General features: G+C 38.1%; 1 protein-coding gene across 1 annotated transcript; it reads left to right on the forward strand.

Annotated features, from left to right (window-relative positions):
* The first annotated feature begins 14315 nt into the window (after positions 1–14315).
* LOC139715878 (GDP-L-fucose synthase-like) lies at positions 14316–40567 on the forward strand. The gene is made up of 8 exons (XM_071627427.1): positions 14316–14444; positions 16674–16833; positions 25957–26071; positions 28321–28523; positions 29100–29233; positions 36045–36256; positions 38008–38107; positions 40104–40567. The coding sequence occupies exons 2-8, from the start codon at positions 16682–16684 to the stop codon at positions 40157–40159; spliced, it is 972 nt and encodes a 323-aa protein (XP_071483528.1). The 5' UTR covers positions 14316–14444; positions 16674–16681; the 3' UTR covers positions 40160–40567.
* The last annotated feature ends 14597 nt before the right edge of the window (positions 40568–55164 follow it).

A 55164-nucleotide genomic window follows, 5' to 3' on the forward strand; every position in this document is an offset into this window, starting at 1 on the left:
TTGCTTTATATGATAGCACTACATGGGAGCTTTGAAACTTCTACACAGACTTTCAGTTGTGACCTTTGACCTTGACCTTTGACCTATATTGTACATTTCGCTTCAAAATGCTACTCCTTCGCCATTTCTAACCCGATTTCGATTCCGTTTGCTTTACATGATGGCACTAGGTGAGGGCTTCAAAACTTCTACACAGAATTTTGACCTTTGACTTCTTTGACCTTTGACCTTGATTTTTTACCTATATTGTACATTGGCTACAAAATGCTACTCCTTCGCCATTTCTAATCCGATTTCGATTCCGTTTGCTTTATGTGATGGCACTAGGTGAGGGCTTCAAAACTTCTACAGAGAATTTTGACCTTTGACTTCTTTGACCTTTGACCTTGATTTTGGCCTATATTGTACATGTTGCCACAAAATGCTACTCCTTCGCCATTTCTAACCCGATTTCGATTCAGTTTGCTTTAAGTGATGGCACTAGGTGAGGGCTTCAAAACCTATACACAGAATTTTGACCTTTGACTTCTTTGACCTTTGACCTTGATTTTTGACCTATATTGTACATTGGCTACAAAATGCTATCCCACTTCGCCATTTCTAACCCGATTTCGATTCTGTTTGCTTTATGTGATGGCACTAGGTGAGGGCTTCAAAACTTCTACACAGAATTTTGACCTTGACTTCTTTGAACTTTGACCTTGATCTTTTTACCTGTACTGTACATTTTGCTACTAAATGCTACTTCCGGCGGGGACATATATTACGCGCCGCGTAATTTCTACTTTTCCTTGTTGGTATGAGGAAAAGGCCATAAACGTCTTTCTTTTGACATAAAAGAAATGAAAAGAAAATTTGACGTAATGACAGAAAACGCAGGAATTGTTAATTTAAAAGAGAATTAAGGACTAAACAAAAAATCGACTTTAAAAGAATGAGTAAAAATACTTAAGCACAGAAAATTCTATCAAAAGAAAAGAATTGAGTTTTGGCATACGAGTTTTCGAACAATAAGTGTATAAAATTAGTGAGATGATTATATCATCACGTCATAATTTCCCATTTTTCATGTTTTCTTCAGTAAAAGTGGAAAACAAAGTACTATTCATGGATGATATGAGACTGGGGCATACTTGCGTTTGAAAAAAAAAAGAAAATGGAAGCTTGAAGATTCTGTGTACAAACTATCAAATGGTAAGTTGTGAGGCGATAACATCATCCATTCATTCATCTGCATAATCATTCATATTTCCTGATCAGGAACTGTTGTGCTTAAAAGATGTCGCCCTTTCTCTTGTTGGATATTCTGTCTTGCAGGAACGCGTTTCCAGAAAGGTAAATAGTACTAAGGTCTGACTCTTCTTCTTCCTGTACTGTGCAGAACCTCTCGAGAAGATATACTCACTCACACTGTTAGCCTCAATCAGAAAGATATGGGAAAGAAATTAAGATGTTACCCTGGATGCATTCTAAACCAAGTTAGAATTAGAGCAAATTCTATAGACTTGCTCCGGGACTACCAAACATTGAATTACCATAATATATTTTTAAGATACACATATTTCACTTATACCTGTATTCATGCATTGTATCTCTGTGGTTACTCTGATTAAAATGTTCTCCTTATAAAGTCTACCCCCTTCTAGTTGACTGTGTCATGCTTGTAATTACTTGTGTATACAGTTTGTCAATTCTTTTCGGATGTTTCTTAAGACACCAAGACACTATGGTCCTAACGATTTAATCACCCGAAAACCCAATGGAAATGACTCACACACTGAATTAATTATACTCACTTAAAAAATTGTAATTTAGCACAATAATAGCTCCCCTTCTGTATATATATATATATATATATATATATATATATATATGATATATATATATATAATGGATTACAGTATATCTGCATATACCTCTTTATATCGATAAAATATCCAATAATTGTGATGGTCACAGAAATATGGCAAAATCTTTCGAGAGGAAATTGCATTAGTATGCAGTAGCATACTATATAATGTCATAACAAACGATTATCATTATTTTCCTCTTTTCACAAGATTTTTATTTCGTTCTGATCGAAGTCCTGGTAGACTCTTTGATTTGAATTTAGACCTTGATATTGTGAAGTAATGAAAGTCGACGAGATGAATGACTTTAGTATCAACAAAATATGCCTAGGTACTGTTCCGAGATATTTTGCAAAGAACGGGCACCAGCCAACTGCTATATCATTGCATAAATAATTACAGAGTCCTCGGGACCGGCACTTTTCTTTCGTTACATCGAAGTTGTACAGTGACGGGGCGATAGTTAACGGGCGATAATTAACGATCTTCCCGTCATTGTACAGGCTTGCTAACCTGGAAACATTAAACTGTACATTACTTGAATAGGAGACCATTCTGAAGCAAATAATTTTCACACACCAATAGATATATAATGTACTCTTAAATGAATCCCACAAGAATTGGAACAGTCATCCCCCAGCATTCCCACTCATTCCCATGATCAGTTACTAGCCATCCCCTTTAATGTTATGCGATATAACTTCAAACTAATGATATGTCAGATCGTAACTGCGTTTCAACAAAAACAAAGGACATTTCAAGATATGTATGCAACTACACAACGGGCATCAGCCAACTGCTATCATTATCGTCTGAAAAAAAAAATAATTACAGTGGACTCCCGCTATGGCGGAGACCTCGGGAACGGCAATGTTCTTTCGTTGTTTCGTTATAACCGAACAATTAAACATAAAAAATAGCAGATAATGTTACAGCCTGAATTTTTACATCGTTGTAACCGAAATTTCGTTATAACCGTGTTCGTTATAACGGGAGTGCACTGTATTTTGGGTTTCTTCCCTGAGAATGTGCTCTCTACGTTTTCGTTAAAGCTGTTATGAAATCGAATTCACAATCACTATACACCGTTACCCAAAACATGTTTGACAGTTTAGTTTGTGATTATTTGAGTTTGTCTTTATCGTTCTCCTCACGTGAAAGGAATTAAAAATCCCTAGTGATTACTTTAATTAACAGCAAAATATTAAGATTAAGATTATTATGACGAAATGCAACACAGTCTGTTCTAACAGCAGCAATCCCGATCCATCATAATATGCATAAAAACTTTTGGTAAATTATGTTCTGCTGAAGGTAACTTTACAAAATAAGCAAAAACGAAAATTCATTATGAATACTACACTTTCTTTAAGATCTAATCAAACAAATAGTAGAGACATTTTAGAATCAATGATATTAATGATATCAATGGCATCAATGATAGTACATGTAATAACACTAATTAATGTTTCAATTACATTATAACATCAATTACACTATATTAGTTTGCTTATTCGCAGCATTGCCATTTATAAGAGCCATTTCATGGAAAGAGTATAGTTTTATGACAGCTCCTATATGATCTGTATGTATCATTTTTATTTCAAATAAGTGGAAGCCGTGTTAGGTCAATTACGTCATCAGCTCAAAATAATTTACACAATGCAGCTGAGACCCACAAACTCCGTTTCCATGAGAAACTAGATTTACATATATTTTTCACTTTGTGCTTTCCCGATTCTCGTTAAACTCTCTTTTCTTTCCTTTTGTCTGAGTTGGAGTCTTCATCATTTGGACACTGCGTTTCATTGCAATCATAAGCAGAGAGAGAAGCACAGAATTGATGAAGATGATAATTATGATACACTTTTACACCACACCAAGATGTATTCAAATATTAATTTCCATAAACAATTTTTAAGGGATTTTTTCTATTCTTTTAATCCCTTTGTCTATTTCTACACAAGAGAAAAATGAATGTCTTAATTTGTTTGTTTGTTTGTTTGTTACATTCAATTGGCATCGAATGGTTTTCTTTCAAAATACTTCTCTACTGTGTTTAGTAGAAATGGTATCCTTTAATTCAATGTCTTGCGTAGTCTAGTCATTTGGTGTAATTGTCCTCGTACCATTAGCAGAATTGAATGTATACCTCCATTTCAATTTCTACTGCCACAAAGCAGCAATTGGATTCATTCAACGACAGATCTTAGAACGTTGTGTCGCTTTTCATGGCAGAGAAGCGCCTATATGAAAATGGCCTTCTAAGGATGATGACCTTACAATAGGCAAGAAATTATGAAAGGAGAAAAATTACCAAGGATGTGAAAAAGAGGCACCTCCCTGGAATTACCCTCCACTTTGCAACTATATATTCCAGGGATCTGACCTTACTTTATTCTAATTTTCTTTTGAAAGCAGGCATTTTGAGCAGGTCTTTTCTTTTTCGTTTTACACTATGTGAGGTGAAATTTCTGTTTTAAGTCATCGAGTCTCTTTGTTTGTTTGTTTGTTTTTGTGCTTGCGTGTGTGCTTGTGAGTATGTCCGCATGAAGCACAGACGTATTTAATTTGTCGTAGAAATTCTCTCTTCTATATTTCATCATCCGATAGCTGTGAAGCATAGGTCAGCAGCTGCAGTGGCGAATCCAGGAGGGGCGCACCGGGCACCCCCGTTTAGTTTTTTTTGTTGAAACAAAAGGAATAAAAAGAAAAGAAATGGAGATGGACGCGTGCGCTCCCACTTAATTTTGTAAAGCCCCCTCCCCCCCCCCCCTTTACGGAATTCCTGGATCTGCCCCTGAGCGGATTTTGTATTTTTTTTTCCAAATGTGACCAAATGTTCAGAAGTCGCCATGGGAAAGATTTCACCAACATTTAGCTTTTTCGTGTCACTATATGCACGGTCGTATTTCTGAAAAATGCGTCAGTTTTTCTTTTCATTGGTGAGATTGAAGAGAAAAGATAAATCTATTCCGTTGTTGTGAAACTTTCATTTCTATCTTTCATTACACTCTTTGAGTAGCGGATTTTCCAAGTAAGGCAAAGAAATTTCTAGCAAAGTGAATAATCTGACCAGCACCTTCACCAGCATTCTCTTTCATTGTTTGAAAATATCTTTAAAACCTTTTGAAAATATCTTCAGTTTTCATGTTAAATTAACTCACATAGCAGTAGATTCCACTTTTTGTTTCCACCAGCTATAAAATTAATGTTCTGAATCTTAAAGAAAACTGAGACTGTTATACGACGAGCTACATTAATTGACCATGGTAACGCAGAATTTCGGAGAGGGAGAGTTACACAAGAAAAGAGATTTAAGACGGAGAAACATAACGAAATAACATTCACTGAATGCAATAAGGCTAGATGAAATAAAAACTTAATTAAAAACGACTTTTTATTTTCTGGAGACTAGTCTAGATTGCAGTACTTACTAGAAGCTAAACGTGTCTTGGACGTAAACAAAATATATCATATATATCACATTACTTTGATTTGCATTTGCTTAGTCCTCGTAACTGAAAGATGAAATAACATACCTATCGTCGTACACATTGCCTTTGATAAGAATTGATTTGGAAGAGATTACCGTGTTAATGCACTATATTATGTCTTGCCTTTATTTCGTCACATATCACCAGAAATCTATTCATCCCCTGTTATTATGGATAATTATGTAATCAGAATTTGTTGGTGCATACGAATAAAATGTTAGGAGGGAGGGACTTTTAGGGGGAACTTCCCGAACAAGTCTTCATTGGGCTTTCACTTTTTTTTAAACTGTGTGTGTCTTGAATAATACTGAGTCGAAAAGAAAGAACGACACTTTCAAGGACCTTAAAGCTATAAATGTGCAACATCTAATGTGTCACAGTGGATGGTTCCGTCGACGGGGACAGACCGGAATCACTGATGCTACAAGGTGAGCGGATCTGCAGGAATTTTACAGGCATCGGTGTCTTTTAAACAATTCTCTCTCGTTTTACAGATCACGTTGCTATGCGACTAGAGAGAAGAAGGATGTTGATTCCATGTTTACACTCTGATATCCTTAATTTTTAAGTAAAACGCTGTTTTTAGATGTACCGAGCTCATCCATAACAGGAGTCAGCACCTTACGCTGTAAGAGTCCAGCAATGTTTTTGTCCGAAACGAAGGGTTTGAATAGGTCCCTTCACCCTTTGGAAGCTTGTCAGTGTACAATATCAAAAACACTATGAGATGATGATTGGGTGGCATCCGAGAAAATAGCATCATTATGCTTATAGGCAGCATGTGGAAGTCAGATTCGTTGTATCATATCGGTCACACCGGCAAAAGATCGATATTTTAACTTTGCGATCTTTTGGTAGTGTGACCGCGGCTGATCATTTGATCAGTTATTATTCCATGAGGTGCAAAATGAAAACTGTTGAAAATGTGTTTGGTCAGGGTTTTTTTTTTAATCTATAAAAGGCAAACTCCAGTCGTCATTAATCATGCTAATGAAGACAGTTGTGTGCAGCTACTGATGTCGAGGATACATCCAATATGCCTTCCAGACGTGAAGAGCGTAAATATCAACCAAAGAAACAACAGAGTTACCGTCCCGGCACTTTGCGCCTGGCAGTCAAACCTTGACATGTTAGAACCGCACAGTATACTGGGATAGTTTTTAAAGATTCTTTGAACCGCAAATTTCCTATATACACACGTCAATTATTGTTACAGTGAAGACTAATTTCATCTCCTCTCCCCATCAAAATTGCAAAGTTAGACTAAAGGATCTGAGCAACATTATGCCCGTGCTGCTCTTTTCACTATATAGACATTGAAAGAGATGATTTCAGGAATTTTATGACCGATATCTGAACGTGCACTCAACATAACTGAATGCGTTAACGCATGTAACATAGTATATATCACATTTGAAACGTGAGCAGCATAATAAGACACAGAAAATTATTGCCTTTAGTGAAGTTAAAATCTTGAGCGGAATATCAGGCTGGTGACTCTCTTCTGTATGAATTATTTGCTTTAACATACCTTTTATTCACTGGACGAACGCAAAGAAAAACGTATTCATTAGTACCATGACACAATCTGACTGTAATATAGGGAGTGTCGAATCATGTGAAACCTATGCTCCATTGGTAGCAGAGGATTATTCCATTTTCTTTTCAACAACCAATCAGCTGCTCTTATTGATGCATATTCAGTATTTTATTTTACGTATAGAACCCCATTAATGTATAGATTCTGCGAGTCCACAGTGCTTCTAACAAAATTACTGAAACCACGCCGGTGTCGTCGCATACTATATAATTCTTCAATTTTTACTATGGATCGTGGAAGGTAAAACACAGCGGGTGGAAGTTGTATCTTGAAACTAATTTGCCTATTAAGACGTCCTTCTCAGTGAGAATATTCTTCGACATGCCAATTTATATGTAATTGCTCAAGTCCAATTTTTACTGTTTGTCAGGTATCAAGACAGTGTAATGCATCGATACGTTCGTCTCGTGGTCGGAATCGCATCACCACTCATCGGCGTCCTAGGAAACATTCTGATTTGCCTTGTGTTCGCTCGTCGTCGACCCAAAAATGCCGGAGACATCGCCATCATAGCTCTCGCGATCGTCGATCTTATCTCGTCATCATTTAACGTCCCGAAGGTGGTCGTCTTCTTTTCGGGAGTCAGCGATGTCCACTGCGTCATCGAGATGGTTAGCCTTCGCTCCGGCGTACTGGCCGCGGCGTTGCTGACTGTTACCATAGCTGTCTACCGCTTTAGGGCCATCGTAACACCATTCTCTCGTCCCATCTCTCCCCAGACAGCAACATGGGTGTCCCTGGGGTGTTTTGTGTTGGCTTTTGCATACAGCTTGCCCTTCATCTACGTTACTCGAGCTCACGAGGAGGGAGGAAAAGTCATATGTTTGATGTTCGGCGACGTAGTCTGGGTCGGCACCACCTACTCGTGGTCGCAGACGGCCATTTTCTCTCTCTCATCTCTTTTATCGTCAGTCCTGTACTTCAAGATCTTCCGAGTCTTACGGGTACAGCAAGCGGTTCGGCTTGAGCTCACCGGCCAGCACGTGACGAGAAACACACAGCCTGCCGCCTACGTGGTGTCGGCCAACGTATCCCCTGATGACAACTGCGTCCGGGAAAACTTCGATTTACCATCTCACGACACCAATGAAGAGACCATCGGCCAGTTGGGAACTTTTATCAAAGCACAAGACAGTATGAAGGGTGCATATGTTAAAGTCCTCTACAGAACCAGCGATCAAAAGGGCACGACCACGAACACAAAGAAAACTCCTGGTGTAGCTGCGGGGCAGTCAACTACTCCTGTTCATCCGTCATCGTTGCCGACAGATACTGCAAAGATGACCAGTACAAAGAAGGAGAACAACGACCATCGAACAACTGTCATGCTGTTCATCGTCAGCATCATTTTCTTCGTATCCTGGCTGCCGAGTGTGGCAAATGACGTCATTGCATCAAGAGAGGTGAGACGTCACAGCACGTTTCTAGTTTTGATTTCATACTAAAGAAAGCGTGTCAAATCCAGATATCTACCGCTCCTAACATGCACGGTAATGAACCCACTTCTACTTCATTTTCAAGTAGACTTTGAAAAAGAGAATAAAGAGGCAAATACTGAAGTAGTAGAGCAGATGCTTTATCATAATTGTATAGAAAGTGTGGGCACTGCATGTCGCATATGTTGATACCAAGGCAAGACTCATGACTTTAAATCGGAGGACCCGAGTTCGAATTGCCGTCCGGTGCTTACGTCCTTGGACAAGAGGTTCAAGAACTCACCATGTTCCTCTCGACACATGTGTAGAAATTGGTACCTGGCAACGCTATAGGGTGATTTTAATGACAAGGCCCTCTGGTAGAGTAGTGGCAATACTGAAGAGCTATACTCTGGATGGAGGAGACCGTATCACTATTATTATCATTATTATTATTATGAACATTATCATTATCATCATTTGATTGATTTGATTTATTGGTTCCTGCATTATATCATTGCACATGCAGATACATATACACATGATACATTGTTGGTGCCATACATATACATAAACATTAGTTGTTTACGAGATTAGCTTATTCATTGCCTTTACAATGTACAGCAATACAGTTTCTTCATTGTTTTCACAATGTACACCAAAACATTATTATCAGCGATGCAATGAATAATACATAAGGGCTACAGCTTGATAAGCATTGCTTGATTTGCATGCAGCCCTCGTACATAATACATATCATATAGGAAAATAGGGGAGGGGTGACTTGCACAGAGATAGGACAGGAGAAAGGAGGGGAGAGGTGTGTCTGCTTTCTCTAAAGGTTTACACAGAGTTAGATCATTACTGTTATTATTGTTATTATAAAGTAACAAAGTTATAGGACTTTGACGCATCATGGGTTCAAGAATGATATTATCACTCGCAACCACATAGTAATAATATATAAGGTGACAGAGATAATACCATCACTAAACAAGCCTCCCACTGACCATGTTGACCTCGACACAAACCTTCGCGAAATTGCCTGAAATTCAAGATAACACACTGGTATTCTTTGCATATACTTCACATCGCTTCTCGGCCTTTTGGCTTAGAGCATGTGTAGCATCGTATAAGGACACTGTTACGTTTGGTAAGCGAGCAATTTATTTAAGTACAATACAAGGAAATATTATGTAGATGATTAGTATCAATCAAATTTATAGATCAAAAAAGCATAACGGTATATCATACTATTTTGTATTATAAACTATGAGGAGAGTGGTACGGTGATGATATCATGGCCCTCATACAACTTTTTAAAGTATATAGGTAATAGCTGCTACTGCTACCAGTGGCGAAACTTTACAATTTTCAAGCTATCATATTTTAAAGTTGGTAGGCCATACGTTCTTATGCCATTTATTGCTGCATTCCGTTAGTTTGATTTTACGATATTTATTATATGTTGATTTGAACGTAGAGTGGATTTGCACATTAATGGATTCCATCTGTGCATCACAAACATTGTGGTATATGCACAGATTTGTTGTTTTCTTTGGTGACAGCTGCACCACCATTACACTGTATTCTCTTGGGATTTTCCCTTTTTCAATTTATTTGGTCTAAGGTTGAATACACGGCTGAAATGTCGTATTGATATTGCTGGACATATTGACGTAATTTTCTCTTTTGTTCCGTGTTTGATGGATTAATATGAGATTATAGCAAGCGATTAAGATCTATTATATTTTAAGGTACACCGAATGATGTAGACCGATTCTTTCATTCATTCGTGAATATACCATGTAACGGTATATAAATGTACAATAATAAAGCATCCATGATAACTGCTGACGGAAATGTCTATCTCTTTTCATTCATGGAGAATACATCCATAACGTAAATTGAAAGTCTATATATGGGGGTGTTGCAATTAATCGCAAATATCTATTGCATACTTTGCAATACGTCAGTAGATATTTCAATTTCAACTTGCATTCAAACGCAAGTTTCCGTTGCAAGAAGGGAGCTTGCAATAAAATTGAAACTTTTTTTGGGCAAAACCTCATAATGTCTGATATCATTTACCATTTTTAACATAGGAATTGCAAATTGAAGGATAAAACTTCATTTTTCCCTGCAAAGAATTCTGAATGTTTTTGTTCTTAATTGATTTCTGACAAAATAAAATGTAAGAATATTTCCTTATTCATTTTGTGTGTTTCTGCAATTATTCGCGTCTCAAAAGTTGGGTACGTTTATCTGTCATGATTGTGCTCCCCGTTATTTTTTTTCCTGATTTGTCTCCTTCATAACGTCCAGGGAAGAGGCGTCATATTCTTGCACGATGAAAAGCCCCTTCTGACCTTGTTGGTGTATGCGGTCACTCAGCTCAAGTACATCAACCACATCATCAACGTGTTCGTCTACGCTGCCGTCAACCGACGATTCCGACAGGACTGTGTACAAGTATTGTCGTGGCAGTGATATCGTGATTTCTACAAGTCACAAAATCAAATGAGGGCATTCCGTCAAGCACGTTCTGACTTTCGTATGATGATAGCAGTAATAATGTAATATGTATTTACATAATAAATACTTACATGTTATCTACAAATGATAATAATAATAGTAATAGTAAAAATAATGATGATAAAAATCAATGATATTACAGGGTACTTGCACCAATTTAGAATGGCTATAATGCGCTAAAGGCGCATTGGAAAATAATGAATTAAGAAGTACAAAAATCATTACAAACACATGCATATAAGTAAAAGAATGGATCCACATAATTATGTCCAGATATAGTTCATAGCAAATTGCCGTCGTCTTAATACTCGATTGCTTACGGGACAGTTGTCATTCTATAAAGGTGTTCGTGTTTCACAAAGTTCAGTTGAACTTATTCGGTCATTGAAAATTTTACCTGAATTTGTTCCCTCTATTCTGGTGCTAAATGAAGGTAATATTGTTCGAAATCAACCGCAAAATTAATGTATATTGTGATCTACCATTTAACTTCCCTCTAAAATCCGTATCAATTTCTGTGTCACCGTCCGGTGGGTCACTTAATTGGTTCTTTGAGAACATAATTTTTATGTCCTGCATGCAGGAAAGAACAGTGTCCCACAGTGTGCAGCACTGTGTGAACACAGTGTGAATACAGTGTGAACACAGTGTGAATACAGTGTGAAATATCCTAACACTGTTCCATTCGAGTGTTTTGTGAACACATTGTGACTCATCCAATACACAGTGTGAACGGAATGATTGTGCCTATGTGACATCGCAGTGTGAAATCTTCACATACTATAATGTAGCTGAATATGCAATTGTGAACACATTGTGAACACACTGTGGGACACTGTATTCTTTCTAGTGAGGATGGGCCTTTAGGCCTAACTGATATGAATTATATGCATATACGTGTACTTGTATACATATATAATGTTATCAACAAAAACGAAACTGAACCAAAGTTTATGCTGTATTCACCGACAGGTTATTTCTGCACACAAACTTTCGAGCCATTCGCTCTTTCTCAAGACAGTGTTGATACTGAGAGAACAATAACAAATTTGTGTACAGCATGAACTTTGTTTCAGTTTTGTTTTTGATGATAATATCACGCCAACACGTGGACAACTCTCTCTCTCTCTCTTTCTCTCCCTCTCTCTCTCTACATATATATATATATATATATATATATATATATATATATATATACTCCTTTGATGATACTTAATCTTTCTCATCAGCTGGACGGGATAATCCAGGTCAGTACAATATCTGCAAGAAGATGTGAGAAATTCTTCATGCCCATATTCCTATAGTGCGATAATGAGAAGCAAGTAAACGTGTGTAATATAATGAGTGGATGAATCTCTGAATGTTGTTTAGAGACGAGTTTGCTCCTATAAACTTTCAACTGCATGGCAATAAAACATAAAAAGTGAGAGAGAAAAAAAAAGAAAGTCTTGTATTATGCCTATATCATGGGAATATTGATTTGACATTGCCATTTATAACCCTATAGCATTGCCCGTCAAAATGAACCGTAGATAAAGTTCAATCATGATACATTGTTCATGTCGGAGTCCTCGTAAAAACTCGCTATCCAATCTAAATACCGTTAAATGTCTGCTTACCAAACACTTTGCTGAAATATACCAACTTATGGAAAACAGGTGCATTGATGGACATGTATTCCTATTATATTCATACAAATAGGCCTATATTTGTATGAATATCAATATGCAAATATATCGTTGATATACGAATATTGATTTCAAACAAATCTAGTATGTACATCTATAAGTATGCGGTTTGGTTCTTGCCGTCGTCGTCGTTGTTAATTTTGTTGTTTTATTTTGTTTTATTTTGTTTGAACAAACAGAATAAATGTCTGAGCTATTCATTTCGATATCGATTACACAAGCGTACCTACATCACATCACGACGCTAGCCAGTTCACCTTACAGTAGAGCAGTTTGCATAGCTATATACTTTCTTATTGAGGTTAATTGAATCTACGAAGTTACGTGTCGGTAATATTCAATTCAGTTCAAATAAAATATTTCCAATAAGACATGTTTGCCGTCGATAACGATTTTAAGAGAATAAAGCGTACAATGTATTACAACAAAATTATGCATATATATTTTCAGAAATTATTGCATTAATGGAAAAGAGGTAAACACGTAAAAGAATGATGAACCACGACTGCCAGGGTACATAGTGCCTGTGACTCGGACGGGGGCGGGGGGGGGGGGGGGGGAGAAGGGGCAACATTGCTATACTCTATTGTACAGTTTTCAGTTGGTTGAGATATAGGGTTCAGCTGGTTTCCAACTTTTTTTTGTGAGATGATGAGACACCTCAAATGGCATATTATGAAAGAGCATAATTTCAAGAGGGATTTAAAATTCACTTGATGAGAATGGGTTTTGAAATGGTTGAGTTTTAAGCTAGCTCCTTATAAAAGGTGGGACTCACATTTTATTAGGATCGTTTTGTTTTACTTTATCTCAGCCATTTCAAAGCCGGTATCATCATAAATTTGTATGCTCTCTGCATTTAGAGTGGTTTTAAGTTTGTTTTAAGTACATTGTATCTTGCAAAAAGTTAGAAGCTGAATCCTATCAGCAATAGGCCTACGAAACCAAACATGTCTCTGTTCACGACATGCGAGGATCATACGCGACATAATCATGAGACGTTTTCACATCAGCCCGATAAAAATCCAAGCTCGAGATATTTTTCGCAGAAAATACTAGTAGTCAGCAAAATAGCGCGCTATTTCGAAACATCGGGCTGATGTGAAAACGCCTATTGATTCAATTACCTCGGAATTTGATCGTCTTTGGCGAAATTAAATGACTTAAAACAGTAAGAGAATGGCAAAAAGGTGATGAAAACAATTTGATTTAACAAAACAAACAAAAAAAAAAAAACAAGAGAGAGAGAAAAAAAATGACCCCTGCGTGGTCATGGCATGCATTATAATTATGAAAGGGGTTTTCTTGTGATGAGGATCAGAGAAGAAAACTGCCATCCTGAAGGTAGAAACCGCAAACGCGATTGTCGGGCAATGCCTTTCAGAGTCAGTACAAAGGGTGTGGTCATTTCACCGGTCGAGAACCAACGCCCACCTATAGCAAGATTGCATAATCCTGTGTTGAATGAAATTAGGCCCAAAGAGAGCTCGATGAACCGTATCGCTGACAAGGGTTCCGTGCTTCTCATTTCGCTTTTGAAAGACGCCGTACCTGTTTCGTCGACGAGATCTCGCCGGTCGGGTAGAGTTCTGTGGGTGCAACACATCAACGGTCGCACATGGTCTTTGTAATCGCCGCCATTATATACCGCACGGGCTTGTATTCTCTAGACGACGCGACGGTGTAACAAGTCACTGACTGTGCCGTAACATTGTCAATTTAATAACACTTGTGTGCATGTGATTTATCGTTGAAGCCGCAGACTTAGCTTCCCAAGCACTCAGTCTCGCCTCTCCCGTCCGGAAGACTTCTGGTTGAATCTGCATTCGTTATCTTGATTCAGGACAGCAACAGCAATTGTAAGTTAGCCAAAAACTTAATGATATTACCTCCACTGCCTCTCTGTTGACTGTAAATCATGCAAATGGGTTCCATAACTAGCCACAACGAGCAGCTCACACCACTCTCTGCGCGAGGCCGAGCTGCTGGCTGGCAGCCGGTCAGCCTTAGCTCCGCTTCGCTCCTCCGTATGTGTATGTAAATTATGGACTGTTATCAAGCTTGGCTAGATTTTCTAACGTTACTCTAACGTTAACTGTTAACGTTAGATCTACCACTGCTGACAGCACTGACTGCATCTAAAATTCAGCTTTTTCAGCTGTGGTAATGTTAAGCTAAGATTATCGACATTGCTATTGACACAATGGCATCGGATTCAAATTTAGTTATAGACGGTTCTACTTGTGTGGTGTACTACTACTGTACTAGTAGTTCCCACTGTGTTTCATGAAGATCATCATAAATAAACGACACGTGTGCAGTGAGCCGTTTGCGTTACTTGCTACGACGCCAATGCCCAGAAGGGTTATCGGGGATATGTCCTCCTTTATTGTTTTTGACTCTGTATCTACACCCTGTAGATTGACAGCTCATTCAAATTGACATTGGCAGAACTATGCCAGTTATGTAATTGCCAGTATTGCTTTCCATGATTCGTGTTGATATTAAGGATTAAGGTTTGCATTGATTGAATAACCAGTTGAAGCATTGCATTGGCATGTCTAAAGTAACTTTTACTGCTAATCAGTGCTATTTGGATAGTATGGTAACTGCGACCAGCGCAAATGCGAAAGCATTCGTATTTCGCACTGTAGGATGTGGGATCTTGTAGTTGTAGAATTGTAACGTTGTACAGCCAATACAGGGTAGTATCGCAGCAATATTTCTACTTGAATACTAAAAGATGCCTCAATTTGAATACGTACCGATGTAGTTCAAGAATTATTGACAACAGGATAGCTCTTTAGTATACAAATGATGCACAGGATAGAGTGCGTTAGTTTGAGTGAGCTGCATCTCCACTAATGCCGCGAAATAATCCTGTGCATCATTTGTTTTATAAAATGGGTCAAAAACTTTATGAACAGCATTTTTCACGTACCTTTGTGGGTCAATACCAGTCAGCTACATGTAGCACTCGCTCAAGAGTCGAGATGTCTGAAGATGTTTGTCCCAAACATTTACGCACGTCGCACTCGGAAATCCCGCACATACGTACGCCACACATGTTATGCGCACAAGAAAGGCCGGCCGGCAGCGCGAACTAGAAGTTGTTTACAGGATTGACAGCGCGTATAGTAGCGAGCGACGCACTTGTAACGCGCGACGCACTTGTAACAACTGATTGAGTGCGCACTGCTAGTGTAAACATCGTGACGTCAGGCCGTACATGTTAGTGAGAAATTAATGCACGCACACATGACTCATTTCAGCGCTTCCAATAGGCTACATTCTTGAACCCATTTTATAAATTATCAATAGTCAATTTACAAAACGCTGGTAGGAACCATGATCGGATACATTTGTAGATTGCAATACTGTTGCCATATCTCCTTGGCTAATATAATATTTCACATTTTAGTCAAATTCCAAACTGAACTGTGATATTGCAGTGCCATTTCGCACGTTTCATTTGACCAAAAGATCGGTTTGTATCTTGTTGGGGATATGTTTAATTCTGCGGAGACTGCATCTGGCTTCACAGAATCCCATCTATGGAGGAGGGCCATGAAAGCCAAAAACTCCTTCATACATATAGATTTTTCTGTGTAAATTTACATGAGCATGTGTCCATTTTAAAAGCAAATACCGGTACTGACATTTTTTGCGGGCGAATGGAAACCAGTTTTACTTGTAGACTTCAGTCAATCAGGCGTAACTTCAGTAGCACACGTAACTTTTAATCCTGTTTCACAAAGCTCCTATTGTAGTTGAGCAAAGTCCTGCATAAGTGTAAGCCTCATTCTTCATAGGTTACTTGATGCTCGTAAAACCACATGTGTTAAGTTTTTTAGTTACGCTTAAGCTACTTTAGTGAAAGTCCACTAGAAGTGTAGAGACTATAGTTCAACTGCCAAGGCAAAATTGCCTTGTCATTTGCAGAAAGGGCAGATCAGCACGTTTGATGTTGATCTATATGTGACTATATAGCGCACAAACTGTAGGTGTCAGATTGACAGTTTTACACATTTTTAGCTGTGATTTGATACCCTAAATTTTTTTAACAGTATGTTTCTTGCTCTGTTCAGAAAGCACCATGTCTGAAGAAAAGAAAGCTCGTGCAGAGAAGGTCATCCTCGTCACAGGAGGCTCAGGACTGGTAGGAAAAGCGATTGAGAGAGTGGCAAACGAGCAGAAAATGCCAGATGAGGAGTGGATCTTTGTATCATCAAAGGATGCTGACCTGAGGTAAATGTTTTATTATTACATGCTTTTGAAGAATGGGTCAAGAAAATTCTGCAATCATATATTGGAAGGGCTGGACAATGACCCATTTTTTTTCTACTGGTCCGACTGTCTGTCGGACCAGTAGTTACCCAGTTTTTCCATCTTTTATCGGTCTATTCCTGCAAAAGTTACTGCTCCAACAGTGTTTTTTACTGGTCGGGGACAGTCAGACCAGGGCCGGCGTGCAAAGTTGAATATATGTGACCGGCGACAACGGTTTCAGGCAAAAGTCGGGAATTTTGAAAATTCATTTTTCCACTGAATCACATTGCCCATTTCCTAAGCTTTGCATTGATATAAAACACTTGTATTCTTCGGCACCATAAGTGGGCATAGCAAGAGAAATAAAATGCACTTTGTAAGTTGTTAGCCTGACAAAATTGCGAGAAAACAGGCTTTGAAGATTCACCTCTTTCTCAAAGACTATGTCCGAGCGTCGATGCGAGGGGAGAATCACCCATCCGTACGATGGTGCCAATCGATGTTAAGCTCCGCCTCTAGCAACCACATCGCTTTCTGATTGGCTCACTGAGAGAGTCAAATTTCCCGGGCACCTTCCTCGGAGCTCAGCGCATGGAGCCGAAAAACAATGTGTTTCGCTCGGGTTTGTTTATAGTACGTCTTTCAAGATGGCGAATACGATAATTGCACGTATGGTGTACATGTGTGTGGTGCACGCATTACGCAATGGCATCCACACGCCATGACCGTGTGCATGTAACAGGAGCGGTGGTGAATCCACACATTTACAAATCGCGTTTTCATTATGGTTGATTTGTCTATATCATTGGCAACCCTTTTGAAGGCAGAAAATTGCTTGTGCTGGCAAGGGTCACGTTTCCTGTTTGTGTTGTTTTTACAAGACACGCATATGTTGCTTTGTTCGGTGGTGCTAATTTTAATCAAAAAAACAAACAAACAAACTCGACTCGTTAGTTTGGTGCGATCTTGACGTGTAGTATTTGAATATAATTAGTCACATGTGACCGCTCCTTTCCTCTCATCTACTCCAGTACCTTCATGCTGTCATAATTTCTACTACTTGTACAAGTAGACAAGTTTGAGAATATCTAGTTTTCTCACTGTTATGTCATGCTACATGATTTTTGTTTCACTTCCGTTGTAGAACATTGCGGTAGAATAGTTTGGATAGAAAGCCAAACGAAGAGCACGCACTACAGAGCGAGCGTATATAAACCACTATAGCAAGAACAATGGAGCATGTAATCGTGCATGCGAGGACAAAGCATTCCCCAAACGCTGCAACTGGTGTCTCGAAAGCCGAATTATGTAAATGTATGCGACACACCAGCCAATCGCATGCGAGACCCTGCGCCGTAGCAACGCTGGGGATATTGGCGCGGAGTTCGAAAGAAGCTCGAAACTGACGAGTGCGATCCAACATAGGGTGTTTAACATTCCATTTTCGATAGGAAAAACTTAGTCTTATGCTATGAAATTTAGTGTAGATGTAGAAAACATATCAAAGATTCGATTTCTGCAAAAAACCTAAATCGACAAAAATAATGGTCAAAATCTTTGTACCCCGTCTAGGAGGGAATTTGCTCTTGCGACTTTTGCCTGAAACCGTTGTCGCGGGTCACATATGGCAATCAGGAACTGTGTGTTATTTGTCTGAAATAATGCTGAGTTGTCCCCAATTCCAAGTTAGCCTGGATCCCTCCATGGAATAAAAATTGCTACCAGTATTCCAACTTTTATTATTCTATGCTTTTTTTTTATCTCAAAATACTCCAAAACTGCTCATCGTCAGTGTCATCAGACACAAATTGGGTGCAAGACAGGTTCTCAAACCAGTACCGGAACTATGTGTTGCCTTTAATTTTGACTACCATCTCTTACCCATTCCTTCCACCCATCCCACAAATTGTGATTCAAACCAAAGCTCCTAGCCGGAGTTAGGCTTCAAGCCACCGTTGCTGTCCAGATTTCTGTGACTGCTCTTAAGACTACTCAGAGATGTTTTTGTTTTTTGCCCCCTCCCCCCTCAATCTAATCAGCTTATTTACACCTTATTTCATGCCCCTTGGCCATGTACTGAGAAATTTCTGCGAACGATGTTAAAAATTGTCAAAACAAAACATGGGGAAGAAAGACAGACAGAAAACCCCATATTTAAATTCCTATAGCACCCTTCTGGACCAAATTTATGAATAAAGACTGCATTTGGAATCCAAGGAATGCCTAGTCCCATCTATTACCTTACTTGAGGAATTGCCTGTTGCACACAGCAGTTTGAATGCATACATTGTACACACACAAATTAATGATAAAACTGTATCATCCTCTCCCTCTGCAGTTTACATTTTATGACAGATCTGTCACTACCCGCACACTATTCAAATTAACAATGGGCCTAATCACTCTCCAAGGTTGGAAGGTGCAGCTCTTAAATTCCTATGGTCTTACCAGCCAAAATTGTACTCCCTGCTTAGTTTTCTTCCCTTATTCTATCTTAAGGAATAAGCAGTTTATCGGCTGAATGCTGCAGGACGGCAAAAATCCTTTCTGGAAAATTAGCTACCCTGCTGAATTGAAGACCTTGTCAGCAGAATGGAGATCAATCACTAAATTGTCAAGAAAAGGCCACCACCACTGTTATTACTATGTAGAAAGGAGTATTCCTTAGATTTTATGTGTACATGCACAAAAATACCGTAGGCCTACTTCTACTCGTCTTTGAAGTTACTCAGCAGTCTCATCCCCGCGCGGGAAAGGGAAAGCCCCTAAAACTGCGTATGAAGCAAGCAACTAGTAAGATGTTTGTGCGCTGGTGAATTGTATCAAAATTTCACACGCTAGTAGCAAGCATTTGTGTGCTTGGCAAGAGCTCATGCAACTGATGAGACAAAATACGGTGTATTATTGAACAGCCAGTATAAACAACAGTAGCCTATGGGGAATTAATACATTGGCGTAGATGCTTTTGTTTCAATATGCTGTCAATCAAGTGTCATGTTAACGGTAAAAATTAAGAGGATGACAATACACAATTTCAATACGCCGCTATCAACGTCCTATATAGATGATAATTAGAGTGGCTATCATCAGTGTGGCAATGTGCAGCCAGTAAAAATCAGCACACTGTTCTTGACCAATAATTAAGCAAGTATTAAGTTTTTTTTTTCAATTCCTATCTTACATAATGCTGCATCATAAGCTGATTCACAAAATAATCTATACGGCATTTTGAGCAGGTATGAATGTACTGCTCTCATCGCACCTAAATTCATAGTTCCCATGATAAGACCTTGTATACATACAACAGACTGCCATGAGGTACATTGTACAATGCCTCTTATTCCCATGTCTGAGGGATATCAACTCCCATTTTATGGCCTTTGGAGCTTGCTCCGAAGGTGGGGTCTACACTCATATTCTAGTGTATCATATTATTGACCAAGCTTTCAGGTAATCTCATTATCTTTATGCATCTAATACAACAAAGTCAGTCTCTTAAAGTATTGTTGGAAGTTTTAGTTATTGCTGCATGCTTTCCCATATTTCCAAATATTTCACATAGTTTTGCCATTTTGTTTTGTTGTTTGCTGTAGATAATTTGTTTTTCGATAGCTCAGAAGTCATTGCTTAGAGGTCATGAGTTGAAGATTCCATATCATATTATTCTATGATACACTTCACTCATGATTAGATACGATAAGAATGAAGTGAAGCCTGGGATATGTATTCATATTTGTTGGCTTTTTCTGTGATTTATCATCAAGTGGAAACTTACAATTGTATAAAGTTGTGCTTGAGGTAAATATTATTCACCCTTGTGTTCTTTGTTCAATTCAGCTTTGTCATGCACCAACGTTTTCTTCATTGAGGCATCCTCTCTGTACAAAGGGATTGATATATAAATCATCAACTGCGAGGGCGATGGTTGCAATCTGACACCACCTAGGTGATCCGTGAGGTGTCTATCAGGCTGAGCTGAAGGCAAGGGCTGATAGACCGTAGACACCTCACGGATCACCGAAGTGACGTTAGATTGTATCCATTGCCAGAGAAATAGGAGATGATTATTTGCTTTATATCCCACATCGATTTACAAACTTTAGATTTGATAAAAATGTACTCCATCATCCACACGGATTTTTATTTTATAATCCTTCTGAATGTTTACAACACAGGTGGTTGTACTGTAGAACCATGGTCCGCAGCACAGCGGCATTCAAATGAACGAGAGTAACGTTTATATGTAAGACGATAACAGGGGCGATAATGATGTATTGATAATTGTGCGATGTGTCCCACTAGAACTTGCTAGCTACCCGCATGGCCGATAGATGCGAGCAATACCTTTATCGATTCCAATCGCGGGTACATGTAAAAAGTGCCAACAAAAGAGATTGTCACATTACTACAAGTGATAGTCCCAAGGCATGGATGTTGGGAGAAAAACATAGATCTCTTATTTCATACCAACCAGCTCATAAATGTGTGAATTTGAATTTTACATATTACCTCTTTTCATTTCTATGAGGATCCTTTTTTCCTCTTTTTCGGTTCTTTTTTTAAAGGGGGTTTGGATGAGGCTAATACTTGATACATTTATAATACAATTTGGTCCTCTCATCACTGGCCCTCTATAATTATGTGGAAGAACAAATTTCAGAAGAGATGTTTATAAGTACAAGCCAGTGTGACTGCAGTAAGCAAATTTCCTGGACTCCTGTTGAGAAGGATAGGAGTGAGATTTCTGAACAGATTGTCACCCATTTGTTAAGGGCTGTAGATACTCCTGCTGCATGTGCTAGATCTTGTTCGTTTTTTGAACCCCAGTGTGCATAAAGTCTGTGATGTTTGTCTAATAGCCCATGTCCTTTAGAGATGGCCACCGAATTTTGTTGCAAAAGGATGGTGTGCATTTGCGCAAATCTGTTGTCCACATACGGAAAACAAGGGTGGCATTTGAGCAAGTCTTTCAGCAAACAACCATTGTCTAGAAATTTGTGTGAAACTAAACCCAGGTTGAAGTGGTGCAGAAGCTGACTTTACCTTCTATGGAAGACCCATTTTAAATCTAGAGCAAATACGTCATACAGTCAATAAGGTTTGTCAAGCATCTTATCCATAGGACTGCTTTCAAAGGTCATTGTTTGAGAGGCATAGGATGCTCTGTAAGTACAGGGAAAGTGCTGTTGCAGTGTGGTCAACATCTAGAAAACACAGGTTTATTGAGCCATTGTGGCCTACTTTTTGTCTGGCCATGGGACAGCAATGTTGCCTCCGTGGCAGCTTGCATGCAGCTCAAAGACTTTCAGAAAGATTTGAGTAAAAGCCCCACATGTGCAGCTTTAGGAGAGCTTGGAATTTCAAGCTGCATGGTAATTTCCACCCCCAGGCCCCCACCCCTTCCCCCCACCCATCCAGGTTTCCATAGTAGCCAGTGCATTGTTGGCTGATAATCGAGTGTAACGGTAGACCAATGGGATTGTGCTGACACTACACACACACTTGTACACTCACAAACTTACTTTAACAGAGCTCTCTAGAGGAAATATGAGTGATCAAAATTGAGAGATCTATGTTAATATACAGACACTGAAGACAAAGTATGTATTTTTTAAGTAACAAGCAAATTACAGAATATATATAGTTTTTAAAGTAACACACAAGTTCACTGGAAAGTGCCAAATTTGAAATATTATGAAAAAGTATTGTTCTCTGCTAGAGTACTATACCATAGGTGGATACAGTGCTCATCCGTTAATCGGGAACCGCTTTAGCGGGAACCCGCCGCAGGACCCGCTTAAAGGGGATGGCTAGTAACTGATCAGTGGGAATCCCGGGGGATGATTGTTCCAATCCTTGTGGGACTCATTTAAGAGTACATTATATATCTATTGTTGTGTGAAAATTATTTGCTTCAGAATGGTCTCATATTCAAGTAATGTGCAATTCAATGTTTCCAGGTTAGCATGCCTGTACAGTGATGGGGCATTAAAGGACAAGTTCACCTTAGTAAACATAAGGTTTGAGAGAAAGTAGCAATATTAGTAGAACACATCATTGAAAGTTTGAGGAAAATCAGACAATCCGTTCAAAAGTTATGAATTTTTGAAGTTTTTGTGCAGTAACCGCTGGATGAGAAGACTACTGCAGTGTACGATGTCACATGCGTACAACAATATAAGGAAAATATAAAGAGAATTTCACAAAATTCCATCTTTTGAAAAAAGTACACATTCCCCTGACTCGTTACCGACAAATGTTATGGGTAATATTATTCCCCCTGCCTTTAGAAAGAGGCAAGTCAAGTGCTCTTTTATTATGCGAAAAAAGTTAAAATATGTTGAATTTTCTTATACATTTTCTTTATACTGTTGTACGCAAATGACTCACAAGCTGTAGTAGTCTCCTCATCCAGCGGTTCCAACACAAAAATTTAAAAAATTCATAACTTTTGCATCGATTGTCCAATTTTCCTCAAACTTTCACTGATGTGTTCTACTAACATTGTTGCATTCTCTCAATCCTTATGTTTATGAAGGTGAACTTGTCCTTTAAGCTGCCCATTACTTGAATATGAGACTGTTCTGAAGCAAATGATTTTCACACAACACTAGTATAATATAATGTACTCTTAAATCAATCCCACAAGAATTGGAACAATCATCCCCCAGCATTCCCACTGATTCCCACTGATCAGTCACTAGCCATCCCCTTAAGTGCAACAAAACTTGATGTAACAAATTTTTCACGTGTTATTTCCACCGCCTAATCGGAACCATGAACTGCTTTATCGGGACAAATCTGGCTGAAACACTTCCATTGTCCGTGTATTAATGTGTAAAAATAAGAAGTAAATCCTTAAAAATGACAAAAAATTAATAAATTATTTTCTAACCAGTTCCCGATAGATTATGCCGATTGCAGTCTGAACATTTGCCGTTAAGACAGTGAGATGTAGTGCAGAGGCAGTCTTATGGAGCGTCACCTTATCATGCATTGTCAGCTTCTACTATTCTAACTTGTTTCACATTAAAAAAAAAATGAAAATAGCTCTTCTTGTACAGTTGAACCTCTCTTATCCGGCCTCCCTTTATCCGGATCTCTCTATTATACGGATGCAATCTCGCCGTGATTTTTTTTTAAATTTTAATAATTACGGGAGGGAAGGGGGATTCCCAACTCCTTGAGAACTCCTACACAAACACACATGAATTACATATTACTTCCAACATGATGATCAAATTTTGAAGCGTAGTTTCGTCGACTTGTACTGTTTATTTTCAAGATCTACTTGATACATTTCTTAATTAAGGTAAATCATCCCAAGAATTTATAAAAGAAAATGATTTCATTCTTGCAAACACGAACCTCTATTTTGGGGTCTGTTACTGAGTGTAACAATGAAAAGGTTGCAGCTCGTATACACATTACTAGACATCAGCATGTGGTACTACAGTGCACTCCCGTTATAACGAAATGCTCGGGACCGGCCGTTTTCTTTCGTTATAACGAAATTTCGTTATAACCGAACAAATACAATATATAACAAAAGCAAGGTAACCACGCATTATATCATATTATGTTTGTTGAATACACATCATACACTGGAAAGCTATGTGAAATGGAATGGTACCTTTTTAATTTCGTTTGGATATTACATTTAAAAGAGAGCATAAAGTTGTTTTTGTCACACAATAAGTCGTGTAGAAAATGATAGTTTAGGATTCCGTTACAGTTCGCTATTCCAAAGATTCGTTTCTTACTAAAGTTCGTTACTCCGAAAGACTCTTTGTTCAGAAGTTTCGCCATTCCCGGGAATCCAAAGGTTTGTTCATTATTCTGAAGCTTCGCTCTTCCGACGATTCGTTATTCCGAAAGTTCATAATTTAGATATAAATATTTTGTTGTTCGTTTTCCGAAGGCTCGTTGATTGGAAAATGAAATGAGTTTCGTCATTCCGAAGGTTTGTAAATGAAAGAATGAGAATGGTTCACTGTTCTGTAGGTTTTTTAAATCCGACAATGAAATAAGGTTTGTTATTCCGAAGAAGGTTTGTAAATTAAAAAAAAAAAGAAAATGCGAATGGTTAGTTATTTCGTAGGTTCGGTTATCTTAAGACGATTATGAAGTTTGCAATTCCCAAGTTTTGTTAGTGGACACACCTTTTTTTCACCTTTGGATTAACGAAACTTTTTTTAATGTTCCGATTAACGAAAGTTTAGAACTCCTATAATTTCCTGACTAACGAACCCGTCGTAATAAGAACCATATCTCATTGTCGGTTTAACGAACTTTAGTAATAACGAACTGTTTGAATAACGCCAAATGTTCGTAATAACAAACCCTATTTCATTTCCGAACCAGCGGACATTTAGGTGTATAAGAATCTGTGTGTTTTGTAATAAAGTACCTTCGGAACAATAAAACGAACCTTGTTTGATTTCAGATTATTGTATTACAATAATGCAAGTCCCCCTCGGAAACTGTGAAGGGCACAAAGAGCGAACACGTACACAGTGATGTGAAGCGTTCGCCCATGCAGAGACGCTATAAATGCTTATTCCGCTACGTATTTTCGGAAGCGATTCGCATTTCGTTATAACGGAGCACATTTCTTTTGTTTTTCTTTGTCAGTGGTTCTCAGAAAAGATTTCGTTATAATAGAAATTTTGTTATAACCGTGTTCGTTATAAACGAATTTTGTACCACAGACTTCAATGCCGATAATTTTGATACCAGAAGTTTTACTTCGCTATAACGAAATTTTGTTATAACCGCGTTCGTTATAACGGGAGTGCACTGTACAATGGGCTACATCAGTATATGTATAGATCTATGTATAGACAGTCTATGTACATGTTTAAAGCATTGAATCTCCCGTGTCCCGCCAAATCCCCTATCCGGATGAGCCCCAGTCCCGACTTGTCCGGATACGAGAGGTTCAACTGTATTTTTCTTTTCCAGTGATCTACAAACTTTTACACAATTGAGAACTTTTTTTAACATCAGACAGAGCTTTCCCTCAAGTTGTTGAGATATTTATTTTTTTTTGTAATTACCTCACCTTTGCTTCTCACTGTTTTTACTTTAATATCTGACCAGGTCAGAGGAGGAAACTGCTGCCCTCTTTGCCAAACACAAGCCCACACACGTGATCCATCTTGCTGCAATGGTGGGCGGTCTCTTCTACAATCTCAAGCAGAATCTGGACTTCTGGGTAAGTCATATAGTTTGTGGTCATCAAATGCCTGTGTTTTGATTAGGGTTGTGAAGTTTGGATACGATGTAGTCAATGTACTGTACAACCTTCAGAAAAATAGATTTAGGGATGCATGATTTTTCAGTCTTTAAAATCATGTCATAGCAGAAAAGTACTGTCCATTCTAATCTACATTTCAAAACATGCTGCATGCAGTGTTCATTCTGGAAACCGTAATTAGTATATTGCAAAGCAAATCTGTTATATATAAGCAAGTGGTAAACTGAACACATGCCATGTATAGAGTACATAAGTTGAAAGACAAGCATGAACACAAAAGTGAGCAGGTAAACAGTTTATCTTCAGATCAGATTTGGCAGAATTTTGAGACTTCATCCTCAAATAGGCAAGGCGCACTTATCCTTTTTACAATTGAAATAAAGACTTCATGGAAAATTGTACAATGTTGAATTCAAAGGAATCATTTTGTATTGTGTATCATTGAGAGCACACTGTCAGACTGTTTTGTCCTCAGTTTAGCAGTCCACATAAATTAATCTGCCCTAGTGCTGGCAAGTTGCCTACAACATAAACAATGCGAGGGGAATGGGGCCCATGTTATGGGCTTGTAATTGGGAATGAGAAGACTTGAGATTTTGCATAATTCACTCTTATTCAGGTAGGAATATACAGGTAGTCTGACACATTGTGTTGTGTGGATATATTGCCCTTCAACTTTAAGTGACGTCATTGTAAGAAGTGGAACGGAAAGAAATGCTTTTGACAAGTAAGACAGCCCAGTCTTCGTAGACTGGTACTGGTGCATGCATGTGGATAAAACCCATAAAGAGGTGTAGAGCTTGAACAAAGATGAATCAAACAAGTGTTCTGTATTTAGATTCCTCAAATGTCCCTCCTAAAATATGTGAAAAAACCGTTGATTGTTATAAAGCCAAAAGTTGTTGTCAAAGCCAAAAAGAAAATCACAAAGCTGGCACTGAAATTATTCTTAGCAAATGTGATGCCAAGACTTGATTTGTTTGTTTTTATATAATATATGTATGCTCTTCGCAAGTCTTCAAGAATCTTGATTTGCTGTTTAGTTAGCAATACATGTAAACTTTGCACAGTATATAACACATTGGAAAGAGTAAATATAGCAGTGCCATTGAGTAAGAAAGCTGCAAATATCAGAGGAGTGTGTAGAGTTAGAAGTAAAGACTGTTTGTTGGAACAATGCCCTTTGAAGGCACAGTGCACACAATGTACCAGTCACCAAATCAAGAACTGCATTTCATACCCCACAATCTGAAAATCCTCAAATAACTATTGGGATTTCCAATAAGAGGAATGTTTGACCAGTTATGCTAAATCTTTCATGACAAAACACCATAAACTGCATACTAAAGAGTATACAGTGTGCACATATACCAGTATGTATTTTTGCTACTGTCCAAAGGCATACTAAATACTAAATAAAAAGCAGAAGAGCATCATGAACATTTGTCACTTGCTGCAATATCCACATTTTTCAGTGCTGAAATGTCCTTTTCTTTGGGTGTTAAACTGCAGTCTCCAACCAGTTAAAGTCAGTCTGAAAAGATAGAATAAAATTTGTTGAGGACATCAATAAAACTTTAATCAAAATCTGGTAGAAATATCAAAGGGAAGTTTTGACATGCTGGATTTGGCTCATTTTTGCTAAACAGTTCTCTCAAACAGTTGATGCAAGTGAATGAGCTGATGATGTCATCACACAATTTTATATTGATCATGAACAGTACATTGTTTCAAAAACTCAACAACATTTAATTTTTCTCCTATAAAAGTGAAAAGCATAATGTTGCTGAATAACTTTAGAATAATGATCAATGAGTTAAATAGGTATTGGGATTCAAGACCAAAGCATATTTGTGTTTGAACAAAAGACTGGAAATTTGAAGATTTCATGTATGAGCTATGATGGCAATTGTGAGAGGATGACATCATTATCTCACCCATATGTTCGTATTGACCATTCGAGAATTGACGTGTAAATATTATTGAAATTTTACAATAATATAACTTCCATAATTTTATCTACATGTAATTTGTACCAGATTTTCACTGTTGTGCTTACCAAATTTGACTCTTTCTCTTCAGACTAACTTTCATCTGGTCCAAAGTTGGCCTTTAATTATGAACAATATCTGCACACTAGTAGCCTCACACCTTAATGGTATTGTAGCAGACGTAATCATTTGTATTCCCTGCACTTTTGCATACAGAGAGTGAACATCAAGATCAATGACAATGTTCTGCACAGTGCCTACAAGAACGGCGTCAAGAAAGTCGTTTCCTGCCTCTCCACATGCATCTTCCCAGACAAGACGACGTACCCCATCGACGAGACCATGATTCACAACGGACCCCCGCACAACTCCAACTTTGGCTACTCCTACTCGAAGCGGATGATCGACGTCCAGAACAAGTAGGACGTTCGAAGGAGTGCCACAGAGACCAAAATCATGATCCATGAATCATGTTGATAATGATCATAATACACTGTATACACAGTACATTTTCCATGTACACTGAACATATATTCAAATGCAAGTGTTGAATGCCAAGTGTGCAATGAAGTTTGTCATATGTGCATTCATCCTTATCTATCCAAACTGTTCAATTTAAGTTATTTGTACAGTGTATGTTGTGGCTGTTTTTGTTTGTTTCTGTCATTATATTATTATTTCATTTATTTGAGTTGTCATGGAGCGGAACATTATTGATGTCATCGTTGATGTTTATTAGATATGTCCCAGGTGATCGAACTTGTTTTTCTATGAAAATATTCAGTTCATTTTTAATAGTAAATAATCAGGAAGACTCAAACAGCACGCATTCTTAGGAAAGTATTACACAGAGCGATCATGCCCTGTCAGTCAGATCAAATGAAAGCTGAATGAGCTTATACACTACATATGTACACTGGAAAAAGTGGTGGGTATTTTATTGATGAAGTCTGCTTCATTGTAAGATTTTTTTTCATTTGTCTGTCTTCTTTCAGAGCCTACCACAACCAGCATGGCTGCCGATTTACCGCTGTCATTCCCACCAATGTATTCGGGCAGTGGGACAACTTTAACCTGGAACATGGCCATGTGATCCCGGGACTTATGCATAAAGTCTACGTCGCCAAGCGTAAGCTCACTGAAACAAAGAAGAATTTTATTTTTATTGCCATCTTCAAGGCCTGTGGTTTGGCATTGTTTTGCAGGCCTCGAAATAGGATTATGGAGGGGCAAGGCCATTTAGAAAAGGGCACTTTTTCCAAGAGGCCAACCATTAAAGGGCACTTAGGTCAGTCAGAGGAGCACCAAGGCCACATTGGAAAGGGCATATTGGGTGTTTATACGTGATGTGAATGCCCCATAGAGCTGTATGCTATCGACCGTGCTGCTACACTCCAGCAGCGCACGCACGCATAAGATCTCTCCGCAGCAGACGACGTTAGGCAGTAGGCCATATGCAATGCGATGTACGTTCTCAACGCATACCAGGGCTTGCCCTTAACTTTTTTTCTAGGTGGCCAGCCGGGCCACTTAACCATGATTTTGGGTGGCCAGATGCAATTTTAAGTGGCCCAGATGCTTTGTCAGTTTTTCATGTTGCAATCGAAGGGCGTGTATTATTGCATAATACAACAAAAATTAGAAGCTTACACTGCAGACATATGCTTTATTGTTATGGTTTAAAGATTGCTACATAACTTTTTTTAATCACTTGCCCGGATTTGCAAATTATTACAAAACATTTGCCTGAACAGGAATTTTATTTGCCCAAAAAAAAAAATCAGGAAATATAAATAATGCCAAAAAAAATCAGGAAATATAGATAAAGCAAAAAAAAAAGAAGATCATTTGCATGTCAAGGTTTTGATGGAAAAAAAAGAAAGAAAGTGAAGTTGATAAAGAGTTGATAAAAAGAAAGAAATAGGCTATTTAAGGCCAATTACTAGTATCAGGTCTTCATATTTTAGGAGGACTAGTACCGCGGCACTCTTCAGCACTCCTTATCCCCCCCCCCCCCCCCCCCCCCCATCAGTAGCCTACATAAACCACCTGCGTAGCGTAGGGCCCAAGACTCCGCCTGCACCTGGAGAAATAATCTAATTAATCACAGAGCCTGTTACTGAGACCAACATCTTTTTCTTCTTTTTGATATAATGGTAGGGTTAAAATGCTTCTAATTGGTTATTCCACTTCCCCTCTACCTGACTCCTTTCATTAATACTCATTTCACTCTGATCTTTCCCCACCCTGGCCTCGATCTATATGAAAAAAGAAAGAAGAAAAACAAACGAGAAAAACAAACAAACACACACACACACACACACACACAAAGTGCAACACACAACAAAAACCTCTTCCCTACAGCTGTAACACATTCCCGATTTCCGTGTTTCTATCAGGTGAAACGACATTTTTTAAAACAGGAATAAAACAACAGTAAGTATTGATTGAAACTCGACACCCATTCAGGCCAGCCAGGCCAGGCTGCCATGTAACTTCAAAGCACATTCCGACAGCTGGCTGGCAAAACCACATGGCAAAGGAATTTGCGTGCGCGTGTGAATTGCTCGATGGAGGGCCTGGGAGCATGGGTGATTAGTCTGTGAGCTATCAAAAGCAGACCTTTTGAACAACTGCAAACGTCATGATACTATTTTGTCTTCCTTTTGGCCTCAAAGAAAAACATCAAAAAGACGAGTTGAGTATCACGAGTTTGTACATCGCCATGCAAAAAGATTTCTACACTCATGTCATGACACGAAATGAATAAATATTCCAAGACAAAAACAAAGCAGCCTCGGGTATCTATAGACGGTGACATCGAGACGCCATGCATTCACACCATGCACGTTGGGGAGCAACGTGTTGGAGTTGGCAGGGAGGGGTGATCCAGGAGTTTGTGAGAACTTCCCGAGTTACAATCTCAAAGCAAAGCTGAAGCTTCTTGTGGTCTCACGCCCAGCAAATCTGCGTGCTCGTTCTCAATTCGAAGGAAGTTTATCTCTGATCTGTTGAGTTATTTTTGCTGAATCATAGGAGCTTATCATGCCTGAAGTTCAAATGGAAGGTTGCCAAAAATTTCATACTCACAAAGCTTCAGAATTTTCTGACACATTGCCTACTATATTCATTTGAAATGGCAAATTTAGAGGGTACAAATCAATGTGGATGGTGATCATCCACATCCGATGATTATCCACATATTTGCATCCTCAAAATTTGACATTTCAAATGCATTAAAAATCTTCCAGTAATTTATTTTAGGCTGTTGATGCAGCAGTAAAGACGTCAGAAATTTCATATGAACTTGAATATTAGTCAGGATAAAGACAAAAAAAAAAAAATCTGCCCCAAAAAATACAATTCTTTCATTGTCACTGGTAGTCAAATTTGTGTTTTCACGAAAAATTTGACACTCTACTAACACCTAAAAATCGCAGGAGAGTGATCAGAAATAAAGACTCATTACGTTTGTAATCCTGGGTCTTCGCCCTGGGGCTTCGACTTTAGCTATCTTTGATAATTAAACATTTTTTCCCTGTTCATCTCCAAGACCCCAAACAGTTCATGACCTCCAAGAATGCGCCAGTACACACGGTTTCTTGTGTTGATTGGTCTCTCTCTCTCCACCCCTCCCCATTCCCCAGTAGTCTGGCACCTTGGCATCGTGGGATTTTTCTTTTTTCTGGGTGAACTTGGTGTTCACTCTTTACTACTCTATCTGAATATGCGCTGCCTATGCTAGTAACTCCATGGCCGCTGCGCTGCAGAGGCAGTCGGGACGGTAAAAGCCGGTCAGGCGTACATGTACGTACACGTCGTCTCGTATCTCGGAAAGATACTTTGAGTTTGAAGCAGATATATTGGGACGCGAGTGAACTGAAGGTACAGTGCACTCCCGTTACAACGAACACGGTTATAACGAAATTTCGTTATAACGAAGTAAATCTTCTGGTCCCAAAATTAGCACCATTAAAGTCTATGGTACAAAATCTGCTTACAACGAACACGGTTATAGCGAAATTTCCGTTATAACGAAGTCTTTTCCGAGCGCCACAGACAAAGAAAAACAAAAGAAATGTGCTCCGTTATAACGAAATGCGAATTGCTTTCAAAAATATGTGGCGGAACAAGCATTTATAGCGTCTCTGCATGGGTGAACGCTTCACACCACTGTGTGTTCGCTCCTTGTGTCACGCACAGTTTCTGAGGGGAACTTGCATTTATTATTGTAATACAGTTATCCCATCACATTTCACATAGCTTTCCAGTGTATGATGAGTATTCAGCAAACATAATATGATATATATACGTGGTTCCTTGTTTTCGTTATATATTGTATTTGTTCGGTTATAACGAAATTTCGTTATAACGAAAGAAAACTGCCGGTCCCGAGCATTTCGTTATAAGGGGAGTGCACTGTATGATATTTGAGATCAGGAAAGTTGTTCAAGCTTATTAAAGTGTAGACTTTGAGAAAGGGCATATTATACGTCATAAATAATAACTTTCATTCTAAAAGGGCACCACGGCCTCAAGAAAAAGGGCACATTTTTTTTTGGCCGTAACTTTGATCAAGGAAAAAAAGGCATTGCGGCCAACGAGAGGGGCACTGACGGCCATGGCCGTCGGTGGCCGTCGGTTAATTCGAGGCCTGGTTTTGTGGCTACACAGAATTGATAAACTGGGTGTTTTTTATTTGCCATCTTCAAGACCTGTGGTTTTGCATTGTTTTGTGTCTATGCAGAATTGATTTGCTGGTTATTTGCTGTTGTAGTATTGTGGGATATATTAATTTTATGTGTGTACTATACCTCGTGCACAGAAGAACTCTGAATAGAATTTAATGCATAGCAACCCTTTTTGTCAAACATTCGGCTCATAACTTGTAACCTTTTGTATGCCCAGGTATTTACCTTAACTTGCCAAGCAACAGCATTCAGTATTGACTGTGTTGTAAATTTAGCAAGCCCACTCAGGTGTGGCAGTTTGCCTGAAGTCCAAAAGAAAGGCCATGGGAGTACCATAGGAGTTTAATAGGTCATCTCTGTTCATTGACAGAAAGTTTCCAAACATCTGTGCCAATTGGTGAAGTAAGCGCCATAAAAATCAATTGGACAGAGGTGAACCTCTTTCAACTTTGTCAATATGGCAGGATGCTACACAACTTTATTTCACCACTTGTCCAGTCGGGCAAGCAGGTTTTCAAATTTGCTGCAAAACACTTGCCCGAACATTAATTTTACCAGCCTGAAAAGAAAGTAAGAGATACAAGGAAATAATATACGGCGTGTCTCTAAAAAAAGTAAACCCAACTTCAACGGCAAATTTTCAGAAAATTATAAAATATTTACACATTATTTTGTCATGGTTACATAGTCCAGTAAGTCCTCTTTCCAATGATACCATGTAGGTTATGTAACTCTCATGCATGACTGAGCATGATTCAACTTAGTGAATGGGTGTGAAATCATCACTGTGGCAAGTTCTGTGATCAGCATACTTTCTCACATTGTACCAGATGGCTCTTTTTGTTGGAGGCTGCCTGTCGGGGGAACTGCACCCGAAAAGCCTCTTGAACTTCCACGAAACTTCTTGTTTCCTGGTATCGAGTAGCCAGGAATACTCTCTGCTCAATTGTCAACTGTACCATGTTTGGAAAGCATGTGAAGTGTGCCTGTGTCAGGAACAACCTTTGCTGAAGTTGTTATGTAATCATAGGCCTAACATGTGACAAAAATTTAACTTCAAATATGGCCTGAATGCATGACAATAGCAAGAAATAACTTGCCACAGTGATAATTTCACACCCATTCACTCAGTTGAATCATGCTCAGTCATGCATGAGAATTACATAACCTACATGGTATCATTGGATAGAGGACTTATTGGACTATCTGACCATGAAAAAATAATGTGCAAATATTTTTTAGTTTTCTGAAAATTTGCTGTTGAAGTTGGGTTTACTTTTTTTTAGAGACACACTGTATAAGATCGTGTGTAAGTCAAGGGCTTATAGAACACAGTCTTTTGAATAAACAGCACACATTGATTCACAAGCTTGAACACATTCGAGTAACAAACTTGGTTTGATCAAGTGTTGTCGTTGCATTGCATTGCTTTGTATTGCATTGGAGCTTCTTCATGTAAGTGTTTGGAAGTTGCTGAATTGAAATATAAAGTGCGTTGCATCACTAAACAGCCATTGCCTTTGGGCTCCTGTATGGTTGACTTCTTTGGGTTCATTGGGGGGAGGGGGATAAGGGGAAAAAGAAGGCTTCAAAATTTGGGCAAGCAGTTGTTCTCATTGTTCAAAAACACTTGCTCAAATTTGATTTTCACTTGCCCCAGGCAATCAGGCAAGTGCTTATGATGTAGCACCCTGATGGAACATCATTTGATTACTCCCAACTTTTCCTATCAAAGCACTGTCTACGTACTTCCTTTTCATCATATTGACTGACGCGAGACCTTGACAATGTCTTTTCCCTTGCTCATGAGAATATGTACGACACTTATATGTTTAAATTACCAGTGTCGTGCGATTACAATGAAATTTGGCACACGACATGTGACACCCATGTTGTAATCTGCAAGATTCTGTCCTAAGATTTTTTGAAATTATCAGTTTCTAATTCTAATTAATTGATTATGTGAATTAAGCCCAAATTCTTATCTTAACTTAATTAAAGGCATTGAAAGTGTGCTTCTTTGTTTGTATCTCTGTTTTAAGATATTCAACAATTCTACATAAAAAACTTCCAAAAGTCATATCAAATTGTATGTATTTTATCATTTTCAGAATTTCTAATGTATTTCCTTTTTTTGGCCATTGTTTTTTCTTTGGTTTTTATTGGAAATTATCATTGATCACTTTTCTACCATAATTAGCATGAAACTAATCAATCAAAATGATACATAGTCAGGTCTTTATGAATTTCATGACAGAGCACTGTTTTCCATAGGAAATGTACACAAAATCAAAAAAAATTGTGCCCGTTTTGGGGTGACATGCAGTTACAAAAGTGGGCGTGGCTTTGTAATAGTACACATGGACATTGCAAATTTGGTCTCAAAAGTTGGGTGAGACTTTAACAAACAGGGTCAAGAAGCCTCATGACAAGGCCTTTTTGCATTGCAGAATTATTGCACGAAACATCAAAGGGGAGGGTGGAGTCCCCCCCCCCCCCCCCCCCCCCCCCAATCCATTTAGGGTTGAAGCACTTTTTGGGCTCTATTAGCTTGTGGGCTATCAGCAATGTCAAGTGGAAAGGCAGTTTCAAAGCTTCTATTGTTAAGACTACAATGAGTTTCCAGGTGACTGGATTATCCATGCACGAGGGATTGTGTCTTCCTTTTCCTCCTTTAGTGAGGTTGAGGGATTACCTGTAATCAGGCTCCTTGACAAATCTCTTTCAAACCAGTGACAGTTTTGTCATGGATGGATGCAATCTCCTTCTTTGAAATAAAATGGACTGATTTTACTTTATAACAATATTTCCCACTTACCCCAGCCCAAGATTACTTGGGATTAGTATTAAACACCATGTTTCCACCTGGCATTGTTGATGGCCTGGCAGTTAGTGGAGCGAGGGAAGAATTTGGATGAGTCCTAACTCTACTCTCAAGAGCAATCTGAACCAGTCCAGTGGGCAAGATTGGGAATTTAGTGATTATCTCCATTCCTGGGTGAATCAAACTTTTCATCACTTTCCAGGTCAGGGTGTATTAGATTTACGCCCTTACCTACATGTTTTGGTATGCTGAGTATCATATAGTTTTTGCAGCTCATGATATTAGTCCTATATCACTGAATGCAACAATGGGAGATACTAAAGTCAGATAGTATTGCAGCCCATTGATACTTGTTGACAGTGTCGCATTTTGAAGTTCTGATAAAATTTGAAGCAGTGACATCTGCTTTACGCTTTTCATTTCAGGTGATGGGACGCCACTCGTTATCTGGGGCACGGGCAAGCCTCTACGTCAGTTTATCTACTCCTATGACCTGGCACGCCTCTTTGTGTGGGTGCTGCGAGACTACGAAGAGGTGGATCCCATCATCCTGTCGGTAGGCGAGGAAGATGAGGTGTCCATCAAGGAGTGCGCAGAACATGTCATCAAGGCTTTCAACTTCAAGGGAGAGGTGGTCGTATCCTTAACATAAAACTCCCAACTTATATCAATAAAGACCTGGTAGCAAGGGGGAGAAATGGGTGGTTCGATTGAATAAATCTTCATTGACCGCCAACTGGGGTACATTAAGAAACCATGATTAGCACCTGTCTGCCACTTGTCAGCGTTTATGTCCACCACATTATATGCATATCTAAGATAACAATCTAATCCAGTAGAGATCAATGATAGAGCTGTACACAATTTGTTAGGAGGATTCATGATTATAGCTGTGCTTGCACACTTATTGTGCTTTATTTACCGAGTGGGCGCATTAACTGTAATGCTCTCCTTACCAATTGGCACAGATGAATGGACATGAAGTGTCAATGGATGAAGATTACCTAATCCCCCCGATCCTTTCTACATTGTAGGTCACTGTGGCCCTTTCTGTTGAATGAAGACATTGTTTCGCCTGAGTGGACTGTCCTGCTGACAATAATAGGAAGTTTGTTGGTATTTAACTACATGTGAATGCAGTTACAGCTAAGGATTAAACTTCTTGTGAGCTGTGAGCTTTGTATACCAAATCTATCATTCTCCATGTCCACCTGCACACTCAGATATAATTAAATCCAATAGGTACTGTCAATTCTCCCTATTGCATATAGCCAATGTCAACGATATCACCTCGTGATACCGATATCTGATCGATCGCTCTTGGGATGTAAACTTCCGGTTTTGCGGTTTACCCCACTATTCACCCATGTCACGTCCTTCATCTAGGACATTTTCCGTAATTTTGTTGTTTTGCATCATCGGCCTAGCATATGGCCACTTTGCAAAAGAATCCCATTCATCAATTGTAGAGTTACAGATTAGAAAATAACCATTAGTCAAGAGATTCTAAGACAGAATTTGATACGATCTGTGAATACTAGTACTTCGGCGTTCAATGTGCGTAAAAGCGTACATTTACACATCGCGTGTTCATAACTGGAAGTTTGTATCCCAAGAACTAAAGGTAAAAAAATTAGAGAGCCACAAGCATTCAGATTCAGAGAGCTATATGCGATAGGGAGAATTGGGATCATGTACTTTAATTGACTTCCAGTAGACCACAATGGTCTCTTCATGTCAGTGTTCCACAGTGCCACACCCAAGTTGGTTTGTCTGATCTACATTTCTGCCGATGAAAAGCTTTGCAAGTCAGGGCTGGGTGCACGGGAAGGTAAAGGGTTTCAGTACATGAATGAGGAGTCACACTCCAGCAGATGCCAATTATAATGCATAGACTAAATTGAGCTTGCTGTGTAAGCAATTAAGTAAATATCATTGTTTGCTTGTTGTTGTTTTTTCTCAGTTTTTATAGGGTTCAGAGAAAGCAGTACTTGTCTTGGTGATTCAGTGTTCAGAAAGAGACTGTTGAATGCCATTGACCAGAATGTGATGCACAGTGTTATTCATGAAAAAAAAAAGAGTAGGTCAAATTTATGTGTGTCAACAATTATTCTCAAAAGTAATCTCATTCTGTACGTACTTTCACTGAAATAATGTGTCTTATAAATGGGATTAAATGTTATTTAGCAAGTATTATTTGCCCTGAACTGCAGTTCAGTGTCAAGGGCAAGTAGAACTAACTGCAGTTGGATATCAAGAGCAAATAACGTAGACAGTCTGCAAACTAATTTTAAAGATAATAGTGGTATCAGGTGAAGCAGTTTCAATGGTAACAAGCACCTGTCCAGTGGTTTGCTTGCCTTAACTACAACCGATCACCACTCCAAGTATGACACATCCAAGTCAGATGGCCAATTCAAGAAGACAGCCAGTAATGCCAAGCTGCGGAAATACCTACCAGACTTCAAGTTTACTCCTATAGACGAAGGTGAGCAATGCAAATCCATCCTCGTTTAGACCATGGGTTAAAAAACAAACAAACAAAAAACACACACATAACCAAACCTGATGCCATAGTTACATACTATCTGTGGATTATGGCCAGTCATCATGACCGCAGAACATTATGTTAGCATATGTCAGTTGGGTCATTCACTTATCAGTTATGTATATTCTACATAAGAATTTGTGCGATCAATTTATTTGTGTGTGTATGTGTGTGTATGTGTGTATGCATCATCTCAATTGATAGATATTCTCCCAAAACGTTTTAAAAAAGGAATAAAAGGAAAGGAATCTCTGTGCATCTGAAAACTCTTGAGTTTGTGCATGAGCACAGTTAACATGAACCATCAGTAGAGAATGTAGACTGTTATTAATACCAGATAAAAGTCCATTTTGCTCTCAGAAGTTTTTGTGACTCATACTTTAAAATGGTTGTACCCCTTTTGCAAACATCACAAAATTTTGCATGGTATAAGAATAGTGTCTCCAGGCATCGTGTGTGAAATATTGTGGTTACGCACCTGAAGAGTTTTTACAAAAGAAATTGATACTGTATATGCTGTTATTTTCACGTACAAATATTTTTGCAAATGCAGAGATCACGCGAGATGATGTTTTCACAATTTGACACCAAGGCTATCATAAATGCACTAATGCCTGTCAGTTCGAGATATTTTCGCGTGTTGTTACATGTGCAGTCCAACAGTGATTTGCAAAATTCGTGAAAGTCAAACCCTCACGAAAATAACACTTTTTATACAGTAATTAACCCCATGGCACTTGAGTATATGCTCCAGTTTGTACCAAGAATTACGGTGGAATTTAACAAGGTCTGAATATATTCACTGGGTATCTATAGCTATCCATTCCCCCTCCATCCTAAAGAAATTGTTGTTTTATTATTCTGAGCGAAGGTCTAACTTACCTACCTGTACAAGATACCAGCTTATGAAAGGAATGTAATTTTCAGGTTTTGCAAAAGAGACTCAAATTTTAAGACACTGCATTTGTGAGGAACAGATTCAATCGAAATACATTTTTTTTCTTTCTCCCCCTGCCCCCTTTTCTTCTGAAATATCGACTTTTTAGCACATAATGGCCTGAATTCACAAAAGTGGTGCAATTGAAACCATGGTTTCGATTGTACCACCTTCGTGGATTCGGGCCAAAATATCGGTTGATTCTATGAGTAGACTTCTGATACTTAGACCCCGTTTACAGTGCGGGGCTGGGCCGAGCCGCGGCCGAGCCGTGGCCGAGCCCAGCCTCAATTGCGAGGCCGGGCCCCGCAATTTTGTCCGTTTACACTGCCGGGCTCGGCCGCGCTTTTGATTCAAACCTTTCAATATTTTGTCGTAGTGGCGCTCTGCTTGTAAATAAACGCAATTTGGTATTGTCTGGTTTTCAGACCCTTTGCCAAATGAATTCCTTGGCGACTTCAGTCGCCGTTCGGGCAAAGGCCTTTACCGAAGGAAAAAATCCTTTGCAGGACAAAACCACCTTAAACTATACTAGTTTTCAACGTTGAGGGGGTTAATATCCTGCACAGCGAAATAGTACAGGCAGAGGGTTTGGAAGCCAGACTAAAATTGGCCGCGCATTTGGCCCAGTTTACGTTTACACTGAGAAAAGGCCGGGCTCAGCCGCGGCTCGGCCACGGCCGAGACCACCTCGAGAGCGAGACCAAATGTGAGGCCAATTTTGGCCCCGCATTTGGCCTTTTGCGCGTTCACACTGAAGCGGGGCTGGGCACAGCCGCTGCCGAGCCGCGGCCGAGTCTCGCACTGTAAACGGGGTCCAATTGATCTTACTGATGTTATCCAAAGAAATATACTGTTGTGGATATCCATCCTTTGTCTTTTTTATGCTCCTGTGCTCCTTTAACCTAATGTTGTTATCTTAAGTCCAGCTGCCATCCCTAAATCAACATACATTTCACTATGTTCTTTTCTTTCCTTTTCTGTTTTTTTCTTTTCCAGCATTGAAAGAAACGGTCGACTGGTTTGTGGAAAATTATGACATTGCTCGCAAGTAGGAATCCCACCATTGTTTTCACCATCGCCTGCTTCCATGGATTAATGTATAGAAGATAACCAGAGTTCTCTGATTCTATGAATCATTTTCTATTTCAGATTCTTTATCTGTAGTAAAAGAATATTTTTGTTCTCATTGATTAGATAGTTTTTACTTACTTAATGTTAATTCAATAGTAGATACATTCTTTAAATTTCACTGTGATTTCCCATCTTTGACATATATGTATTTTGTCTGGCCCTATTTATTCCACAAGTGTTCTCCACATAAAAATTGATTTGAGATTTTTGTTATTTGGTTATTTTTTCATCAGTAGGATGATTACAGTGTGGCGCTGTATGAACAGAGGAAGTTGTTATACTAAAACCAGACAGTTCTGTGTGCTTGAAACTTCTGTGAATTTTGCAAGGAGGTAAGATTCGCTCGAGTTAAATGCACTCGGAAGTTATTGTCTACACAATGCATTGAATGCCAGTGGTAATTCATGAAAGTTTCATGCACTGAGACAGGCGGCTGTCAGCTCCAGTTCACAAAAGTTTGATGCTGCAAAAAAAGCCGTAGACTCCAATTCGCAAAAAAAAAGTTCATGCAGCAAATGTTACTGGTTGAACAGTATGTTTGTGTCGGTCAGTGACCTCAATAAATTTGTGACCAGTTTCATTGGTGTGTGTTCATTTCCGATTGATTAATACAGGCCAGTGTGTGATGCAGAGACTCCAACCCTCCCGTTTTCGACGGGAGATCTCCTGCCGAAAGCCCATTTTTGCAAAATCTCCCGTTCTCCCGTTTGAGATTTGATTTCTCCCGCCCTAGCTCTGTGTCTCCCGGTGGAAAGGATTTCTTACTTATTGCTATCGTATGTTGAAAAAATAAGCCTTAGATAGCACCAGAGAACATCTAAAACCGTAGGAACTTCGCGCTTCGCACACATCAACTTGGAGTCTCCCGTTTGTTAGGGGTTTCGGGGGGGGGGGGGGGGGGGGGGGGGGGGGGGAGAATCCCCAGATCAGAAGGTGCTTGGGGTTGGAGTCTCTGGTGATGTTCCAAGTGGACGGTGCCAGTTTACAAGTTTTTTCAACCTTTTGAGTAGTTTCATTTAACTTGGAGTGCCTCCTGTGTGGAATGTAAGGAATGCAGTGGTTTCCCAGACATGACTCTGTCACTCTGAAAAATGTTTGCAATGAGGAAACAAACAAGGATGTTACATTAACATCCAGTTTATTGCTAGCAGAAATACACACTGTAAAACCAGAAACACTTGCGACATGGAAAATTTTGCAAATAGGAGCAGAAGGCCTTTACTGCAGCATGAAACTTTTGCATGCATTTTACTTTTGTTAATCTTGGCTCTTTGCAAAATTTGTGAAAGTTTCATGCACACAAAAATTTCTGCTTTTGCAGTATGTGATTTCAATTTCAGCTTGGTGCCAAAATCTCCACATGGCAAAAAATCATGGGGTAGTGTCACTGGACAAATGTTCCTTAAAAAATGGTGCATAATACCAAATGAAATATCCCAGTTAATCAGACTGTTACAGTACTCCTGCAGTATCTGAGCATTTGTTAGAACAATGGATGGTCCTCACTATGTTACACTCTTATGAAGCCTTTTTGATGGAAGTTTTGCTTCAGCTCGAAATCTGTTTTAGTGATGGCACATTATTAATTGCTACAATGGGCTAGCGTTATGACAAGTTATAAGAATTCAGCTGCCCAGTGCCAGTAGGAGAATTATTTTAGTCAGGACAAGTTACAAACTATCATATTACAATTTATAAGAATTTGATTGCCATGTGTCAACTATTGAATGCAGATTGAACACCCAAGGGAATCCCTTGTGTGTAGAGTGTAGGTTTGACAACATAGATGGGTGTGATCAGATATATTGTAATATACCCCTTGGCATGAAAACAAGTTCATATTTTTCTCGTATTTATCTCCACCAGTGCAAGTAGGTTAAGCGTGCAAGTAAGTTAAGCGTGCTATTTTAGGCAGGCTGTCTTGATTGCAGTGATTCTATTCTTTGATGTAGCCCAACATTCCAGGTTGATACCGTTCGTCAATTTTCCCCATCTTCTTCTGGTCATTTAAGGCAAACTGGATATGGTGGGTAGTATTAATGAGTACAGTTTTGGGAATGACTCTCTCCCTCCTCTGAATCAAGGGAATTAGTCTTAGGATACATTGATCCCTTCAAACTACAGTCAAACCTGTCATAGTGGCCACCTGTCTATAGCGGCCACCTGCCATATACTACCACTATTAAAACTCAACCCACCCAATAACAAAAGTCATGTCAAAGACCCAGTATATGGCGGCCGCCTGTCTACCATGGCCACTTTTTCCATCTCCTTTGGGTGGCCACTATAGACATGTGTGACTATAACAGCTTACTAAAGAATAAAAGATGGAAGATGGTCTCTGTAATGTATAGACCAAAACATGTGCGTAATGTCAAACATTTAGATGGTCACAATTAAACTACTTTTTTATTCTCCGCAGCAGTAATTACATTCTGGCGGTATTATTGTTCTAAGTTTATCTGCATTGTCATCGCAAATGTGTAATATGTTATTTAATGTGTGCAGAAGCTGTATTCTCTGTCTGTATCAAGGCGATCATGCATCAGCATAGTGCTAACTTGGGTTGTAATGTGTAATAATCTAAACACTGCACATGAACCACACCATGGTAGAATTTAGTTTTTACTTCACGGGCATGCACAGATGCTCAAGAGGTCGAAAGAATGCTGACAAGTCTAAATTCCATTGCAGAGTATCGATGTTTCACAGTGAGTGAGCATTCCATTAACTCTTCATCTAGAACACTAATCGCTTTAGGTATTGCATAGTCCTAAAGGCTATTTGCAGTGCAGGTCAACATATTCTCATGAAATTGTTAGGTAATTAAAGTGGTTTGAAGTATGCCTGGAAGCACTGGAAAAGGTTTTTAATGAAAACATGAAACATGGAGATTTCTTTTATGAGATAATTCATCCTCTGCAAGTGGAATAGGTGTATACATTGTAATTGTAGAATTCTGAGTATGCAGCCGTGAGAATGTTGGTTATAGGGTATGTTTGTTCTTTTTTTATTCCAAATTCTTGTATTCCTTTAGTTGTAGGACAATGTTTCATAGGTTTGGAATAGCAGTTTCAGGGTGAGTTCTCTTCATATATTATTTTAGAGCTGACATGTGTAGATCCTGTGTTTCCCATATATTTCTAACCTGTATTGTCTGCGTCACTAAAGGTTACTCTTTAAATTCACTAACTCATCACAACATAGCGGTGATGTGGTTTGGTACAGTTGAGAATGATGGAGTACAAACAGATGGGACATGAGTGAATGAGTGTAATTAAATTAGTATTAACCCCACAATGTTGCTTTCCTTTTTTTTTTCACATTCTGTCTTACGTTCATACTCTGTTGACAATTGTTGTTTCATATGAATATTTTTTTTTTAATTCTTTTTCTGTTGAAGAGATGATAATACACAATTATAAGAGTACTTCCTTAATCATTATGAGCATCATTTAGGTATCATGCTTTTAATCAATTGAAAATACATAGGAGGCACTGACATGTTAGGGAATCTCCTTGCATATATTTTGTCAATAAGCTGTTACGATGCGAGCATGTGCTGATGAGAGGTTAGTGCATGCCATCTCTTGGAATTAACTTGCAATTGAGGTATTCTAGAAACTGAATGGGTCTTTTCTTCATGAAAAGTGTATACAGTGTAATTGTGAATGTCCATGTGAATGTGTATGTGTGTGTGTGTGTGTGTTTTTCCTAACCAAACTAACAAAAGCTGTTCATGCAGCACTTTACATGTATTAAAATAACCATTGTTAGCTATTGTCAAGTGCTCTTCTAGTCAGGAGAGTAATCCACATTTGATGGTTCAAAAGTTATTGCAGACCATTGCTAAGTGTGAACAACAAACAGTGTGGCAATTTATTTCCCACATCCACCCCCCCCCCCCCCCCCCCCCCGTAAAACAGGCTGCCTCCTAGCTTCATGTCAAATGCATGATATTTTCCTTTCCACGAATGTCCACCTTGATAGAGAAATGAACAAGATACAGTGATTATGGTTAGTATAGGTCTGCTGTTGTATGCAGATACTTATTATTTATACATAGGCTGAACAGAATACATCTATTTAATGTTCTAATTTATCTAAGAGTACAGTCAAGAATCTGTTTGTTCTTTGTGTAAAAGAAATTCTGTGATTATCAAACGTCTGCCAATTGTGCAAAATACAAAATTCACAGAAAATACCATGCTGTTATTCATTATGTGTATATTCTAGCTATGTGCCTTTTGAAACAACATCAACCAAGTTGTATGATTTCTCTGTCAATGATTAAAAATTTTCCTACAAAAAATCCTATTTTTTAACCATGTCTTTGGTATGTGTGAAATGTGTGCATGTACTCGAGCCTATAGCACCCAGCATTTGCTGAATATTGTGCAAGTCTCCTGCAGACCATAAAATCATAGTTTGTGCACAGGCATGCTAAATCAAATTCCAGGAAAAAAAAATGTATACACTGTGTATACTTGTATATATATATATATATATATATATATATATATATATATGTGAGATATGAGAAAGGAAGGAGAAATCGGTGCGTAGCTTTGAAATCATTATTCCTCGTTCTGTTCCTCCTTTTCGGAAAAGCGCAAGAGTTGAAAAATTGGTCTCTGCTGGGACTTGAACCCGGGTCTTTGGCATGGAACGCCAATGCCTTAACCGCTCGGCCATGAAGACGTCATAGCGGTTCAGGCAGACCCAAGCTCGAATACCCGACGGACCAACCCTTCAGCTCTTTATACGCATGTTCCTTTTTGGGGGCAGAGAGTTATGAATATACACAGCAAAAAAAGAAAGTTAACACTTTTTCAAGTTCATCGTTCTCATAGACTATCTGGCTAAAAATTGAGTATATGAATATAAGAACGACCCAAGTCCATTAGAGAAAATTTAGGAAAAATGGAAATTAATAAAAAATTCCCCACTCCCTCAAGTGTCTTCGGTTATTTGGGTGTTATTCATTCAAATTTGAATATAAAACAGTCACTTGAATGATTATCTGTATTTGCATGACTACGTAAATGGCTTTCAAACGCGATAGCCATATTTGGACTTGGGTCGTTCTTATATTCAGGTAATTAATTGTGTTTTATATACCATGTTAAAGGTAATTTAATTAGCTATCAACCTAGTACGTAGGTCAATGAAAAGGTTAACTTTACACATGAGTGAGCACATTCGTTTTTCTCTTCCAAGGCACATAAGTAAAACTTGCAAAATGGACAAGTTGTTATTCAAGCGTATTTGCTCTTCCATATGAGATTATTCAACACAACAATGAGATAATTCAACACAAAAGAAATTCAAATTAATTTGCAAAAAGCAACGTATGATCTATATATCTCTGTAACCCTCCAAAGATAGAGAAAGTAAAAAAATAATAGAGGAAAATGAAGAATCTTCTGTCAAATCTGCAGTCAAAAGACATAAGAGAAAAAATTATGGTAACAAAGAAAGTTAAATTTGAAACGTTATTCCAAATCAAGAAAATTTGAAATGATATTTGGTTCTTGACTTTGTCTCATGCATTCTTATGTCCCTTAATTAAAAGGTTAGATAAAGAAATTCTGTTGATTTTATCACCTTTACGGCTTACTCCCTACGTCATTTAAAGTTTGAATTGATGGAAAATGCTTATGTTCCACCTTTAGTTTCCCCACTATGTTTTTGTTCTGAATATAAAGGGAAACAAGGGAACGGAAACTTATTTCTGCTGTTTCATTCATGTCTCTCATTGCGTTAAATTGGTCTTTTGTTATCATTGCTGTTTTGGAGGGCATTTGCAGATGAATTTCAATATGTCCATTCTGCAATTTTTACTTTTGTGCTTTGGAGGAGAAAAAAAAATTGTGTTCACTCATGCGTAAAATTTCCCTTCGTGTAAACTTACCAGGTTGATAGCCAATTAAATAATCTTTGATATGGTAAATGACACACTGATTTTTATCAAAATCTTCTATGAAAAATATCAACTGGAAAGAGTGTGTACTTTCTTTTTTTGCTGAGTGTACATATATAACCTAAAGTTTACCTCAGGTGGACTTGCCTTTAACAAGCATGTTACGTGGACTTCGTCTTTAAGTCGTCTTGTATTAAATTCTGCGTCAATTTAAAGGACAAGTCCACCTTCATATACATGTGGATTGAGTGAATGCAGCAATATTAGTAGAACACATCAGTGAAAGTTTGGGAAAAATCAGACAATCCGTTCAAAAGTTATGAATTTTTAAAGTATCTACGTAGTCACTGCTGGATGAGAAGACTACTATAGTGTATGATGTCATATGCGTACAACCATATAAAGAAAATAAAAAGAGAATTTCACAAAACTTTACTCTTTTTTTTTTTTTTGTGATGTGACATCACAAGCTATAGTAGTCTTCTCATCCAGCCTTGAGTGAGCAGAAACTTGAAAAATTCATAACTTTTGAACGGATTGTCCGATTTTCCTCAAACTCTCGATGATGTGCTCTACTAATATTGCTGCATTCACTCAACCCACATGTCTATATATATATATATATATATATATATATATATATATATATATATATATATATATATATATAGTGTATGATTATATTTATCAATTTATACTTGTATAGTTGAACTGAATTTGGACTGGTTAAGCTGATTTGCCAAAGGAGGAAAATAGCCATAATTAAATGAAATGACTTGGAGGCCACCATCTTCTCACATGATTCTACACATGTACCATACTTTATCATACATACTGTATGTATGGCCCATCTCTTTCAAAGAAATGAACTTCATTGTAAATCTTAAACCTGTTTTGGGGGTTTTGTTTTGTTTTGTTTTTGTTACAAAACTTTGATTTCCTTTCTCTTGGCCAAACTGTTAAAATGAGTTCGATACATGGACTAACATCAATGTTTTGTCTACCAAACGATGAACATGCCCAAGGGTTATTACAGAATTGTAGTTGAAATGACTCTCCAATAGTCTACAAATGACACCATGATTCACAACTAGCATTCATATTCCCTTCATTCAACTAATCCTTAGGAATTTCCATTTATCTGGAGCTTTGAATAAAAACAAACAAACAAACAAACAAACCGAAACTCATACACAGAAGCAACACAAGACCAAGAGACACACATGTAATTTCTTTGTTATCAATCATATACATTTATATTGTGAATCTGCTCATATGACTTGATACATGGCACATACACACATGAAAAGGTTGGAAAGATAGAATCAGTGAAAAAATGTTGATTAGTCACATGTTATATGGTACAGGCTGCTTCAGGGCCTATATCACCTCACAAAAACTACAATTTGTATTGTGCTCACACAGTAACGAGAAAGTTTGGGCACAACTGAAGTGTCATGGTACAGCAGATGTAGACTTTGTGACAGATCTATCTTTTTTAGCTGGGCTTTCCAAATAAACACCACTAAATTTGGACAGACACAGACTATTTCCTCGCAGCTCTCTGTACAAGCCTTCTAGATGATCCCATTGATATCATTTGTTTGCCAATTATGGTGCAGAATTCACTTTGGTAGACAAAGAGGCACTGTAAATCACATATATCAGATTAACATACAGAATACATGTAAATGAAAAAACTCCTCACAACTCCAGGATATTTCTAACACACGTGTAAGTACTTTTGTGAATGCTTCCGAGTCATCATACATTGTCACACTTCCAATCATTCAATCAATCAATCAAGGTGCAAAGTTTTTGTTTATCAAAGATTCTTTTTTTCTTTAAAAGAACAAAAATTCAAGGTTCGTGATTTCAAGTACACCATCAAGGCTAATGCACAATAATCACAATTGAGATATAATGGTACACACGTCTACAAAGCTTGGCCACTTTTCCCTGCAGAATAAAAATAAATCGGTGCTCCAAATGCTACCACTCATTTATAAGCTCCTGGCTGAAATAACAAGGTACAGTTTCAAACCCACTCTGAACTTTTGCTGTAGACTAAAAACACATACCACCTCGTATACTTCAAGGATATCATTGCATCTACTGAGATCTAAGCAATTGATATCACAGAAAGAAATTGTATGCAATAGACACCATGCAATTCAGCCTTATTTGAAGTGACCATAAAAATACAAGTACATGAAATGATATCTGGAGACTCGTTCCAGTCAAGCAAATTGCCATCAGTGAATACAAACACAATGAATAACCTCACTGGCCTAAGCTCTCTACAGCTAATACAGCTACAAGCAATTGCAGCAGAAACTTGTAGGCTACATAGCTTGTATGTACTTGACAAAGCTATCACACTCCAGCACTGCGGTTTTTTTCACCTTGTAGGTGTCCCAAAACTGAAATCAACAGGGCAACCTTGCTTCATCACTGCGATCAACGATGAATTGCGCAAAATGTTTCACATGGGCAACTGCTCACGGCATTGAAATCCAGATTTGATGCTATATAAAGACAACCTCCATCGGCATAAAAGATGCCACATTGGGCTAGTGGGAACGCCTGGTGTGCCTGCTTCATAAAGGATCTAGAGTCTGTACTCATGAATCCATTATTTGCTGTTGCTCTGATTTAGTTCTTTGATAGTACCGACATCTGCTGACTCGGCATAAGTTTTGGCAAAAGATACATTATAATTCTCTCTTTTTGTGTGTGTATGTTGTTGAAATGCAGGACAATTTGTTTCAACACTGCACACTTTCTGTTTAGCTGCTAAACTTCTTTCTTTATACGTATGAATATCTAAATTCTGTCTTTTACTGGTAACCAAAGATTATAATGAAACAATGTCAGAAAGTGAATGAACTGTGGCACTCAAAAAATATTGGTGTTGTAGAATTGCATATACATGTATGTTAGCTAACAAGGAATACAAATGTAAAATGCAAATAGCATACCGGAGCATACAATGGTGTAAGAAATCATCTTACAAGATATTTGATGAATTAAATGACTAGGAGTATATCAGTCGTAATTTCATGTAGCAATTCAATATCACTTACATAAAAATATCTTAATAAGTACATTGTGTACTGCTGATGTGATTATAACTGAACATGCCACAGTATATTCTATACATATGAGTGAAAAAAAAGAAACACTCGGATATAACACAATTATGGCATTTCTTTTGAGTTAAATCCCTGTGGCGAAACAAAGTACAATATATATTAGTAAGCACAAGCGTTGTTATAAATTTATAGAATAAAAAAATTGACTCAAAATATAGTAGGGAGATTTACAGATGCTAAATACACGGATCTTTATAATACAGCTATCTGTATGTGCCTCACTGCATTTTATTCAGATTGCAGCTGTACCTCATGGCAAAACAAAATCTGTATGACTTCACTGAGCAAGAAATGTTATCGCTAACACATCTGTGATCAATTCTATACTGCACGGGAGGAGCAGTATTTGCATATTATTTCGTAGTCCTCGAAATGCTAAGCATTAGAAGAGAAAATAACTTGTGCATGCACATGCTGATAATATAACAGTCATTGGCAAACTTGGGAGGACAAAAATTTCAAACATTGAGTGGATGAGTATGATATGCAGGGCATAGATTCTCCTGAATTCATTTGAAAAAAGTTTATGGCTAAGATGTTCTGAAAAAGAAAAGTCAAAAGCATGAACTTGCCAAAATCAAGTAACTGACATACAGTTTGCCAACAGAAAAATTCAAATCATTTCAGTAAAGTGTGGTAGTAATTTTACATGTCTGTTTGTTGTTAGGTTATTTTTTTATTTTTTTTGCAAGCTGGTTTAATTTTTTTTCTCGGTTCGCTCATCGCTGGCCTCTAAATCTCATACTCTAAACTGATTCGTGCATATATGACTTGATTTTAGAAGCTTTTTCAGTTCCCCCTATCACATATAACTGTTTGAACTCAAACAGCGGTGGCGCTATTTAATTTCCATATCAATGTGTTGACAACACTGTGCCACTGCACAGTGCGAGCTCTACCTGATCGTACATAGAAAACATGGAGCACTATCTCTATCGACAAATTACCATAGTTATGTAGATTTTCACAACAACTTATGTTTGGGGAAAAGAAATATCAAGTTATAGGCCCTGAAAATGTATTTCTTTCATGACATGGAAAAGGATATAATTCAAGATTACCATATACAGTATATTCTCTGCCCATTCCTACTGCACAGTAACTCATTACTGTAAGTATGCAATGAAAACCCAAAAGTGTGACCCCGTTTGTCACCTCATTCATTTGCACATAATATACGGCCAGGGTGCTGACCCAAACGCCAATGACGAAATGTTTACAGTAATCTGTGATAGGGAGGATTCCTCAACTACTTTCCAGAACAGATACTGATATAGAACACTACTCAAATCATAATAAAAAAAGAATAATTTTCTGCTCAACACAAATACCTATGTCACAAATACCTATGGCATGCACTTAACTCTCTACTGTGATGTGTACTACTCCCAAACTGAATGCTACATTCTCCCTATCTGTAATTCTCCATGTCCTGTTCTTTCAACAATTAAAGGGATAGTACAGTTTTGGTTGAGATGAGAATTAGGCTTTTAAATTTTGGCAAGATACCAAGAAAACACTTATGATATAGTACAGAGCCTACCGTTTTAAGAGGAATTCAAAGTTTATTTGGTGAAAATCGGGTTTGGAATAACTGAAACATCCAAAAACAAAGTAAAACAAAGCGATCGTTACAAAGTGTGGGTCCCACACTTGACTAGAATCGTTCTTTTTTGGATATCTCAGCCATTTCAAAACCAATTTTTATCAAATAAACATTAAATTCCTCATAAAATTGCATGCTCTTTCATATTTCATATGAGATTTCTCATTATCTCACCTAAAAATGTTAGAAATCTGAAATTAGGTCTCAACCAGAACTGTACGATCCCTTTAAGTTGTGTTCACACAAACATTCTCAGTTCATAAATCAAGGTGCAGTAGTGAGACATCATTTTTTTTTCTTTCCCTCTATAATGCATTGAGCATCTATGGTTTGAAATACCTAAAGAAAGCACACAAGTTTGAACATGACCTTAAAATCCCTATCCCCCAAGTCCTGATACCCACCTACGCATCTGATCTAAATCAAAGGGCATAAACTCACAAAAATAGTTTACATAAAGTACATGTGGTTTATGCAAATATCAAATGGGCAAATTGCGCATGACCTATTGTGTAAGCCAACACACATGCACAAGATACACCTTGTTTTGGTCCATGGACTAAATTCAAACCATGGATTTTATTTGCTCTACCTTTGTAAATTTGGGCCAATATCAATTTTCTGGTATATTCTTATACAAACAAAGCATCAACAAAGAACCATAACAATGATTCTTTCCAGACCCCCTTTTCAAGGAATATCATGTCTGTATTACAGTACAGGTTATTATGATAAGAACAGTTTAGAAAGCAGGCGTATCATTAAGATTAGAGTCCGGACAGTGGGGAAACTGCCGAAATAGAAACTGTACTTACAAACCTGGCCTGTAATCTGTTTAAAGGGTAAGACTTAATTTCTTCCTTGCATATTGTAATATTTCCTTGTATGTATCACGGAATTCCTGGGGCAGAGCGAATCTAAAATAAAGATACACAGGCCAGAATGTGAATTGAGTGTATTCAACAGCAAATTATTCCTTAACTGTTAATCATATACAGTTTATTTCCACATGATTCCATGCACTGAATCAGCCATTCACTGCAAGATCACATGGGTTATCCAGCACTTACTAGGCTGATGAGAGAAATGGCTGAATGCTGGTAAAGTGCCTTACGATATTTGCCTAACTAGTACAAATGAAAGATTAACTATGATATGACTAGTAGGGGAAAAAAAAAATCACAGAGATCAAATCTTTCCTTTATCATCATATGGCCAGGGTAGTAGTGGTACACAAGTTACAAAGCAGGTTAAAATTAATTAATAAACAAAACAAAGATACATATGATAAACAAACCATTCGTGCTACCACCACTGGATGGCAGAGTGAGCATGAGGTAATGCCCAAACATAACTTTACCAAAATAAGTAACTTGTACGACTTGACTGCAATACTCGAAGTGAATAATCATCAAGGTAATTTCTCTTCTGTGAATACAGAGATAACTTGGCTAAGAGAGACAAGTGGACGGTTATTATCAAAGGAACTTGCACAAAAAGTACTTTTGTCAAGTTTTTTTCACACAACTTAAAAAAGAAATCATATAACATGTCATACATCCCTGCTAATCAATATGTATCTGCAAATGCATTCATAATAAAAACAAGAGCAAAAAATGAATATGATCCTCTTAGCAGGGTCTCTGAACACCAATAAGTAAAAGACTTCACGCTGGATTTTTTTTTTTTTTCTGAGCATCGGATTGACAGAAGATACACCCCTATAAGATTACATTAACAGAGAGTAACTTCAACTGCAACATATCGATCACTGAATTCCATGCAAGGCCACACCGTTAGGTCTTAAATGGGATTCATGCCAGAATTTCAGATGGATGAGATACGATTGCCAAGGCTACTTAGAAATGCTGGAGGGTGAATCAAAGCCGAATTATAGAGCCTGTCTCAAACTTCATCACTCTACTCCATGTTGGCACAATTCAAACATGGAAAAGTACCTTTATACTTAACCAGAATACCATGTTAATGATGGCTAAATCTTGATTATTATCATCACTCTGATGTAGAAAGGTACTCAAGATATTAAACTCCAAACTGAACTGACAGTGAAACAGGACAAAACAATACCTAAATGACACACTGTGTAACACTAGACCTACATCCCAATGCGCCTTTTCTCAAACAGCAGGTCTATTGTAAAGTTGTTTTTATAAAAAAATCATTTATTTCATTTCTACTCTTCCACATACTTTTTTTGTTCTTTCATTGGTCATTATTCCATGGATCCAGTTAATCGGGAGCATCTCTTGGTTGCAGAGTATCAAATTCAATGTGAACTCCCCAAAATGTGCATATGAACTGGATCATGGTCAAATGTTGTCACCAGTATGCCACATTTTCTTTTTGCATTTGATTTGATTTGGCATTGACTGCATTAAAGTCTTAATTTAGAACATTTCACAACAAAATCCTGTGCAGATTTCAGCCCCAAATCATGTGATTGGTTTAGTTTTTCCTTTCTTTTTTCATCTGTTCTGCATCTTTGGACATGAATTACTTGTAACTTTTGGAGCTGACTATGCCTGCAGTTCAAAAACTACAAGTGCCTGCAGGACGAATACAAAGTAAAAAACACAAAGAGATGTGTGTCTATTCCTTGTTTTTACTGGAGACAAGCTTGGTCATGTGACAATTACCCTTCCCAACAAATTCTGTGATTCCTTGCAGAAATGGCCATTTCCCATCCACCTTTCAAATACTACAAAACTCATGAGAGAAACACCTCTAGCTTCTTTCATACAATCAAAAAAGCAGTAAAAACCACAATCAACAAAGAGAGAGAAAAAAAAAATCAAATCCAGGTAAAATCAGGTAGTATCTTCATCTTACACATAACTACAGAAAGACATCCACTTTTACAAAATGCTATAAGCAGATGCCAAGCTTTAAAAAAAGAATTAAAAATATAAAATCTGGAAATTTACTGGAGCACATCCACTTTACAAAACAAGCAAAAAGACAAAACACAAATACACACACAAAAAGAGTAGGTCATGATGCAACTTAACCTCACGTTGCTAGTCACTAGAGGTGTGCATGCTCCAGACAACAGCCATTCAAACCTATAACAACGGCCGCTCGAAAACTCATTACTCGTATCTGATGCATTAAAAAAACAATAGCATTTATCTGCTGCCAACACAGTGCCAAATCCAAGGTAAGATGCATCCATTCCACCTTGACATTTCTTCAGTAAAAGTAACGTTTTTAAAAGGCGAGCAATCCCAGCTGGTACCGTGACATACTTTATTATATTTCTTCTATACACATCCTCATATAAGTTGCTCTCTTTAACTTTACTCTGTTACTGTATCCAAGTGTCAAAATAGAGATTTGATATTACAATGTACAACACATACACACACACACACACACACACATATTATTCTGCACAGTAAGTTTCCTCATGCTTGATTTTCATATTTTGTTTTTTCTTCCAAACAAATAACATAATTCAAGTAACACAATTTCTGTACATATCATTTGTAACTTAGCGCAGTGGCAACCCTAGTATAGTACTGGGAAAATAACATGAAAGAGAGTGACACAATGTCCATCCAATAAATGTAAGACTGAGATTTGTATCATTGATTTTCCCCTTCGAAATAAAAGCATCAAATAAACTCTTGCCACTATAACTGTTCAATATAGCTTTGATATACTACAAGATAAAACCTTTTCAATTGCTTGTTTTCTCCAAAGTTTCTTCTCCTTGCTGCCTTGCCTTTGGAAAGTTCCTGACAACATTAGCTATTTGTTCTTTATGAAAGATTTGAAACACATTTATACTCTACATGCATAACACCAGATTTCCTTTCACAACTAGCAATAAGTCATACTCATAACTAAACTGCATGACAAACAAACACATCATCCGATTCAGTTCATAGGATTCAGTGCTTGCTGTTTTCTGGAATAGATTTCCACTCAAAAGCTACAACGATGCAATCGATACTGTCAAAGCTGTTATCTTCGCGAAGGTTTAAATTTTCGCAAATTTCTTGAGTAACTATTGGGCCGCAAATTGAACAAACACTTGAAAATACCGCCAACTGATATTGGTTGCATAAAGTGGCGGAGTAAACAGAGTGGCATCAGTACAATGACTACAGCCTTGGTGTCACATTGTGAAAACAACATCTTGCGAAAAAGTCTGTAACCTCCTCATTTGTGAAAATATCTATACGCAAAAATAACAGCTTTTTACAATAAGTCAGAGGA

Source organism: Diadema antillarum, unplaced genomic scaffold, assembly GCF_040938485.1.
Source record: "Diadema antillarum isolate AM-2024a unplaced genomic scaffold, OU_Dant_1.0 scf00000057, whole genome shotgun sequence".
In the NCBI taxonomy this organism is placed as follows: Eukaryota; Metazoa; Echinodermata; class Echinoidea; order Diadematoida; family Diadematidae; genus Diadema; species Diadema antillarum.

Bases quoted from the DNA above. Each gene is read 5' to 3' on its own strand.
- LOC139715878 (XM_071627427.1), top strand. From the start codon at position 16,682: ATGTCTGAAGAAAAGAAAGCTCGTGCAGAGAAGGTCATCCTCGTCACA. The intron at 36,257-38,007 runs GTATCCTTAACA...CACCACTCCAAG, and splicing joins ACTTCAAGGGAGAGGTGGTC to TATGACACATCCAAGTCAGA. The intron at 38,108-40,103 runs GTGAGCAATGCA...TTTCTTTTCCAG, and splicing joins GTTTACTCCTATAGACGAAG to CATTGAAAGAAACGGTCGAC.